Genomic DNA, 72,089 nt, shown 5'->3' with positions numbered 1-72,089 from the left:
AAAAAGAAATCTTGCTTTATATGTTTTTTAAATTAAAAACAAAGCATATGGCTGGAGAAATATAATGTCTTACTACTATAATTTAAAAAATACTAATTGCCCTACAAGCAGACGTGCAAAGTTAAAACAAGTACATTTGACCCAATTCTACTTATACCATGAGAAAAAAATCATCATTGTGACTAATTTAGTATAAAAATCAGGAGCTTCAGTGTACAGGAAGAAATTCTCAAGAATTTTTTTCCCTTCCTTCTCAAAGGAGAAATCCAATTCTTCTTTTCTTAAGAAGTTGTCTGTGGAATTATTATTCTAATTCGAAACCAGCACTAAGACAGAATGACTATTTGTGTTTCAGTTAGAAACCAAATTGGATCTACTCTTTATAATTTCAGTCACTAAATTAACAATAAAAATACTAATCTGGTAACATTCCAGAATTCATGTGACATGCCCTTGAAAACCGTGATATTTCACTATATATTTTGACATTATATCTGCAGGAAGCTCTGGAATCATAACTGTTAACATTACACTAGTTATATATAACTTTATTCAGCATATGAAATCAAAGAAAAGTTCAGCATGCTTGTAAAGCAGATTAAATTTTGGTGGGGGGATGATGCTGGGTCAAAATATGGTATCTTCTTAGTCATGCCTTAACTTCAAATAAAGTTCAAATATAACCTGTGTTTTGGTGAACTTTCTGAAAGCAAAACAAATTCTGAACAGTGAATTATTTTATAAGATTAATGTAAGACCGTTTCTGAAAATAAGAAATGTTTTAAATAGGACAGTTGGAAATATTGCCACATTGCTTCTAAATTCAGGGCATTGGGATGCCTGGGTGGCTCAGAGGATGAGCATTTGCCTTTGGCTCAGGGTGTGATCCTGGGGTCCTGGGTTCAAGTCCCACATTGTCATCCTCACAGGGAGCCTGCTTCTCCCTCTGTCTATGTCTCTGCCTCTCTCTGTGTGTCTCTCAAGATTAAATAAATAAAATCTTAAAAAAATAAATTCAAGGCATTGCAAATATTTTTGGAGGTGCTGCGTTAAACATTGCCCTACTTAGAATCCTGGAGTGGTTCATGTGTGAGAATGAGATGTCCTATAAAATTGTAAATCAAAGAGAAGAACTCCAGTACCAGAAGTGGACATGGGATCCATATTTGAAGCTAAAAGGTCAACTTGATAGATTGTCAAGTACACCTGGAAATAGATTCCCATTGTAACAAGTGACTATGTATTGTTTAATAAACTTCCATGTTTTAATCCAGGTTCTGCTCCTTAATAGCTATGACTTTGGGCAAGTTACATAACCTTTGAACCTCTTTTTCCATGGAAACTAAGAACAATCAGTACCTTATAACCTACTGTGAATGAAAGGCCATGGTAAACACTAACTCTCTTAGCAACTTTCCTTCTGTTTATTATGTGCTGGGTGGTTCCAAACCATGCAATGTTTATGTTTCTCTAATAATAGTTTTATCTGCTATTGCATTTTTTCCCCACAGATAAAAGTCCCGATGAAGACATTTCCCCCAAGCCCAAAGCTTTTCTTCCTTCAATCGCTGAAAGAACACTCCATATGGCTGGAACATATCTTTGTCTTCTTGAGGATTTTTTTTGCCTGATGTTATCAAAATAGATTGGAAAGAGAATGGCAGAACAATTCTGCAATCCCAGCAGGGAGACACCATGAAGACTAAGGACAAATACGTGAAATTCAGCTGGCTGACCGTGACTGGCGTGTCCATGGATAATGAGCACAAAAGCATGGTCAAACACAAGAGTAATAAAGGAGGGGTTGATCAAGAGATTCTTTTTCCTTCAATAAACAAGGGTACGTGCATATAAACATAAAATATAACCTCCCGGGCCTCCCCCTTTTTTCCCAAAGGGTATACCCTACCTTTCTGTCAAGCATTAATTGAAAACAAATATAAATCTTTAATGTTGATACCTTTAACAGTATCATAAATGTGCTGCTATCCCCACAGAATTAAAATAGTATGGGCTTTGGACCACACAGAGAAAAAGAAAAAGACAAATTCACTTAGCCTTTCTAGCTTTGGTTTCATCATCCAACATATTAAGGTCACAATGATGTGTTTTAGGATCATTGTATGGATTAAATGAAACAGTACATGTCAAAGCATTTAGCAACCTTGCACACAAGAAATGGTCAAAAGAGAACCACTTTTGATGATCTTACTTGATCGGGAAGTAAGAACAATTGTATATCTTTCAGGAATGTTCTACTCAGCAGTCAAAATCCTTCTCACTTCACTCTTGCTCTCAAAATATAACCCATTAAGAATGAGATGGAGGCAACAAAATGCTGTTCATTTGATTGATCCAGATAGCAGCTCAACAAAAAATAATAACTGGGCTGCTGAGGTTTTAGTATGGCCTTGGGTTTCTCAAATTTGGATTTTACATACCACTGTAGGGTGAAATTTGGTAAGTGAGGATTGGGTGAGGCTAACGTTTATATTTCTCCATTCTACACAAAGAATGTATTTCTTACCGTTGTTAAATGCTATTCAGCAGACATTTATTGCAGTTCTAGTGTGATCCAGACCTGGAAGGGATGCAGGATGAACTATTCTCTCAAGGAGGATTACTCCACTAAATATACTTTTCCTAATCACTCAGAGTGACTCATGATTCAGGCATAGTGACCTGAATTAACCTCATTGGTGCAGATGCTGGTCATATTTAGACAATGTGGGCAGGCTGCTGAATATGCCCTGGTCCTGCTGTGATCCACCAACTCACTAGACTCAGAAGTCAAATCCTTGTATTGACATCACAGACCAAGGCCCCAGAGGGCCCATAAGAATGAATTTTTGTACTTTTCCCTGTGGTTAACGAGCACTTTTTGAGCAGTGGGTGGAAAGCACATAACAAGATGTGAAGGGCTTTCCATACATAAGTCTAAATTTCTGAAGTCAATTTTTATCTTCTTGGGTTTGTTAAAAAGAAAACCACAGACCCCAAATGGCAACATCTGGCTTAAGGCCCCAAGTCACTAAACCAAAACTTAGTACCTCACCCACGTATAATTTCAACCCCTAGAAGAGTGACCTTTAACGAGCGAACATGGGAATTTGCTGGTCTGCCCCAGGAAGTTTCCTGATTGTCTCCATCTCATTCTCCTTAGGAGGGTGATAATGCCTAATACAATGGATCCTTTCCTACTGATTTCCAGTTTTCTGCTCCTTTTCCTTTCCTGTAGCCCTTTGAAGCTCCCCTCTACTTCCTAGATGGGATGCTGCCCCACTCATGAATCGATTGATTAATAGAGCTGTTAGATCTTTAACATTTACTTGGTTGAATTTTTGTTCTTTAACAGATTTGGTGGCAGCGATGGGATCCGAAATGGCCTCCCAGGGGCATTCAGTGACAAGGAGACACACAGGTGTGGTGGCCTTGAGGCCTTTGAGTTCACTGTCCTTCCTGCTATATTCAAGGCCTGTAGATGAATTCCTCTTGGTTCTGAGATCACCTTTCTTTCCATTCAGGCTCATAATCTAATTAGCTTTCTTTTATAATGGGTCAGATCTGCTTGAATGGCAAAAATTTATGCCCAGAGCCCAGTTCAGCTAGCGTGTTTGTCTGGACGCCTTTTGAGCAGGTATATTTGCCCAGGGCCCATCTGAACTGGCAGACAGGTCTGCCTGGAACCAAGCCTCTACCCTTTCAGATCATAGTTCCCTGGGTCAAAATACAAGCCTGGTTCTAGGAAAATTGTTGGTGGCACACACAGAGCCTTTGACCAGAAGACAGTAATTTCTCTTACTGCCCATACACTTACGTGCTCATAAGTGTTTGCCTTGTTTCATGTAGATAAAGGCTACCGCTAACAGGGATCTCAGAAACTGAATAACCTACAAAACTTGGTGGGCATGAGTCCAGCTTTCAAAAGGTGTTAGAGCACTTGCCACCTCAAGAACACTCCCATGATAGTATAAGTTGGTCAGGGAATGGATTGGCTGGACACTAGGTCAGCCATGAATCTCAAGAAAGCATGGTTCAAAGTGCTACACTATAAAACACAATTCCCAATTCCAGGACATATCCTTTCAAGGTGTTTGTTTTCCCCGAGGAGTCTTAGCTAATGGGATCCTTCAATTCTAAAGAGTCAAGCACAGCACTTTCCAGTACATCTGCTTATTTTACAACTAAGAACAGTAGTCCCAGATGTTACAGGGTATGTAGCAAAAATGGCAAGATCCTACTAAGCTTGTTTTGTGTACTGAGGGACTGGCTTGGCAACAACCAGGTTGGAGTCCCCAAAATAAGGCATGACAGAAATGTGAGCTACACCTTATTTGTGGCTACGTTTAGCTGGACAGAAGTGTGTGTTAGTTCCATTTGCAGCTATCTTCCTAGCAAAGTGCCACCAGCCCTTGGGATCATGACAACCTAGAAGTACAATGTCCATAAGGGGGAACTTCTCAGTTAGAAGATCACTTAAGAAGTACACTTAAAAGCAGGGGTTCTCCAATTAAACAGACTAGGATGCCTTAGTTAATTGGCAAGCAGAAGCCTCTAAAAGGTTTCAAAATTCCAAAGTCATCTCATTGAAACATTCATTGCAAATAGTTAATGAGAAATTAAAGATGGAAGAAGAACCTAAAACAGAAGACTCTAAGACTGATTTAACTACTCCTGCTCCTTCTTGGCTCCTCACCTCTAATCTGCATTGATTTTCCACTCTGAACAGACTACATAATCATAAACAGAAGTCTGCTGGGTTCATGGCCTTGCAGTTACCCCCATACCTACCTTCAAAGGAGGGCTCAGAAATGAGCCCCTCCCAGAGTTGATGGAACTGGGTGGTTTCCAGAAAACTACTGTTTTATTCTCTAAAACAGCCAAGTGGAAATTTTGGTAAATTCCAGGACCTGCAGAAGGGGTCCTGCAAAAACTGGCAGAAGCCAGCCAAGGATGGAAACCCTTAGCAGAATCAGCTCCTTCCCAATCTCTGTCCATAGTGCCTGGGTCCACCCTCTTTAGGGATGCAGCTTACACCCAGTTGGGGTTATTCCACATGCCAGAAATCCTTAACATTAAAACTATGCAACCAGAGGGAAGGAAGCAAAGTAAGGCTCATGTGCTGGGTTAGGTTGTATCAAACTATGATGTCATTTGACCTAAAGCCAAGTCTTTGAGAAATTGAGAGCAACTGTCCGAAAAAATCTTAATAGAATTAGAAATGTAGCTCTTGAGGCAAATCAAAGTTCTCCTGTTCCTTTACCTATCCCCAAACTTCTATTTATGGAAAAGGGCTTATAAATAATTAGCTTTAGGAAAGCAAAGTCCTTCTTGCAGGAACTTGCTTTCTTTCTATGTCCTTGAAGTTCTACATCTTATCATGTCTTTGAAATGTAAACCCAGCCTACAGGTGCCTGAGACTGAGAGAAACAAAATATAGAGGACTTTTAAAAATACAAGCTGCTAAAGGACTCTTGTGCCTAAACTCTAGCACAGTCTCCTTTATCATTCCAGGGACACATATAAATCTTAACATTTTCTCCATATTTAGTGACTCTTGGGTCTTTGCAGTGGTCTGTGTGTCCACAAATACATGTTGTCAATATGAGATATTTTCCTCTCTGGATGATATTGCCAAAATTAATTTGGAAAGAGTTTATATCCTTCGTTTGGAGATGAGCACTTGCAAGGATTGGGCATTCTAAAACTCTTAGGAGGATAGAAACTAACTGAAATGTGTTTCGAATTCACATGATCTGGGCAAATATTTGGTTGTGGATTTAAGTAAAACAGATATAGCCTTCAAGTTATCAGCACTAAAATTAAAACTTTCATGTGTACCTGGGTTTACTAAAAGGCAAATAGGTAGTAGATGTGATCTCTGTTAAAAAATCTAAAACAAACAAATAGCTTGGGAGAATGAGGGACTTTAATGTTTCATACGTTTTTTTTAAAGTTTTTATTTTATTTTTATTTTTTTAAATACATTAATTTTTTATTAGTGTTCAATTTGCCAACATAACACCCAGTGCTCATCCCATCAAGTGCCCACCTCAGTGCCCATCACCCAGTCACCCCCACCCCCCGCCCACCTCCCCTTCCACCACCCCTAGTTCGTTTCCCAGAGTTAGGAGTCTCTCATGTTCTGTCTCCCTTTCTGATATTTCCCACTCATTTTTTCTCCTTTCCCCTTTATTCTCTTTCACTATTTTTTATATTCCCCAAATGAGTGAGACCATATAATGTTTGTCCTTCTCTGATTGACTTATTTCATTCAGCATAATACCCTCCAGTTCCATCCATGTCGAAGCAAATAGTGGGTATTTGTCATTTCTAATGGCTGAGGAATATTCCATTGTATACATAAACCACATCTTCTTTATCCATTCATCTTTCGATGGACACCGAGGCTCCTTCCACAGTTTGGCTATTGTGGACATTGCTGCTAGAAACATCGGGGTGCAGGTGTCCCGGCATTTCATTGCATCTGTATCTTTGGGGTAAATCCCCAACAGTGCAATTGCTGGGTCATAGGGCAGATCTATTTTTAACTCTTTGAGGAACCTCCACACAGTTTTCCAGAGTGGCTGTACCAGTTCACATTCCCACCAACAGTGCAGGAGGGTTCCCCTTTCTCTGCATCCTCTCCAACATTTGTGGTTTCCTGCCTTGTTAATTTTCCCCACTCTCACTGGTGTGAGGTGGTATCTCATTGTGGTTTTGATTTGTATTTCCCTGATGGCAAGTGATGCAGAGCATTTCCTCGTGTGCTTGTTGCCCGTGACATAGACACGGGCAATCTTCTGTGAGATTTCTGTTCATGTCTTTTGCCCATTTCACGATTGGATTGTTTGTTTTTTGGTGTTGAGTTTAATAAGTTCTTTACAGATCTTGGAAACTAGCCCTTTATCTGATACGTCATTTGCAAATATCTTCTCCCATTCTGTAGGTTGTCTTTGAGTTTTGTTGACGGTATCTTTTGCTGTGCAAAAGCTTCTTATCTTGATGAAGTCCCAATTGTTCATTTTTGCTTTTGTTTCTCTTGTCTTCATGGATGAATCTTGCAAGAAGTTACTGTGGCCAAGTTCAAAAAGGGTGTTGCCTGTGTTCTCCTCTAGGATTTTGATGGAATCTTGTCTCACATTAAGATTAAAGTTTTTATTTTAATTCTGATTAGTTAACACACTATGTTACATTAATTTCATGCACACCATATGGTGATTCAACACTTCCATACATCACCTGTGTGCATCAGGATAAGTGTATTCGTTAATCCCCATCACCAATTTCACACATCCCTCCCCATGTCTCATAAAGTTTTTATGGGTAATCTCAGCTAGCCTGTTAGGAACAAGTAAATCGAATAGATGTAAATAAAATTAGAAACTTTAAAGTTTTATAGTCTCCTAAGTCTTTTCGGTAAACTAAAACTTTAATGTTTTGCTGAGTTAGGCCAAGTGGTAAATTGAGTCAGATTCATTAAAAATCTAAATCATTTCTAACTAAGTTAAAATACTGAATTATTTGTAAATGGACATAGGTTTATCTAGTTTAGATTACCTATTTCAAAGAAACTGGGCTTATTTGTAAACACATTTTGTGCTTTCCTGAAAGATTATTTTATGAAGTACTGCATGCTTCTAGAAATTATGAAAAGTATTCATAAATTTGCTAATCTAAAGAATGCTGATGTAATAGACAGTTCACAATTACTTTCTTTTTAGCTTTCATTAAAAATGAAGGTTTTTAAGAGTTAAGAATCCAAGAAGTATAATTAGGACTACTGAAAATAATAAGAACAACCCAAATGCAAAGAAAATAAGATATGTTTTTCATAAGTAAAAGGATAAAGTATGGAAATATATTTTTTCAGGAAAAAAAAAGAAAGGAATTTTGTTCTACAGTGAGGCTGGTCATCTAAAGTGGGTAAGCTCAGGGGCACGTGGATGGCTCAGTTAGTTCAGCATCTGCCTTCGGCTCAGGTCATGATCCCAGGGTGCTGGGATTGAACCCCACGTCAGGCTTTCTGCTTATCAGGTAGCCTTCTTCTTCCTCTCCCTCTGCCTGCTGCCCCCACCCTACTTGTTTTCTCTCTGCCTCTCTCTCTGTGTCAAATAAATAAACAAAATATCTTTAAAAATTAAAAAAAAATAAAGAGGGTAAGTTCAGGACAAAATCTGAATGTAAAAGAGAAAGTTGTAAAGGCTTGTAGAAAGGGGATGTTTGGGAAGGAATGTTACGTGTGGTCAGGACTGAGGTAGATGGAAATGAAGAATTTTCCAATCAAAAGTAAGCCGGTGAAGCATTAGAATTTGGTTTTCTTCTGCTCAAGAGGACAAAGGATTTTTGGGGTTTGTTTGTCTGTTTTCTTTAGAGTTTACATCTGCTTAAGTCTCTTTGATCCAGAACATCCCAAAAGATTTGCTAAAGGAATTTGGCTTATGTGATATGTTACATGACATGGAAAACATTGGCAAATAAAAGTTTATACTAAGTTTTCCTTATGTCGCATTTGTAAGATTGTGGCACATGTAGATAATGTCCATTCTGGTACTACAAAAAAATGGTCCCTCATTGCCAGATGTTGGCTATCCTGATGTCCTCATAACATGGCACCAGAGTGCTCTGAATCAGGGAAATGAAAGTGGTTAAACATGGCAGTGTTTTAAATAAAGAGTCAGGCCTAAGGAAAATGAGGATAGCCAGCCACTTGGTTCTTCCAGGCTCCCTGGCAAACCTCATTTTTCTTGATTTTTGTTTATTTCATTCCTTCACCCACCATAGAGCTTTTAAATGACTCAAGTTATAAATGGACATCAGTGGGAAGACTTATATAATAGTTCAGAATGGTTTACCATCAGTGTCCAACCTGTTAGGTCCATAATCCTGGAAAAACCATTTTTGTCTACAGAGGCTTCAGGCCTCTTCCCTGTGGACCCTTTGAACACCTGCATCTTGACTTCATTCCACTGCCACTTAGTGTGGATCGTCACTATGCCCTTGTCATTGTTTGTATATTTTTGGGATGGGTGGAAGCCTTTTCCTGCCAAGAGGCTGATGCCCTCACTGTGGCAAAGGCACTGTTAAAAATGGGTTTTCCCCTTGGGGCTCACCTTCTGTGATCTCCACTAACCAAGGTTCCTACCTCATTGGGCAAATCACAGGAGGCTTTAGGAAAACCTTGCAAACTTCTTGGAATTACAACCTTTTGCTGAACCTTTGTGTCACCTGCTAGTATGAACAGATGTTGTACATCTCCAATGTCTGATGCTCAAGCCTGTCTGTCATTCAACGGTTATAGAAACCTTCGTAGATCATAATTAAAAGGATCCTGTTGGTCACAGTTTATAACCTGGTACTTAAATATTTTAGACCCATCATCAGAGGAAGATAGTCTTCGACCCCCAGAAGAATGACCTTACCTAGTGCTCCTGCTGTAAAACTAAAGGATGTTGAGCTTCAGGTACACAGAAGGCTTCACCTGACACCTGGTCCTACACAGATGCTGGACATTTCTGAATCAAATTGAGAGAAAGAGAAGTAGCTGACATCCAGGTAGACTTTTCTTCAAAAGGCAACAGATCAAGGTTTCATACTTTGACCAAACATGAAATCCTTTCTCTCTCTTTTCTTTTCCTTTACTCTGGCAGTGGCCTGGAAAGATAGCCTCATCTGTATCTCCCAGATCATTGCCAAGGGGGTAACCTCCGGAATTTAGAGCAACCTTTTATTTCAGGCTAGCAGAAAATCTAACCCTGGTCTGAAATTTTCTCAAGTTAGAGAGGACATCTCATTGGTTGACTTCCCTAAATTTACATCCTGAGTTAGAAGGGACCTACAAGGAAGTGTTGTGATCTAGGATTCACTCCTTTGTCATGACCCTACTTTCCTACTCAGGGACAAATGTAAATGAGGTGTGAGCAAGACCTCCTCCTTTATTCTTTAAATATTTGCAGAATCCCTTCTAAAGCAATGGCTTCCCAACAGAAATCCATAGACTCTGGCCAAAGTGGTTCTTGAAAATAAGGTAGGCCTTGATTATCTCTTAGCTGAGCAAGGCTGGATCTGTGTTGTAGGCAACACTATGTGTTATACCCAGATTAACACTTTGGGGGAAGTTAGAACCCAATCACATCAGATCACTGAGCAAGCAGCTGACTTAAAGGAGTGACTCCTTCAGCAGAGTGTTTCTTACTTATTTGATTTTTAATTGCTTTGATTCCTGGGGACCAAGGCACCAAATAGCACTCCAAACATGAGGAATTATCCCGTTTATAGTAGTCATAGTAATCTGCCTGGTGCTTTATGTTTTCTCAAAAGCTCTAAATGCAAATTCAGAGCCTGAATCCTGCAAACAAATTATCTCTCTAAGACTGGAACATTAAAGAAAGGAATGAAGGGAATGGCTAATTCAATAATTATAAACCTGAAGTGGTAAACTGTGAACATCACAAGGGTTAAGCAAAAACGTCAAGACTTGTGAATATCACCCAGGGGAAAACACAAACTGTAAAAACTTAAGAACAGTTGCTGAGAGTGGTGTTAACGCCTTCAATTTTGATCCCGTCTCTCTGTTGAGAGTTTGACCAAAAGGTGGGGTTGTTGAAAAGGAAACCACAGGCTCAGAATATCCTCATTTAGCTTAAGACCACGAGTCAGTAAACCAAGTCTTCATACCTACCCAGCTGCAGTTTCAACACCCAGAACTGTAAACGGTGGCCAGTGGACATGGGAATTTCCTGGTGAGCACTAGGACGTTTACTGATGACTTCCTCTGCTCCCCTTAGGAGGGTGACCTTGGCTAAAACAATGGATTCTTAGCTAATACTATTTTTTGCCCCCCGTGCTACTGGTTTTGTTTTGTTTTTAGATTTACTTTAGAGGAGGGGAGGGACAGAATGAAAAAGAAACCCAAGCAGACTCTGTGCTGATCATGGAGCCCAATGCAGGGCTCTATCCCAAGACCCTGAGACCAGGACCTGAGCCAAAGCTCAGAGTCTGATGCTTAACCGACTGCACTACCCAGGTGCCCCATCTTCCTTACTACCTTGAAAAACATTTTTCTGTAGGCCTTTGGAGCTCCATTCTACCTGCTGGATAGGATACTACCCAATTCATGAATAGCTCAATTAATACAGCCAATGAGACTTTAAAATTTACTGGGTTGAATTTTTCTTATTCACAGATTCTTAATTTGTGCAATGGTCAAATTAGAGTCAAATATTTACTTTGCTTTCACCTGGGCTGTGATGAAGAGCAAATTAAATTATGTCAGTGAAAATGCTTGCTGTTGGAAACATGACATGGATGAATTTCTTCATATATTTATTATATTTATGTATATTCTGTTCTAAAACTAACTAAAGCAAGATCACACAGATAGCCCTAAGTTTTCATTTCTACAGCTAACAAAAATGGAGCAAATGAGCAAAGCATAAATTAAATATAAGTGCTGGGCTGAAGTGTCTTGTTAATTTTGGATTTTTCTAGTGATCAGAGAAAAGTAAAAAGTATAATAAGTTCCATGGTGATGATTATGGTAAGGGAGAAGCTCCTGCATATGATGTGTTTTACTTGGCAGTTATTTCAGAAATAAATATCTCCCAAGGTCTTCTTATAGCAATAATGCTAATGAGGGCACTTTTTTTTTAAGGTTTTATTTATTCATGAGAGACACAGAGAGAGAGAAAGAAGCAGAGACACAGGCAGAGGGCGAAGCGGGCTCCATGCAGGGAGCCCAACGCGAGACTTGATCCCAGGGCCTAAGGATCACGCCCTGAGCTGAAGGCCGCGCTAAACCGCTGAGCCACCCAGGCTGCCTAGGGCACTTCTATTAATGCAGTTCTACAGTGGACATCTAAGCTGGTTCTTGGAAGTTTTTGGTCATTTTTGTTTTTGATAAAAGCTTATATATTTGTATTTATATGCGTGAAAGCATAGAACAATGAAGTGATTCTGAAGAGGGATAAAACTCATCTTGTCCATATTTTTGACAAGCCTTGATTGATAAAGAACATCTAGGACACATATGCACATTTAATTATGAAAATTGTTACCTTACTGTCTTTACATCAACTAAAGCATGATGATAAGATACCTTTATCTTTTTTACAGTTTTTATTTTAATTCCAATTAGCTAACATACAGTGTTATATTAGTTTCAGGTGCACAATATGACAAATAAAGTTACTGTATGGAAAATAAATAGAGATTTAAAGCACTTTAAACTTAACTTTTTAGGATATTTTAACATTTAATTTAATCATGCTAACATTTTCCTTCCGGGATTTACCCCAAAGCCTATATCTCAAACACATTTTTTAAAGAGTGGGCCAAAATAAGATTGTGTGGATTGCATAAAACTGCATGCCAGAGCCATGCCTCTGTGGACAAGGGCACATCAAGTAGAAAAAGATAAACCAAAATTAACATTTCAACTTTCTCTTCCTGCACCCAATGGCCAATGAGCTTTTAAGAAATTTTGTCTTTCTATGTATGTTGGGCTTTTTTAAAAATTTTTTATTTATGATAGTCACACAGAGAGAAAGAGAGAGAGGCAGAGACACAGGCAGAGGGAGAAGCAGGCTCCATGCACCAGGAGCCCGACGTGGGATTCGATCCCGGGTCTCCAGGATCGCGCCCTGGGCCAAAGGCAGGCTCCAAACCACTGCGCCTCCTAGGGATCCCCGGGTTTTTTTTTTTTAACATATAGATAAATACAACCCGCACCTCAGGTTTTATATATTTAGGCAGCTATCAGTGTGACTTGGTCTATCATTCTATCCCTGCAAACAAGTGTATGAAATGTTGAGCTTCTGTAATGAAAAGGTCATTTGCTAAGAATAGTTAAGATATTTGGAACAGATGATGTCTGAGAGTCCAGAATTTATATCTGTCTATCTACCTACCTACCTACCTACCTACCTATCCATCTATCCATCCATCTATGCACAACACAGACACAGGATAAATAATGAATATGAACCATTGAATAATACTTGCTGTCATTTCTTTTAGAGCTCACTGCTATTAACTCTACAAAAACTTCTCTGAAAGATGATGATGGTAAGGTTTTTGTCTATGTTTGCCTTTATGTTATGCTATAGCATGTTTTCCTCCAGGTCAACTTACCTTTTGAACCCCCCTGGTTTCAGGGAGAAACCTCAGAATGGCTGGGTCTTGCAGAATAGACTGAGTCATATTTTAAGTCAGTCCACATTTCTCAGGTGTCATCTTCCCATAGCAAATGCTAGTTTGGGTATGAGAGGACTATGAATTAGGGGTGCAGTGGTGTGCTCTGAATTCTTTCAATAGTGGATTTCATTTACTTCTGTGGCCTTTGTTTCTACTGACTGAGGAAAACATGGTATCATGTGGCTTCTAGATTTCTTAAGCCTTGTTCTTGCTGGGAGTTAATAACATGAATGGACACTGAGAAGTTCTTGTACAGAAGGTGCTGTGCTGCACTGTGAGTGCATTTTTAATTCTTTTAATATGCACTGTGAAGGATACTATTTCCATTCAACACATGAGAGCAATGAGCTAAAATTAATTCAGTCTCCACATCACACAGTGAAATCTGGGGCTTCAAACCAAACCATCTGAATCAAGATTTCATACACTTACTCGATTTTTATTCTTCCTCTAAATTCCAAAGCCAAGGCCCTGAGACAGACTGCACACATGGCGGGGGTGGTGGGGGGTGGTACGCATACAGGGCTTCTGGTGTCACAGCTGGACTTAAACACCAGTCTTTAATGATTAGTTGTAGGAATATGGGTAAATTATTTACATTTTCTGAGTCAACCATAAATGACACAAATAACACCTTAGTCAGTTATTGAAGATACTAGGTCCCATATGAGGTATATCTACTATAGGGTATCTCATTTAGTTGCTACATTATCAGGACATCATCAAAAAGGACACTATCTCCCCACATATGCACAAAGGAAATGATGAAGAGCATGGGCTCTAGCTCTGCTGATCTTCCCTCCATGTCCAATATCAAGGGGCTTCTGGACCTTAGCTAATCATCATTATTATCGCTATCATCATCATTCAACTTTATAATTATCCTTAATTGTTTGATGTCTTGGGTATATATTGCACGTGGAGATGCAGAATTACACGGTAATTGAGAATGTGTTCTTTTTAAAATTTTTTTTTTGATTTTTTAAAAAAATTTATGAGAGAGAGAGAGAGAGAGATTGAGGTGTAGACACAGAGGGAAAAGTAGGCTCCATGCAGGGAGCCTGACATGGGACTCCATCCTGGGTCTCCAGGATCACGCCCTGGGCTGAAGGGGGCGCTAAACCGCTGAGCCACCCGGGCTGCCTGAGAATGTGTTCTTACATGCCATGTTGCTGGAATTGGAATCTGGTTTCTGGTACTTACTAGTTACATGAAACCAGGTAAATTAATTGCTTCTTTCCCTAGCCTCAGGTTATTTGGGAATTCAAAATGTGAATGAAATAAATAGTCTTATAGGTCATTGAAAAATTAAGTAAGATTAAGGTTTTGTATGCAAGACTCCCCAAATAAGTGACATTTAGTTTGAAGTTAATGGATATTGCCTATTGTTCCTTTTTAGGGATATGGTAGGAATGAAGAAATGTTAAAAGCTATTTATCACCAATGCTTTTCCCCCTCCATTAGACTCACTCATTATAAACCGAATCTTACTTTTTAATACTTTGGAATGTTCTAAGTGAATTTTGCAGAGATTGCTGACTGCCTTGACCTGCAAGCTGGATTCTGAGTTGTCTTGGTGATGGTGGTGGTGGTGGTACTGGTGGTGATGGTGTAGATGTTACTCTTGAATTGTGTTGGTATGGGAGTGTCCCTTCAACCTAGGCCATCAAAAATGTATAATGTGACCCCTCTCCCATTAATAAGCTGTAGCCTTTCACTAGAACAACTAATACATGAAACTGATAAATGACTTCTCTTAGACCACCTGCAGCTGCAGCTCATGAACATCTCTGTCTGCTACATCTACACCCTCCTCCTCTTCAAGAGCCTGGTCTACTCTGCCATCATCACCACCCATCTTCTTGGGAGACCAGCACTCTATGGCAATGGAAAGAGTTCCTAACACATGGTGGCACCAAGGGTCCACTTTTTTCCCATTGGCTATTGTCATTAAAAGTGTCTGCTGACCTAACTCGGGGAAATGAACTAAGGGTGGTGGAAGGGGAGGAGGGCGGGTGTTGGAGGGGAATGGGTGACGGGCACTGAGGTGGACACTTGACGGGATGAGCACTGGGTGTTTTTCTGTATGTTGGTAAATTGAACACCAATAAAAATTAATTTTAAAAAAAAGTGTCTGCTGAGCATCTAGTAGGATTTCTTTCTGGGTTTGGGTTCTTTCAGTTAACATGTGTCTTTTTCTATATGTCATTATTGTAGAACAGGTTAACAAACCACTGGGCAAACAGAAACTTTCATTCTGCAGCAAGAAAAATTCTACCATGACTCAGGGGTGGGACAAAGGGGCCAATCAAATGAGCTTCAGCACTGCTCTCTCCTTAATGTCCACCAGCTCCTCAGCCACCCCGTAGCCATGCCTCAAGTACAGCCAGCATGCAACTTCCAGTCATATCCCCCAGGGCTCTCCAACCAGATAACTGCCTCAAAGCCTTTGATTTTACATACCAGAAGCCACCATCCTTGCCACCTCAATCTATATTGTTTTTCATAATAAGTATGATAAAAAAAATTGGAAGTGTACTTTTTCCTCTGTGTACATTCATTTGGTGTAATCTAACCGAGAGTCCGAGGTATGGGACAAAATGACAAGTGAGTCTTCCAACTCAGCTTTGGTTGTAATAATGGTCAATTCCACATTTCTAATTTTTGCCCTGAATTGTCCTTATGATGCTCTCTTTGGGGCACTGGCCCCAGGGGAGCCATAGCCAGTGAGGGTGCTCAGGTTATTTCTCCTTCATGGGGCAGCGGAATCACTCATGTGGTTTAAGACACTCCAATGGCAACAGTATAACATGTCCCAGGACTGGTGGGTGTGTTCAGACCTATACCAGTGTTTCATGGGCATCAAGTTTCCTGATTTCAAAACAACCCCAGGAGAGCAGCACTAACACTGGAAAGGTAGAGTGGTGGAGGGGTTAAGTGCTTGGACACTGAATTCCAAGCCTCTGGTTTTAAATATTGAGTCTATAGCTATTTGAACTCTCTGTGCCATAAATTTCTCATCTGTAAAAAAAAAGTTAAGGTGATTTATCGCCTGGAGTTGTATGGATGAAATGAGTTAATTATGCTGCATACATACCAGTCCTCAACAGCATTAGCATATTCCATTGGTAGCTTTAAGTTAGAAATAATAAAAAACACACCTGTACATGCACACACACTAACTGGTATGACACTTATTTATATGTGTGTGTATATTTCTACAAACATAAATGTAAAACAAAATGTTCAGCGTGTGGTAAGTATATAAAAAGTGAAGTGATTGTATAGTTTTCTATTTTCACTAATGAATGCATTTAAAGTAATAACTTTTATATATCAGAATTGAAACAATATCTCATTTAAAATTGGGAAGGATTCTGTTGTTGTTGTTCATTTATAACCAGCTTCAGTATCTGTGAAACAGTGCTTTTGGAAAGCAAGTAATGGTTCTTATGTAGGAACAATACAAGACCCATCAGATACAAGAAAGAAGAAATTTAATTTCAATCTACTCCCTGATTCTCAAGAATGTGATCAGACCTGTTTAGGAGAAATGCCTCGTCCTCTACTTATTTTCTGCATGTGGAAAGCATGGAGGCACAGAGGGGAAACTAGCAAATGACCTGAAGCTGTGTGGGCTGATGTCTCTGCTGGGGCTCCTAGGCAGTGTCTCCTGTGACTTCTAACTCCTTAGCACCTTCCTTCCCCAACCCAACCCGGGCTGCCCTGGACTGGGAGGTACAGAGAGAGGGGATGATGTCAGAGCAGGAGATGGTATGAGTGGTAGGAGGGCTTGGTGTGGTGATGGTGCTTTATACTCTCAGGCTTCTTTTTCCACATGCTCTGTTGAATGTGGTTGATTCATGGAAAATGATTGAAGTCAAACCGTCCCCTACTACTTGGGGCTCTGTAAGTGGTGGTTCGTGTATTGTGAGATGAAATAAGGACAGTTAAACCACAGCAAACTTTGCCTACTTCCAAAAGACCACAGCTAATGGAAAGAAAATATTCATCTGCATATGCATACTCCTTCTGTCAAACATACTGTTGGGCCTTGGTGGTGGGTTCCCCTATTTTATATCAAATTCATTCCAACTAGCTGCTCTATGAGTTGGGATCCTATGACCAGGACCATTGAGACCCTGCACCCTCAGTCCATTCTGATGACCCCATTCTGAAGGAAACGGCACCCAGACTTCTTGTAACACTAGGTGATCCCTGACATTCAATCAGGATCTTGTGCTTTTCCATGGCAGGTGATTTACTGGGGTTCTTACTTTCAATCTCATTTTGTCAGTGTAGGCAGGGTGACATGAGACCCCTGCCCATGAAGCTACTAGCACAGGTAGACTGTAGATGTCACAATAGCAGGTGCTTCTCTCCCCACAAGAACACAGACATGTGGAGGCCCTGAGTTCAACTGTGTAATTGCATGTCATAGACTGAGTTCTTTAAGTCCCTTTAAAGGGACAGGTGACTCTAGAGTCAGGCTGAGCAAGATCAATAGAAGACATGTACATCAGAAATTTGTCCTGGGGATCAATTAAAAGAGTATTCAGTAATATGAGCACAAAGAGCAAGTGTCCCTACCCCAGCCACACCTGGGAATGATACAGAGTGGGTGCCTGGTCCTGAGACCCAAATTGTCCAGTCCTTGGGGAAACAAACTTCTATTGCTGAGATCACCACCCTAGGCTTTCACAGTCTGACTTCACAGAACATTCTCACATTCTCTTGTTCTGTGTTTGAGAGCCAACTTCTGGGTGAGCCTTCACTTCCATGAACAGGAGCTCCATGCTACTGCTTCAGCACAGCATGTATGGGGGAGAGGGCAACTTTTCTCAGGGTAATTTGTACACTCACACCAGCTTAGGCATCATCAGTGATCCTGGTGTATATGTGACTCTACTCCTGAGACAAGATAATCTGTGTCCACACCTCTGAGTTCTGGAGATTTGGGTCTCAAAGGCCGGAATCTGCAGACCTCCCTTGCCCCTTTCTTCACTTTAAGAGTTTATTTAAACCTCGGCTGCCCACACCCCTCCTGGTGGCACTTCTGTCATTTGGTCCATTCTTAGCACAAGCATAGATGGAGCTGATCTGACCTGCACAATGCACATTTGACCCTGTCATTACATTCTTAGTTATTTCTTCAGGAAAGATCGCTGATGAAATATACTTGTTTTCCATTATGTACATTTTCCCTCTAAAAATAAGAAAAATATCTAAATGTCTGAGAGCAGAAGAAAAATTAAATAATTATTATATTTCCATGAAGTGTTCTGCATCCACTCAACATTATATCTATATGATTTATGGCAGCATGGAAAATGCATATGTATTCAAGCAAAAGCAAATATATAATGAAAAAAATGTATATCCCACAAGATCATATTTATAAAAATAAAAACCCAAATACATATGTGCAAATCAGAAAGGTGATACAAAGCTACCAGGTGACTTCAATAATTTCCAGATATTCCAAAATTTCTACAGTAAACTGACTTTATAATTTCTAAATTATAATTTTTAAAGCATGGCAAAAATAATATCAGCAATACGGTCACAATACTGTGAAAATGCAAACACAAAACCACTAGGAGACAAACAAAACTGTCAGCAGTGATGTGGCTACAGAGTTTGAAGGGTAGATTCTATGATTTTTTTCCATGCACATTTTTACAAAATACATGTATTACTGTTGCAGTGAGGGAGGGAATATAACAAAAAAATCTGTGGGAAGACAAGGTAGCAGGTGAGGGATGGAGCCTTCTCACACACACAGGAAGCAGCCTGCCTCACAGTTGCTTTACTCTTGTCAGATAATACACCTCAAATAGGGCATTTTCTTCTTCTGAGAATGTCTGCCTGCATTATAGCCAAAAAGAAATCTGGTACAGGAGAATGACTGGCACAAAATTTTAAGGAAAGGTTGTGCCCCACATCTTAACCTCATAAATATTAACTCATAAATGTCACACAATTCAGGTGAAGTTTGTGGTAACATAAACAGATAAAGGTATCACTGTTGGGAAGCTTCACTTTCCAGTTTATTAATCTGCTGTAGAGACACTGGGGCAGATTAAATGCCTTCTCACTCAGAAATGAGTCTGAGGAAGGCAATCATACTATGTCTTCCTGTTTCTGGGCTTACTCTCCTCCTGTCAGGCTAATAGCATTTGATTCCCAAGGAGCTGACATGTCTTGGAATTATTTGATAGCCCTAAATAAAGCCAAACATTTAATTAAAACATAATATTATGTATGTTTTGCACAATTTAAAAGTGAATGATAGCAAGGCCTTATTGCTATCATCAACAAATCTTCTCATGGATGCCAACTATAAAACTGGACTAGGTCAACAAAACTAACCATTTCAGTGTTTGGGAAATGTCCAAATGCACGCAACAGTCTGAGAAGCATTTACACTTGAAAAGCTGCAGAATCCAGGGAACAACAGCAGTATACTTGCCTACAGTGGCTGCTGTGCTTTCCCCACACAGCATCATGGACATGAAGGTTCTTCTAAAATTGAACAGGCCATGGAGGACTGGCAGCAAATCACACAGTGTAAGGGAGCTCAGTTAATTTGGGGTGAGGAGTGATGTAATGGTGAACTGACAATCTGTGTGGTATGTAAGCAGGAAGTCCAGGGGGTCTGCTGCTCTGATGTTGTGGTCATGGCTATAGCAAGCATGTGTTTAGCTAAAGCTGTGTGCATGCTTAGCAGCACTCAAAAGAGCTCAAGCCTTCCAAATACTGTGGTGGACCTTGAGATGATTGGCATATGCAGAGGAGCCATGGAAAGACTCAGGAAAAATATAGCTGGGAAGACTTATACTTTAGCCCATGAAGTCTATGTGCTAATTGCCTAAAATATAAATATGCTACCCAATACCTACAACAAAAGCATTTAGTGGACGATCAAAATTTTAATCAAGTTACTTGAGCATAATCTCTATCAAATCTTAGTTTTCACTGAGCTGTGTGGACATGGGGTAATCCTCTGGAAGTTAGGCTGAAAAATAAGGAAATTAAAAGAGAAAACAGGAGTCATGAAACACCACGTACTGCAGAGAATATAGCATCACAGATTTAGTCCAAGCAACATTCTTAGAATACAAACAGCAATGAAACAACATTTTGGGGAAAAATCACAATCTAGAGTTGCTACAATATGTTTTCAACAAAATATTTTTTATTTTTTAAATTTTTTTCAACAAAATATTTTTAATAAAAAATAAGAAGATGGGCAAAAAATCAGATAAGTGTGACTCTTATTAGGGGAAAACCCCCCACGACTCCATACAAGCTGTCCTTGAGTGTGTCCAGATATTTTATTTAGTGAAGATTTCAAAGTGGCTATTACATATTTGTTCAAAAAGAAAATAGAAAACCATGTTTAAAGAGTTAAGGGAAAGTATGACAATAAAAAATCAGCAAATAGGTATTCCAGTGAAGGATACCAAAATTACAAAACAGAACATATATTTAAACAAATAAAATCTACATTAGGAAAGCTTTATACCTGAACTATTCACTAGAGAGCTCTAAGAGAATATTCCAGTTGGCAGAAAAAATAATCTCAATACAAGTGAACTTTTTCAACTTGATAAAGGGCATCTGTGAAAACCCATAGCTGACATCATACTTAATGTTGAAACAGTGAATGCTTTTCCCCAAAGACAAGGAATGAGAGATGGATGTCTGCTCTTGACATTTCTATTCAACATGACATTAAGTGTTCTAGAAAGTGCATCTAGAAAAAAATGTAAAGATCTCTAGCAGATTGAAAAGTAAAAATAAAAATGTCTTCACCACAGATGACACGATCCTGTATGTAGATAATTCCATAGGACCTACATGCATACAAACCAAAACTAGAACTCATAAACAAGGTCACCATCATTGTACAAAATATCAGTTGGATTTCTATAAGCTAGCATGAACAACTTGAAAATGAAATTAAAGAAATGATTACATTTATGATAGAACTGAAAAGAATAAACATTTAGGAATTAATTTAAAACAAGAGGAGCAAATCTTGTATTTTGACAAGTGTGCCAAGTTAATTCAGCGCAAGATGGGATAGTTTTTTGAACAAATGGCTCAGCTACAACTGGATAACCAAAGGCAGAAGAATAAACTTAGTTTTTTTACATTCTCCATATATGAAAATTAATTCATGATGCACCATAATCTTTTTTTTCTTGGACCATAATCTTAATGGGAAAGCTAACACTATAAAATCTTCTAGAAGAAAACAAAGGAGAAAATCTGTGATATAGGATTAAGGAAAGGAGTTCTTAGATATGACCCCAAACACACAATCCTTAAAAGAATAATTTCTGATGAACTAGATTGTATCAAAATTAAAAACATGTGTATGGAGTGCCCAGGTGGTTCAGTGGTTTGGGCGTATCACTTTTAGTTTTGGCTCAGGTTATGGTCTTATGGTCATAGGATCAATCTCCATGTTGGGCTCCTAATTACTGGTGAAGTCTGCTTGGAATTCTCTCACTCCCTCTCCCTCTGCCCCTCCCCACCACTTGCACACACATTAATTCTCTCTTTGTCTTAAATAAATAAATAAATAAATAAATAAATAAATAAATAAATAATAAGCAAGCAAGCTTCAAAAGGTTCCAGGAAGAACATGAAAAGCCTACAGTTTGGGAAGGACATATTTGTGAATCATATGAAGGATTTTTATCTGATAAAGGACTATCATCTAAAATGTATGAAGAACTCCTATGACTCAATAAGAAGAGAAACAACATAACTATAAAAAATAAGAAAAAGCTTAAAATACACATTTCTCCAAAGGAGGGATATGAATAACTAATAAACACATGAAAACAATTTCAACCTCACTATTCATTAGGGGCATGGGAATGAAATCCACAAGTAGATGCCACTTCATGCTTGCTAGAACGTCTATCATCTAAAAGACAACTTCTAACATGTGTCAGTAAGAATAGGGAGAAGCAAACTCTTTTTTAAAAAACAAAGTCAATATAATTAACAAGCACTGCTATATTAGTTTCAGGTATATAATATAATAATTCAACACTTGTATGAATTACTCAGTGCTCCTCACAATGACTGCTCTTAATCCCCCTTACCTATTTTCCCCAGACCCTCCCACTTCCCCTCTGGAAACCACCGCTTTGTTCTCTTTCTGTTTTTCTTTGTCTCTTTTTTCTTTGTTTCATCTTCTGTTTTGTTTCTTACATTCCACATAGTAGTGAAATCATATGGTAATTGTTTTTCTCTTTCTGACTTATTTTACTTAGCATTGCACTCTCTTAGTGCATCCATGTTGTTACAAAGAGAAAAAATCTCATTTTTTTAAATGTCTGAGTAACATTCCCCATATATACCAGGGGAAATGAAGTCTCACACACTGCTAGAGGGGACATAAGATGGTATAGCAACTTTGGAGAACACTTTGATGATGACTTAAAAATTCAACAGAAACTCACCAAAAGACCCAGCGAATCCTCTGCTAGGAATATTTCTTAGAAAAATGAAAACAAATATCCCACAAAGACATGCATGACAAAGTTCATAGAAGGATTAGTCACAATACCAAAAAATTGGCAGCAATTCCAATGTCCATCCATTGATATATTAACAAAATGCTGTCATCCATGCACTGGAATAGTATTCAGCAGTACAAAGGGACAAACTACTTATGCATGTTACAACATGTATGACACTCAAACACCATACGCTAAGTAGAAGATGCCAGATGCAATATATATATATATATATATATATATATATATATATATATATATTATGATTTCACACATATTGATTGTACAGATATGGTAAATAAAATGAAAAGCTGGTCAGTGGTTTATCCAGGACTGGAAGTAAAAGCAGGGATTAACTGCAAATAAGAAAGCTTTCCTGGATGACAAATTTTCTGTAAAATTGTATCGTGATGTTGGTTTAAAAAGTATAAATTTATTAAAAACCATTTAAGCACACATTTATAATGGATGGATTTTATGGTGTGCAAATTATATCCCACTAAAGCTTTTTGTTTTTTTAAAAAAAATCAAGGTTAAGTAATATCCTCACCTGTGATATCGCAATACCTTGCAAAATTTTTATTAAAAATTAGAAAAACTGCTTTTCATATCTGCTGAGTGTGTACAGGGGACTCTATAATTGATCATTTAAGCAAGAACAGTTAGGAGAGATTAAAGAGTTCTAAGAATAATCCCATAGGGCCACAGGAGTTAGCCAAGACAGTCCCAGGCAAGCCAGGAGGTATGACTGATTATTTTTAGAAGATGTCAAATTCAAATTTTAGTGCCTTCATTGAGATTTGGCTGGCACAGATTATATCATGCAACTGAGCTATTCTTCACTTTAAATCAGTCTTCCCATGAGTCAGGAGGTGACAAACTACCTTTTCCTCGGGATCACAACGGGTTCACTTTGGCTGTCTGACCATGTAAAACACTTTCATCTCAATAGTCTGACAGCCTCAATTATGCTTCTTCCTTCCTTCCACTGAATACACAGGTAAGCAGGACATACAAGCAAACCTGCAAACAAACCACCTGTATATCTTTCAAAGTATCTAACAAAAGGTGCTAATTTTCCAAATCTCTAAGATACTAAAAGTCAAGCCATTCCTTTAGAAGGAAAAATGCTAACATTTTAATTTTTGGTGACTCTGATTTATTTCTCTTCCTTTCATCCATTCCTTCCACAGCTATAAATGTACTCTGTGCGGGCACCACACTAGGTGCAGGAGAAAGTCAGGAGAAGGCAAGCAGCCCCCAGATGCCCTCTTCTCCACCAGGGGCCAACCAGCGCCGCATCAGTCCCAGGGCAGAAGAAGCACAGATGCCTGTTCCGTTTAATTTCCAACCACTGCCTCATGAGCCAGTGGTGCTTTAGAGTTGAATCTTCTAGGCACAGTTTTAATTCCAATAACAGTTTTTAACTATAATTCTTTCCTAACATGAAGGTTCAGCCAATGAAAATATAATACAATAAAGTAAGTCACTTTGAACACTCCTTCTCTCCTACTACACACCTGCATTTTGTCTTGAACAAAGCAGCTTCCCAGCAGAGCACCCTGACCAGGTTTGTTCCAGATCAGCTCCGGAACCCAGTGAAATGGAAATGCTCCCAACCACCACTAGGTGGGGGTACAAGTCAGAGGCAGGAAGCCAGTGGATTCAGACCTGGGAGCTTGATGAAGAATGTCTAAGGTGGGATTCCTCCTGTTGTTATCCCGCTCTGAACTTCTAATTAAGTAAACACATCACTACTGAGAACTCTTATTATAAGAACAATAAAAGCTATGCAAAATGCTCAATTAAATATGAACTTCCGTTTTTTAAAAGAACAAGTCCTATGACATATAAAAAATCTCCATAAAATAACCCTCATAATGAGGTGTGCAAAATTTAATACTTGTTTGAGATTCTCCTGAGTGAGAAAGAGATTTTCTGCTGGTTCATATCTGCATTTCATCTGACTCTATGCTTTTGTGTTTTAATCTGCTTTTATTTTTTAAGATTTATTTATTTATTTTAGAGAGAGAGAGAGAGAGAGAGCAGGGGAAGGGGCAGAGGGCGAAAATATCCAAGCAGACTCCCATGGGGCAGGTGCAATCAGCAGGAGAAGCCAAAGGAGTAAATGTACATCGTGAGCTTGCACCCATCCCGCCACCATAGGGAGCACAGACCCACAGGCCTGCGTCCCACAGGCCCCAGGAGACCAGACAAGAGGACCAGAGAGAAGAAAGGGACAATGGACACAAGAGGCTCATGTGAGGAGAGCGCTGAGAGCAACAGAATGTGGTCATCAGAAGCCAGAGAAATGACTCAGATGGAATAACATAGACTTTACAGTAGGTGCTGTGAGCAGGGAAAGAGGTGGAGGGACAGGGATAGAAGGTAATGGAGAAAAGAGATGGAAATAAAGGAAGCAGGTAGTAGAGATGGACAGACAGATGTAGGGATACAGGAGTACAGAGACAGATGGGGGACAGAGAGAGAGAGAGAGAGAGAGAGAGAGAGAGAGATCAGGGGGAGCCAGAGGGGAGAGAGAGAGAAATAAAGCAGGACAAGGAGACCCAGCTGGAACGGGAGATGGAGAGACAAGGACGCAGAGGGAAGGATGGCAATAGACGTGAGACAGAGAGGAGTGTGGACGCAACCGTGGGGACAGAGGGCCTGAGGGGGGACAACAGGGGGAGAGGGATGTGGGGGGGCCAGCAGGAGCAGCACCAGAGCCAGGGCAGGAGCTGGGAGCCCCTTGTGACCCTTGTCTGCACCCAGGGTCTCCTTGGGGGTGCACAGGGGTGATTTCCTCATTCTCGACTTTTCTCTAACCTCTCCTGCACTCAGGGTGGTAATAATTCCCTCGAGAAGAGCTGCCATTGGTAAGGCCCGTGCTAGCCTGGGACATGGTCCGCGTGGGGACAGGCAGGAAGGTGGTCGATTCCTTTATGACTGTGTGATTTCTCTTTGCCTTCGTTTCTCAGCTGAGCCCTGGGACTTGGGGTAGGAAGTGGTGTTTGATACCATAGTATAGATGCTGGGGTGCTCACCTCCGGATTCATATGGCTTTCCCCTTTTTCAGTGGTATCTAAAAAGGGGTAATACCTAGAGACATGAATTCAAATGATAAATCAGAGTTTTTATTAATTGTTAAAAATTGTATATTTGTGGGCAGCCTGGGTGGCTCAGTGGTTTAGCACTGCCTCAGCCTAGGGCGTGATCCTGGAGACCCAGGATCGAGTCCCACGTCGGGTTCCCTGTGTGGAGCCTGCTTCTCCCTCTGCCTGTGTCTCTGCCTCTCTCTCTCTCTCTCTCTCTCTCTTTCTGTGTCTCTCATGAATAAATAAATAAAATCTTTTAAAAAATTATATATTTGCATTTTTCCCTTACACTGACATTTTTCTGCCTAATGCTGTCAACATAAATTTTAAAAAAATATATAAATATCAGTGAGTCATAATCACCACTAACAATAGGCCCAGAGGATGAAATTTAAGATTTTTCTCTCTCCCTCTCACTCCCCACACTGTCTCTAGGGGACCCTGTGCCCATGAATAAATTCTAGTAGCAAGAGTACACTCCATTCTGTGCTGTAGCTTTAAAATTTTTTCTAGCATTCTGGTGGAGGAGATTTTTCTAATTACTTGTTTGTTTTGAGAAATCTTTTTCCAGGGCGCCTGCATAGCTCTGTTGGCTAAGCATCTGCGTTAGGCTTAGGTCATGATCCCAGGGCCCTGCTCAGTGGGGAGCCTGCTTCTCCCTCTCCCCTGTTATTCCCCACAGCTTGTGCTCTCAGGCTCTATTGCTCTGTCAAATAAATAAATAAAATCTTCTAAAAAAAAAAGGAAAAAATATTTGAACTCTAGTGTGATGGCAGTTTTATACTTTCTTAAGTCCAAAAACATGAGGGGCACTTGGGTGACTTAACAGCTGAGCCTTTGGCTCAGGGCGTAATCTCAGAGTCCTGGGATTGAGTCCCACACCCAGCTCCCCCGCAGGGAGCCTGCTTCTCTCTCTGCCCATGTCTCTGCCTCTCTCTGTGTGTCTCTCAGTAATAAATAAATAAAATCTTTTTAAAAAGTTCAAAAACATGAGACTCATGTGCCAGTATGGATTTCCTGGGACTCCAAGATAGTGAAGTTGCCTGGGATAGTCTGCTCTCAGAGCTGCTCCTGGGGCAGCCTCCTGTCCCCTGCACATGGGGTTCTTGAGCACAGGACAGTCAGCCAGTGTCCCTGCGCTTCCTTACTTCCCAGCCTCTGTGAAGGCACTTGAGATTACTGTTATCTTTAATGATAGCCATTTTTTAAAAAATTATTTATTTGAAAGGGAGCACAAGCAGAGGCAGGAGCAGAAGGAGAAGTAGACTCCCCCCTGAGCAGGGCACATGATGCCTGGCTGGATCCCAGGACCCTGTGATCATGACCTGAGCTGAAGGCAGATCTTAACCGACTGAGCCACCCAGGGGCCCTGATAATAGTCATTCTAACAAGCGTGAGACTATACCTCCTTGTGGATTTGATTTGCATTTCCCTGAGTTATTTCAGACAAATAACAAATAATTTAGTTTGTGTTCCAATATTGCATAGCACTTAGTACTTATTTTTCCATTAAATCTGGCAACCCTATGTGAGGCTGCCTTTTTCTTTGAAGAGAAAAAGACATTATCTAGCAAATTAATTTTCTGTGAGCACACGTATACACTTACACACACTCACACACATTTCTGTATATCTACTGAGCAGAGTCAAGTGTAGACCAACATAACTGATCCTACTTTCTTCTAATAAAGCCCATTTAATGATGACCACATTTGTTAAGCTATTTTAAACAGGCCAATGTGGGGAATGTTCAAGTGGCCTGTCATTATCTGTTGACTGAGAATACTACTGTGTCTCACAGAATTTTAATATTTTCAAGAATTCCAAAATTGAAATTTATGTTTGAAAAAGGGACCTGGCCCCATCCCTGACACATGGTGGGTGCTCTGCATGTAGTTACTGAATTTGAAATGCCAGGTCCGCTCAATGAGAGGTGTGCACAGTGGAGAGGAGGGCATGGGGGCTCGAATCCTGCCTCAGCTGCTCGTGGTCCTGTCATATTGAATGAGTCACCTGCTTTGGGAAGCTGTTTTCTCATCTTTAAAGATGAGAATTAATGAGGCTTCTGGGGAAAAAAAATGAGGTTTCTGGAATGAGGCTTTCATTTTCATTTTTAAGTGTCTAAACTTCTGTGATTCTGTAGTGAAGTGTGAATGTCCAGGATACTACCTATGATATGTTTTTAAAATGGGTTAATAATCTAACAAATGAAACATATTTTTAAGAAAAAGTGTGTATCCAACACAAAGTATTATAAACATGTAAATTGAATATAAAAGCGAGACTATTTTATACAGAGTTCTCTCATCAAAACATATCAATGGCTTTCCTGTTGTGGGTTTTCTGGGCTTGTCCAGTTTACTAAGCGTTGACATCACATGTGCATCCAATTTATTTCCTGTGACCTAGTGAAGAAGTCAAACTGGATTAGATCTCAGACACTCCCATGGTCAGAAGGGAGCTCCCAGGTCGAGGAAAGCAGGCCAGTCTCTCCGAGGTTAAAGGAAAATGTCCAAGCTTCATCACCTGGCTCTTTGCACAGGGTCAGCCTGAGTCCACACCTGCTCTGACCCACCTGCCTCTCCCCTGGGGATGAGGTCTGGGGCCATCAGAGCAGTTTATTCATGGCCACAGCAGGATGACCTGGGAGGACAGGAAGTACTGCTCCCTCAAGAGCCACCTGATTTCTCTCTTCTGGAGACCAGGGGGGTCTTGCTCAGATCTCCCTAACACCTCATAAGGCTATTATCTGTGACCCGTTCAAAAGGTTTTTCATATTACTTTTTAAAATTGTGCAGCTTTTAACAATATGATCTTTTAGTGCCATGTAAGGAAGAGCACAGATACACTGCAGCAGGAAGAGAAGTAGAGGACAGGAAAGCAATTATCACCTGTTCAAATGCATTTCCAGGCCCAGCATGGACCTTCTATACTCTAGGGTGTCAAGCCAGCAAACTGAAATTTAGGGAACTCTTTTGTCCCTGTAAATGCTGCCCTTGACCAAAAACAGACTATCCCAGCCAGCCAGGCTCCAAACACCAACAATCTATAAGATCAGATATGTACCCTCAAGCAATCAGCCTAACTCAAATACTCTCTCTTCAATCCCTGACTGACCTGCCAGCCTTGTGAGGAAATCCCTGACCTCCTAGCTCATCCTGCCTGTTCCCTCTGGGCTGCTTCTAAGGATAAAACTCCCTCATGCCCTGAATCCCTGAGTCAGAATGCTCCACTGCTTGTGAGGCCCTGAACTCCCCAATCCATGGATTGTTCTTCTTTGAATAAAGCACACCACACTCTACAGACTAAATTGTTTCACTTTTTTTGATTGACACACCCAGGAGCTAGCTCGTTTGGTTGAAGGTTTGGGGCAGACTCTTTACACATTAAGGCTGATCATGGCCAATAGATGTTGAGCCTTTAATGTCAGCAGTGTTTGAAGACAAATATCAACAGTAATTGAGAGAAACAGAGTTTTGAAGGCTGACAATGAGAAATAAAATTTATTTTCATAAAAGAAAAAAAAAAGTTGTGGATTTTCTTCCCAAAAGGAAGATAATCTAATTGGTGAGGTTAGATTAGATTTTTCTCTAGAATGGGAGAGAGCAGGAAGAAAAGAGTTCACCCAAATTCTCAACCACATTGCTCACTCTCTATATTGAGTCTTTCCACGTCGTTCTGCTGTGCAGATGTCACCCCCATTGTCACTCTCTTTTCCACTTAACATTTTATTTTTTATTTTTTTGTTTTTTTAATAATAAATTTATTTTTTATTGGTGTTCAATTTGCCAACATACAGAATAACACCCAGTGCTCATTCCATCAAGTGCCCCCCGCAGTGCCCGTCACCCAGTCACCCCCACCCCCCGCCCTCCTCCCCTTCCACCACCCCTAGTTCATTTCCCAGAGTTAGGAGTCTTCATGTTCTGTCTCCCTTTCTGATATTTCCTACCCATTTCTTCTCCCTTCCCTTCTATTCCCTTTCACTATTATTTAGATTCCCCGAATGAATGGGACCATATAATGTTTGTCCTTCTCCGATTGACTTACTTCACTCAGCATAATACCCTCCAGTTCCATCCACGTTGAAGCAAATGGTGGGTATTTGTCGTTTCTAATGGCTGAGGAATATTCCATCGTATACATAAATCACATCTTCTTTATCCATTCATCTTTCGATGGACACCGAGGCTCCTTCCACAGTTTGGCTATTGTGGCCATTGCTGCTGTAAACATCGGGGTGCAGGTGTCCCAGCATTTCATCTTAACATTTTAGCACAGCTGCCCTAGACACCTGCTGAGGGCCTGAATGATGAGCCTGGAACATTATTGTAGCAGAGTATTCTAGTCACCAGTTCATCAGCTCAGCACAACCTCAAAGCCTGCATTTGGAGACACATGAGTCTTGAATCTTGGCTATAGCTCAGCATACCTGCCTTTCAGTTTTTATCAGGAGGAGGTCAGGAGCTGGGTCTGGTACTGGGTACTGAAGAACCCAAGTCTCCCTGTCCCCCGAGTCTGCTTCCTGGCCATCCCCACTGTCTTCTCCTTCCAGGCTGGTGGGCTATCATTAGCCTAATTAATTACCAAAACTACACCAAGGAGATTTTTTTTATACTTGGGATAAGAGAAAAAAGGAAACTTCATTTCAGTTGGAAGTCAATGCTACCTTGACTTCTCAAAGCTTCATTTCAGATGCAGTCCTCAGCTGACCCTCCTGACGCCCTGCCTTTACCATTTCTGAGGACCTGACCCTAGAACTACAGCTCCCAGTCTCCCCGACTCTGCCCCTGTCTGCACTTCCCTGGGCTCAATGCAATCTTCTTCCTTTGGCCACACACACACACATACACACACACACCTGATTTTTCATAATTCTACACTATGAGGCCCCATCACCTATTGCAACCAGTCCAGGTTTAAGATGAAACCCCAACACTTCTTGAGCATTTTCTATGCATCTGGGACAAACTACATGCTTTGCTCTCCTTCCCTGTTCACGCTGCATGCAACCTAATGAGGTCCCTTTTGACATATGAGGAAAAGGAGTAGAAACAAGAAGCTTGCCCAAGACTACACAGCTATCACGTTATGTTAGGACATTTAAATCCTCCAATGAGATCTCTGGGAGAAATTCTCCAATGCTAGCTCAAGGAACCTGCTGCCTTTTCAGCAGAGAGCTCTGTGCTTGTCCCTTCCTCCCAAGCAGGCTGCACATACATTCCCGTTAGTACCAAGTGGCCAATTGAGGCTTGAGAGTCGTCTCCAGCCAGACCTGGGAACATCCCCACCCAATACCCAGTAGACATGCAGTCTTGGAAAGGTACTTAAAATACCAACCAGAATTTCCCCATTTCTAAATTGAGAGAAGTAGCATTCATCCCACAGGATGAATTTCAAGATTTAATCAAACAATGAACAGAAACCAATTAGTGAGGTGCTCAGATGTAGTGGCTGTCCAATCAAGGATTGCTGTTCTCACTGGTGCTGTCATGCATCAACATTACTCAGTGTTTTTCAGCACCCTGAGCACTGATGTTCCCTCCCCCACTGTGGTCAGACCTGTCCCTGCCCTCTGGCACCTCCCACTCTCCAGCTTCTCTATTACTAGTACCTGCAGGTGCCTCAAGGAAGCTGAGGCTCAGATCTAACCTGCCCTCTGCCATCCACCGGAGTAGTCTCCCAGGTCCCCCTGGGCTTCTCTCCACCAGGCAGGAACCTGAACCATGCTGAGTTCCTTTGCTGTCCTGTGTGTCCTCCTGTTTCTCGGTAAGTCCTGACTCCCTCCACAATGCAGGGTGTGGGGGATGCCCTGAGTCTCCTGGCCATCCCTGTCTCACTGCTGTCCCTCTCTCCCTCTTTCAGGTGGTGCAGCAGGGCTCAAGCTCGAGCAGACTCCTGTGGTCGTGGGGCGCTTGGGCACCTCGGCCACCCTGCCGTGCACAGTGGATACTTCGGTGAGCTATATCCACTGGTACTTCCACAAGGAGGATACAGCCCCCAAGAGGCTCCTCTACCTAGACATGTCCAGGTCGTATGTGCAGAGGGATATATTTGTGAAAGCGGACAAAGTCGACGCCAAGAAAGGCAAGAACAGTTACAGCTGTAACCTGTTGTTGCAGAAACTGGAGAAGAGTGATGAGGGCGTGTACTACTGTGCTGCCTGGGAAGCTCACAGCCACTCCTGCTGCCCTGGCCCCTGTGCAAAAAGGTCTCCATATCCTAGGGCCCCTCCATACCTGGCACCTTCCCCTGGCTCTGGGTCCCTGGAGTTACCTTGGGGTTAGGCCTTAGGACCCCAGCATCTTGCAGGTGCCCCCTTCTTGGGTCCACTCTATATAACCCTGGAGGCTAAGGAGCCCCTGGTACTCAGGTTGGCTCAGACCCAGGAAGCTGTCCAGCCTGGAGGGACTTTTCTAAAGATGGTCAGGGGCAGCGTTTCTGAAGCATTTGGAGTAGAATCCGTGCTGCTTGATGTAGTAGCCACTAGTCATAGGTGGGTACTAAGCACTTGAAATGTAGCTAGTGCACTAGTCCAAGCTGAGATGGCTGCTTGTGTACCATACAAACCATGTTCTGGAGACTATAAAAAATGATGAAATATTTTCTTAGTAATATCTATACTGATTAGATGTTGAAATACTATTTTGGATATCTCACAGTAAGTAAAAGTAATGCTAGAATTTTATTTGTTTCTTTAGCCTTTTAAAAATGCAGCAGTATGAAAATGTTTGTCTCCATTTGTGATTTGTATTTATTTCTACTGAACAGAGCTGTGACAGACTGGCGATTGAAGAATCTGACCACCTGCGTGAAGAATGTGGGAATGAAATATGGTGCAAATCATTTCAAGAGTGAAAGACTCTGGCATTTACCACAAAATGTTTGAAGGCTCAGACTGGGAGACACCTCCTGATTCCAGTTTCTATGTTGCTGCCCTGCCCCCTACTAGTTACTTGCAGTGGAGAGTCAGGGAGCAGAGGCTCAGGAAGCTGAGGGCTAACTTCTCAGCACCTTTGTGCACTGGCATGTCTGGGGCTCAGCTCCTGTGGGGGGACATGATCCTTAGGGAGGTGGATGCATCAGCCCTGGGTGAGACCTGGGGACCTCCACCTTCTGCTTCTGCTTGAATGCTACTCCATATGATTTGGTCTATATTCCCTGGACCTCTGTTCTCTGCTCTGTAAAATGAGGTGGTTTAACTGCCACAGTTGTATGACTGATTTCTGTATCAAACCAAAATTGTATCAATAAGATATCACTATACTTACTAACTTCTTATAAAATTAGTCAGCTTCTTGAGAAAGAAAAAAGAATGAAGGAAAAAGAAAAGAAGAGCCATATTACTGATTCTCTAGGAATACCTCTGCGGCAGTATGTGGGAAAAAGTAAAAGCTCTGCAAGAAAGTCTAATTGAGTTAAATGCATTTTCATTTGAAAATTCAAATTTTATGTAAAATGCAATTACATTGGTGAAAATGATTACTGTAAGGAAAGTCTACATGATCTGAAGGAAATTGGTCCCTCAGATTCACTAACTCCCTATTTATCTCTCTGAGCCTCTGCTTTTGTGGTGAGAGATTTGTATTTAAGATAGGCATGTCTGTACAAGAGCCCAACCAACACTTCAACCCTCTACTGAAGGCCTGGGTCAAGGCTAAGACCTCCGGTATGTGCAGGAAGAGGTTGTAGGGGAGGGGCAGAAATTTACCTTTGTTCTGTTCTGAGAATGTTCCTTCATTTATCCTCCCCATTACCTATGCAACTGAACCCTTTCCTCTCAGTGCCTGACTCCATAGGGCAGTGATCTGAGACCTGGTAACCTACTACCACTTGGTTAGAGAGAAATTAGCTAAATATGAAGACACTGTCATGAGAAGTCATCCCAAGTCAATATAAATCTTAGTTTTTAACATGGTTCCATAGTGCCTTTGAGTTACCTCCTGATAGGACACTGACCTTGTGCATGGAGCAAACAACCCATATATAGAGGGAAAAACAAGTCCAGATTTGGAGTTATTTTCTTCCCCTGCCTTTCTCCCTGTGCATAAGGTGAGCTTCCCCAAAGATACCTTGGGTACACACAGCCCTCCTGTCCTCAGGAAATGTTTGCTAATTAAATGGTTGTTTAAACAGCTAAGTCATGAAAACACTAAAAGCATCTCTTTAGAATGTACAGCACTGATTCCAGTGGCATATCTATTGTCTGTTGAACTGAGATTGATATTTTGACTATTAGAGAGGGGCTCACATTACCTCATGGGTAGGGGATTTTGTTATAGATGGATACTTGAAATATCCTTATGGTTTGGGCTCAACTCATTTATTTCACTCCTAAGGTGAGTGAGACACAATGGTTTTGAGTAATAGAAGCAACGTTACATTTTGAAGTTAATGCTGAGTAAAGTCTAAGAACATATAAAAAAAACATTGTTTTCATAGTTGTATCATCCATTACCAACTGATCACACATGTTAGTACTATGTAAATTGTCATGTCTGTAACCTCAGAGTCACCTTCTAAAAATCACAAATCTAAAAATTTCTGGGCACACTTGGAAATCCATGCTGATTGTTTGTATTGGGGCTCTTTATTTTCCAGGCCCAGAATGGGTTCAGGGACAGTCTTGGGTAGAGCAAAGGTTGCAAGTTGAAGAGCTCACTCCTAAACATTGGGATCAGGAGATCTTTTACTATGTCACTTCCATACACTTATTTTCTCATAGAAAACCTGTATGGCTTGGAGTTTTATTTTTAAATGTATTTAAAAAAAAATAAATGTATTTTTTAAAAGAATTCACATATTATTTAATATTTAAAAACTTACATATTATTGAGCACTTAGATACAATGTGTGAAATCTGATGTTTAGAAATGTGTCTAACGTTGGAAGACAATCATCAATTATATGGTTTCACTGATACATGGAATATAAGAAATAGTGAAAGGGATTATAAGGGAAAGGAGGGAAACTGAGTGGGTAAAAGTTAGAGTGGGAGACAAACCATGAGAGAATCCTAACTCTGGGAAACAAACAAAGGGTTGGGGAAGGGGAGGTGAATGGGGAGATGGGTTAACTGAATGATGGGCACTAAGGCGGGCACTTGATGGGATGAGCATTGAGTGTTATACTATATGTTGGCAAATTGAATTTAAATTTTAAAAATGGGGTTACTAATCTAACAAATGAGAAATATTTTTAAGAAAAAGTGTGTATTCAACACAAAGTGTTACAAACATGTAAATTGAGGATGAAAGAAATAATATTTTATCTACAGTCCTTTCATCAAATTGTATAAATGCCTTTTCCATTTTGGGTTTTCTTTATGTCTCTTTTGTCTAGATACAGAGGCAGGAATGAAATTATCTCAAGCAGAATAGCACACAAAAAAATTCTGTTCAACAAAGATGCTTGTCATTTCTATTTCCTGAAAACCTGATCTGCTACCATTCAGGGAAGGTTATTAGAAAATCAGCCTCAAATATTCATCTGGAGACCAAGAAGAAGACAGACTTTCAGGTAGGATCCTGAGTGTCCCCTGCTTTGGGGGCAGAGATTTCTCCACCAGGCAAAGAACAAGCAAGGATGCTGAGGGACACAGTGACTGGATTCTGGGAAATCTTCTACTTCCTGCTCAGTATTTGTCTTCCATTTTTCTCCCCATTGCTCTGTGTCCCAGGCACCTAACCCCTGTGGATTACAGTAATGGGAATCTCTGCTCTGGTTTCCAATGGAAAGTTGGCCAGTGGAAATTGAAGTTCAAAGAACAATCACCATGTCACCTACAGAAGCATTTCTTCTTGGGCTCTAGATTTCCAAGCCCTTGTTCGTTTCCCAGAGTTAGGTGTCTCTCATGTTTTCTCACCCTCACTGATATTTTCACTCAGTACAGGGTTCTGGGAAAAAAGAAAGAAATTCCTCCAGTGGGTAGAGTGTTATAAAATGGAATGGCATCTCTCACCCGCACCTCTTGGTGCCTGAGCATAAACCTCTGGGTATGGGGACAGATGGCACTACATGTTGGCCCTGAAGATGCAGGCCCCTTTCAGGGAAAGAACCCTAAGCTCATGCTGCTCCTAATTCCCAGTCTCTTGCTGATGCTTCCATTGGCTGCTCCCAAACAGCAACCAGAGAATAAGGAAAACCATCTGTGCACTCCATGAGGTTCCACCTCCTAATGCCCAGGGGAAGGTAAGAGAGGTAGACTGTCCATCTGGAGGAGCAAAAGAATGAAATCAAGCAGACAGTCAAATAAGTGGGTTGCATTTGCCCCCAAAGTAGTAAAGCAAATTGAAGAGTCGGGAGATTTTGTCTAGTTCCTTTCATTTCACTTTCCACAAAGCCACCAAGGTCCCATCTCTAACAGAACAGGATGTGCCCTTTTCCTTCAGTAACAAAACAGGAAACTGGACACGTGTTGAGAGATTATCATTAACTTTGTGCTTTTCTAGTTGATACACTTAGTAGAAAAAACCACATAGATTATTTCTAATGCTTTTGTTTTTCAGTTAAATCGGCTATTCTGAGTATTTGTTGAATAATGAAGTAAGTCATCATCACCTAAGTAGAATAGAATAATGAGATCTCTGAGTAGATAAATGATGATAGTGCTTTGTGAACCAGTATTATGATGAATCCAATTCTGTGTTCTTGATGTTCTTTAATAAAATACACAAGGGTACAGTAGTAAAACAATTCTAACTCTTATTAAAACAAAGTAGAGAAATGACTGCCACTTTCATAATATCAACTAAAACCCAGCCTGTCACATTTGTAGAATTGATCTATCTTTTCCCTCCTTCCCACATGGAGACAGTTGCTGTTCATGGTGAGCTGCTCATGGGGACTTTTACCTTCATCTTTATCCTTTTTCTCTAAGTTTATTCTAGGAAGATCTTTATCCACATGCCCTGAGATGTTCCTTGAGTCACATGTCATTCCTCTATACCTCACTGTCCTGATCTATCAAATGAAAACTACAAGCCTCCATATCATGTGATTGAAAGGTGAAGATTGAAAAGGAAGAACATTTAGGGAAAAAAATCTATCAATAAAAAGTACTCATTAAATATTAACTCATTTTTTTGGAGGGGGGATCAGAGAGGGAGAGGGAGAGAGAATATCTTACGCAGGATCCACACTCAGCAGAAGTCTGATGTGGGGCTCAATCTCTGTGATGATAATAACCTGAGCAGAAATCAAGAGACAGATGCTAACTGGCTGAGGTATCCAGACACCCCAAATATTTGCTCTTCTGAAACTTAATATTTATAGAATATGCAGTATTTTAAACTATTATACTGAGAAAGTATGTTTATAAAGCAAGTTCTGACAAGTAGAGACCATTCTCATTTCCACAGAAATCAAGACTAAACCACTAAACCACTTCCTCACTACAGGACAATACAAGGAACAAGGCACTGTCCCCCACAACGGAGACAGAACAGATAGCATTAAGTGACACAAATCCTTACCATGTGCTCAAGCACAAGTGTAGGACCTGATTTTAGAGAATAAGTAAAATGCCAATAAATTATCCATTGACTTTTCAACATAAAACAGTGAAAAGTCTATTTCTAACCATAGTATCTGCAGTGGGCATCTGTGGGAATACAGATCTCTCCTTGCAACTTTCCTATATGAGCTACCCACCTTAAGGATAAATTCCCCAACGAACATCAACATATTCATTCACTCTGTCCCCTATTGAAGTCTCCATGGTCTAGTGTTCAACTTTGAGATCTCCTCAGGGGAAAGAGGGATTTACAGGCCAGACATACAAGAGATGGAATTCCATGGGATCCTTCAGCCCTTCTCCCACCTCAGTTGGGCTCATGTTCTTTGATGGTCATTTTAACCTACACTGTTCATGACCTTGACTGTTTCTCAGTGGGGGGACCTTTGTTTTCTTGAGCCTGATCAGAACCTTCCTAGTCCCTTATGTTTTTTTATGGAAGAAAATTGGAGGCCAAAATCTGAATGGAACACATCAATGGGGAAGACCAACTCTTTCCAAAAGGAATGCGTGGATTCTGCTTCTGAATGCATCTTTGCTACATTACTATTTTGGTTCTCAAAATATCCTTGCTAAATGCATTTTCTCATGTCATGTATGGAAGAGCAGTTTACTTTGTACTATCGTGTCTTCAGATAACAGTCCTCAGGAGACAGAAGTTATATCAGCTTTTCAAAATGAGACTTAGAAAAGTTAGTAAAAAGTTTAATGTTAGAATAATGGAAAGAGGTAAACAATTTATGCTGCAGTCAAAAGATAGAATACTATAAAGCCATTAAAAATGGCCTTTTAAGATTAGGTAATAAAAGTGAAAATGTTTGCCTCAGAAACAAAAAAATTATATAAAGTTCATGCCATACATTATATCTCAAATACATAAATGTCTCTCTTGGTGAGAGAAAGAAACTGAAATGAAATATTTAAGTTTTAAGATAGCATATTGCCAGACATGATGGGTTTTCTTCCTTATTCACTTATTGATTTTATACATTTAAAATAAAAGTAAGAACAATAATTTTTACCAAGAAAATATTATTTCAGAAGGTCATTTTTTATTACTTTTCAATAACAATAAAAATGTAACTTGAAAACTTTAGAAAGATATAATATTGCTATGCACAAAATCTAATTTATTATCTTTTATCAGGTGCATAAACTTTTTTCCCTCCTTTTTAAATTTTTTTAAATTTTTATTATTTTTATTTTTTAAAATTTTTATTAATTTATGATAGTCACAGAGAGAGAGAGAGAGGCAGAGACACAGGCAGAGGGAGAAGCAGGCTCCATGCACCGGGAGCCCGACGTGGGATTCAATCCCGGGTCTCCAGGATTGCGCCCTGGGCCAAAGGCAGGTGCTAAACGGCTGAGCCACCCAGGGATCCCTCCCTCCGTTTTTTTTTTAAATAATAAATTTATTTTTTATTGGTGTTCAATTGGCCAACATACAGAATAACACCCAGTGCTCATCCCGTCAAGCGCCCCCCTAAGTGGTACAATGGAATATTACTCAGCCACTAGAAATGACAAATACCCACCATTTGCTTCAACGTGGATGGAACTGGAGGGTATTATGCTGAGTGAAATGAGTCAATCGGAGAAGGACAAACATTATATGGTCTCATTCATTTGGGGAATATAAATAATAGTGAAAGGGATTGGAAGGAAAGGGAGTAGAAATGGGTAGGTGCATAAACTTTATGTTCATTCTCAGACTGATAATGTAACTTTCTCAATTTTGAAAAATGTTTCTTCCAGCAACTATAGATATAGAAAGCGAGTCAAGGAGAGATTAAATGCTTCAGTCCCCATCCAAAGGGGTATGAATCATAGGAGGTGCTGAATTTCATAGGGCATTAATAATAATATTCATGAAAAGTTGGTAAGGCCCTGATAAATTTTCAATATATGAAGTTAACTAAGCGGGTTAAATAGTAAAGGAGGATGTTTAATTATATGTAGTCATGAAAAATACTATTCTTATATATTATTTAAAGACCTGGAATATTGCTCACAAGAATGATTTGACCAAAAGTGGAGAATATATGTCAGATATGTAAATCTCACTTAAAGACATATATTTACATGTAAAATGCCAAGGAATCCCAATTCTAGTTACAAATACATAGAGAAAATCCAAAATCAAAGTAAAAGATAGTTTCCTTGCATTGTAATTTTTATACCTCATTTAGCTCAGATTTTCTTTAGGATCTACTGGTACTTATATGTGTTCTCATATGTACTGACTCTGTGTTTTTGCATGAGTCACTTCTCTGGGCTACCTTCCTTATTTGTGAAATGGAGATTAAACATAACAGGTATCACATGAGACTGCAGAGAGGAGTAAATAAAATTGTACAATAAAACATTTAGAACTTTGCCTGACAAATAACAGGTCCAAATTTCTCATTAGTTATCTAGTAATTATAAAGTGAATCATTACATAATACACAAAACATTGCTTTGAAAGTGATCCTGCTGGTGACATCATGCTCATGAGACAGTTGCAACACCAGGATGAATAGAAGTTTATTTCCAGAGACTGCTCTGACCCATGTATCCCCAGCAGTTGTGGTCTAGTTCCTTTTTGGAGGGACCTAGATGATAAATCAAATTTGATTTCTCTGAGTCCTAACTTGCCTGGTGACATCTCAATCTACTTTAAAAAACACAAAAAACTCCAAGTCCTTATGTACATGGCATATTCAATAGTGTCAATGAGATATTTCAGGGTCTGATTGTTGTTCTGTTGTGCTGTGTGACAGAAGAGTAAGGTCAGGTTTCCCATCTGAGTCCTGAATAACAGCAAATCAGAGACAGTTAGACATACAGGCTGAATCCAGCAGACCTGTCCGCATGTTACTGAGCAGTGTTTCTGTAGCATGGGATTCTTGCATGGGAATGTCTGAGTCCATATGAGAAACATAATCTGCCTCATACAAGACAGACACATTTACCAGGAGTTTCTTTCCAGATTAAGAATCCTTTTACCCCATCTGCCCAGCAGTCATGGGGCACACAACTGCTCACATCTGTGACAGATCATAAAGAACCCTAGGGAATTATCTAAGCCACCACTTCTTCTAAGAACCCAGAACCAGTCCCACCCTCCTGCTGTCCTGACAAGTCTTAACAGGCACCTCACTTCTTACCTTATTGCTGGGGAGTCTGCCAGGCCAACTGGATGCCACTTCTGGAAGCAGTCATCTTCTCAACCCTTTGGGCTTGTGAGTTGTCCCCCAGGCACTTCAGTCTACAGAAGAGACTCAAGAAATTTTTTCTTCTTGCCTCTTTCCATATCATTTGTTCTTGGGAATTTCTCATCATTGCTTGCAGTTGCCCTTGGGCAGATAAAGATGGAACAACCTGAAATATCATTTTCTAGAGCAAGAGATGAGCATGCCCACGTATCATGCAAGGTTTTCTCTGAGGACATTAACAAAGGAGCTGTTCACTGGGACCGACAGCAGATCAGGGATAGAATATCTAACATTTGTCTCAACAAAGCTTCCTTATGGTCCCTTAAGTGGGAAGAACAACAAGCTTCCACTTCAATCTTGACAATAAATGTGTTAAGGAAACAAGATGAGGCCATATGTTACTGTGCCTACTGGATTGGGACCCACGGTATTAAAGTCGCCAATAAAAGCTGCTCAAAAACCACCTTCAGGTGTGGCACACCCACATTCTACTCAATATGGGCTACCACAGAGACTGCACAGCTGGATGTGCAGCCTGAGGCTCTCCCTCTGCAGTATTTCCTGGGCTTTACAGGAAGACATTGCAGATCTTGTCACACAGTGAGTTCCATGGGATATCAGCAGTTATGGTACAAATTAAAGTAGTTTGAACTGATTTCCCACTAAATTAGGCCATCTGGGACCTCTGAAAACACAGAGTGGAATGGTTCAAAGAAAATCCATATGTCTGTTAATGCACTGAGGAAAGAGATTTCTAGTACCTGAATAGTTCAAAATGAAGACAAGAAAGGGAATATGCAGATTACATGAATATTTATTATTATTACTATGTAATTTTATTCATGACCATTGCAGTTTTTCAGAGGTAAGATGATCAGCCAAACATAAAAATTCCATGCATTACCATCTTGTGGCCATACTGAAGGAATCTACAGATTATTTTATCCCTAAGTACATGGTAGCTAATTGGGATAATGGAGAAACCAAGATAGAAATCCTGTAGGTCAAAGCAGTACCTGCCTCCATTTGCAGAGTCAAAATAGAACAAAAGAACACTACTCCACTGGAACAAGACCCTTAGCATATCAGGTGGCTGCAACTTAGTAGATATGCTGCTAAGACCTTGTTCTTCAGGGTTCTGCAAAGAAAACTAAAAAACCTGAATGAGGTTCAGTTGGTTAAAAGACGGATCATATATGCTCCCTTTATCTGTAAAGAAAAGATGGTTAAGGTCTTTCGTGAAGTAATAAAATTAAAAATCATGATTGAGAATAAAATTCTGTAATTAGTACCTGGATAGTCACCAATTTTCAACAAATAGTGAGACACACAAGTAATGTGTGAAATTATAAAATCTCTCCCCTCACCTCCTTAGAGTCAACTCTCAAATGTTGAGGTAAGTTCTTTATTTCGGAAAAACTCAATACTTTTGGTAACTCGATATCTGACCACATAATCACCATGTATACAGTTTAACTCTGGTTCCTGAGATCACGACAACACCCTCATTCTGTTTCTCATTCTAAGAATCACATGGTGCTATCAAGTGCAGTGGTTCTATGAAAGTAGAATGAATTCTTGCCACAGGCAAGTCAGAACCTTCTCATTGGGCAAATGAAGGTTCATGTGTCCCACACCCTGTCCATCATGATTCTTATGTGGGGTGGGTCCCAACAGGAGTAACCTTAGGGCCTGGATCTCAACAGAGCCTCACCTGTCCCCTAATACATCTAAAGATACAAAGATAGGAAGATCCCTGAATGAAATATGGAATCAGAGAACAATGAATCCTCTAAGAAAGAAGTGAATGAAAAGAAGGATTTAAGCTTCTCATAGTATCTGTGCTAAATATTTTACAGAGATTATTTTATTTAATCCTTAAAAAGCAATGCAGAATGGATTGAATTGGCCACATGGGGAGATGGAGCCACCCTGACTTTTCAACACATGACAGCCATAAAACACTACAGTGATGAGCAGTATGGAAAGGGTTGCATTATCTGTGTGGCTTAGAAGTGAAAGGATACTATGTAGTCATTAAAAACTCTTTTGGAAGAATTATATATAAAATTCACAAATTTAGTGACAGCCAGGGAAAATTTCCTCAGATTTGGGCCTTGGTGGGCATTTCTAAGATGCGAATATTAAACTCTGATAGGCCCAGAACATGTCTCCCCAAGAGAGGGCTTGATCAAGATGGAGATCCAACAGTGGAATCAGTATTTTTAGCACTCCTGTATCCAAGAATTTTTGGTTTTACATTTATTAATAAGATTATTTATATAACAAGGTAAACATAACTGTATATATGACACTCAAATGATAATATATTTGTATTTTCCCATCTAATATTATAACTACTTTGTAACTCCCTGAAAAAAAAAAGAAAAAGGTACAATCAACCTTAATGTTGAGAGTAGTTACCATAGAACAGGGGGTCTGCAAATTCTATCCATGCCAGGCAAGCCCCAGTTTTATAAATAAAGTTTTATTGAAATACAACCTTGACCGTATACTTACAAATTGCTCGTAGCTGGTTTGCATTTAAAAGAAGTGCTAAGTAGTTGTATCAGACACACACAAAGCCTAAAATGTTGACCATCTGGCCCTCTAAAGAACATGTTTGACAATTAATGCCTTAGCATGATATACTGTGACTGATAGTTATTTTCATTTTATGTTTACCTATTTCTCAGTGTGTTGTCAATGGTCCTTTATTACATATCAATCCTCTCCATACTGTCTTACTCTGGATAAATTACTTAACATTCTTTGATTCATTTTCCTCATTTGAAAAATGAAAAATACAATTTTATTTACCTTAAAGGACTGTTGAGAGGAGGAACTTAAATAATACATATAAAATTCTTACAAGGGCTTAGAGTCTCCTGCTCACTATATTGAGGCTTCGTATTGCTTATATGGGTTATTATGTCATATTTGAACATAATATGACAAAATGTGAAACAAAACTCAGAACTTATTCTTTTCTTTGTTTACTTTAAATAATAGAAATACATGAAAATGGAAAACTTATCCTTTCACACATTTTTAGTAGAATACCTGTTGACATTCCTGGAATGTAGCCATGCATATTATTTCCTAATTGTCTATGACTGGTTTTGTGCTATGCTACAATGGCTGATGTGAGGATTCACAACAGAGACATTAGGGCCCAAAGCCTAAATATTTATTATCTGACCCTACAGAAAAAAATTGGACAGCCTGTCCTATGCAAAATAGTTAGAGAATGAGTTTGCATTTATAGCTAAAATTCAAGATGTAATAAGAGAAATTATTGATAAAGTTTACTTTGTGAAAATGAAAATGAAATTTGCATGGCAAAAGCAGCATAAATTAAATGAAATGTGGCAAACCGTGAGGAAATATTTACAACCTGCTTAGCACATAATGGTCAACTATGCCTAATATAAAAATACGTTAAAAAAAATGGAGGTAGGGGATCCCTGGGTGGCTCAGTGGTTTGGCGCCTGCCTTCAGCCAAGGGTGTGATCCTGGAGTCCCGGGATCGAGTCCCATGTCGGGCTCCCTGCATGGAGCCTGCTTCTCCCTCTGCCTGTGTCTGTGCCTCTGTCTCCCTCTCTCTGTCTCTCATGAATAAATAAATAAAATCTTTAAAAAATAGAGGTAAATATTTCAATTATCCTATAGGAAAATGGCAAAAAACATCAAATTCAGTTTATGAAAAACATACAAATAGCTATTAAATTTATACGAGTTGATGAACTTCACTTATAATAACATAAATTTCGATTAAAACTGCTGAGGTACCATTCTCACTCCTAAGCCTGGCAAGAATATAAGTTTGATAATACTCTCTCTTGGCAATGCTGTGAAAGAAAGCAGGCACTCATATATTTCTGGTTAGGATGCAAAACACAACCATTTCATGGGGGGGATTTGGAAATATCTAATGAAAGTTCATATGCATTTACTTTTCAAGCTAGCAAAAACGCTTTCAGAAATTTACTCTGAAGGCATAATTTCAACACTTTGAAAGTATATATGCATAATGGTATTCATTGGGTAACAGCAAAATGTGAAATTACATAAATGTCCAGACATAGGAGATGGGTTTAATAAATGATGGCACTTGACACAATGGAGGACTATCCACTATAAAATAGATATGAGATACAAAATCAACTGTAAATTTTATACTAACCAGACACAATTGGAAATTAAAATGTAAAAGTAGTACTATTTACAATAGCAACAACAGCAATATCAAAAACAAATAGCATACTTCGTGAAAAATTTATCCAGTAATATGAAGGATTTGTATGCCGAAAACAATACAACTTTAATGACAGAAGTTGAAGAAGAACTAAATAAATGGAGAGGTATACCATGTTCATAGATGGAAGATTCCATATATTTAAGATGTCAAAAGTTCCTCAAAAGGGTAAGTAGATTCAATGTAATCCCAGGAAGACTTTTCATAGAAATCAATAAACTGTTACAAAATTCATAGGGGAAGGTACAGGACATACCATTGACAAACCAGTTTGAAAAGAGTATTAACACTTACTGTTAAGCCTCTATGATCAAGACGGTGGAATATTGGTGAATTTATGGACGCATAGGTAACAGGTAAAGAATTAAGAAGTAGGAAAATACATAAGTGGCTAACTAATTTCTAACATGGTGTCAAAGAAATCCAGGAACAGAGAATAGACTTTTCAACAAATGGTATTGGAACTATTGTTCCTCTATGTGAAAAACAAAACAATACCAGAACAACACTATCGATACGAAACACCAACACAAACTAATTAAGAACATTTTCTAGGTTATAAATATATAATTAAAAAATAAAACTCCCAGATGAAAATACAAAAGAAAATCTATATCACCTTTGGTTAGACATAGAGTACTTGTATAAGACACCAAAGCAAGATCTTAAATGAAATATTTGATAAAATGCACTTTCTCAAAATTAGCATTTCTGCTAAGACTAAAAAAAAAAGAAAAAAAAAAAGGAAAATGGAAGGAAGATGGAAGGAAAAGCAACAGGTTAGAAGAAAATATTTCCAAAAGGCAAAGTAGTAAAGACTGGTGTTTAGAGTATTGAGAGGCAAAGTAGTAAAAGTAAAAGTAAAAAGGCAAAGTAGTAAAGACTGGTGTTTAGAGTATTGAGAGAAATATTATAACTCTAATATAATATAAATAATAAGAAAAGAAACCTAATTAAAAATGGGAAAGACAAATAGTAGAATTTAGGCAGCATTTACCTGAAATTTACTACCCTTCTGTTTTTTGTAGGACTTTAATGTAAGGAAAATATAAAAACAAACAAACAAAAAAGGAAGAAGACCTGCATGTCCTCTTTTATAGAGGTGGAGAGATGGAGAGAGCTGGAAATGGCACTGCTGCCATTTTACAATAGTATCCCAAAGAGCAGGAATGAAATGTAATACTTTGAGTCCATCAGAGAACTCAAGTTGTAGGGTGTGTGATTGTACAAAACCTGGAGGCAGACAAGCACTTGTAGGGGAAAAACAGGAGGTGAGCATTTGCTTACTTTGCACAGACCTTGTCAAACACATTCATCTGGTCACACATTAAAGTTGAATTTGTATACTAAATAATAAGAGCTCAGTTGACTAGTGGGAGAGTGACACCCCTTGGGACCATATCAATTATATTTCCTAGCACCTTTTAAGCATCTTCTCCGTGAGCCCCACAAAATTCTTGTGGTTAAGATAAGGAACAATCAAGAGGGAGCTTCCCCCTTGGTACTGCAGAAGAACAACACCTACCACTAAAATCCACCCAGACCTCATCTACTCCATTGCTACTGTAAGAAAAAGTGACTTCATTGCAGGGAAAGGTGCTGGTGGAATCTCACTGCAGCTGAGGGAAGGCAAAGGTGGGAACCATCAAGTCTTTGCAAGGAATATCTCCCCTTTGCCCAGAAGTAACAAGGTTTCCCTCTGCAGAAGGATGGGCATGAAAACCATGGCCTGGAGTAGGTGGGAGAGGGAGACAAGTATTGAACATATTCCACCTCTGGAAAGGGGGCAGGAATACTTGTGAAGGCCACATCCTTAGGACATATTTTCATCATATCTGCTTAAAATAGAGACGTAATTAATATATCAGACAATGTCTCCTTCCCTGGCCTTTCACCATCATGCTAGTAAACCCTGAATAAAATAATAGGGGATAACAGTTAAAGAGCTTCAAGAGGCAGACTTCCTCTGGGGAGCAGAAAAAAGAGAAGACTCAATGACAACTAAGAAGACAAAGACAAAGTAGAACTAGAGCATTAAATTTCAACCCTGATAACATTGCAACAACAAACTTCTAATCCAGTCTAACTCCTGACTACTTAATCCAAGCCCAAGTGACCCAAGGTCACTTTCTCTTCTATCTTTATCTCTCTGGGGACTAGGCTGGCTTTGGAAGTGTGAATTTTCTCTAACTCTCCACCAATAGAAGCTTCTTGGGAAGCAATTCATACCAGTGTGCGCAATGAGGTGCTGACTTTCTGGGAATGAATGAATGATGGAAACTACAAGGCCTTTGGAGTGATATAAACCTAGGTTTGAATATCTGCTCAGCCACTTAACTGGCACCACGATCCAGGAAAGTCAGTTAATCTCATAGGGTTTCTGGGGACTACAGAAGGTTCTATACAGGACAGTTCTATCTAGCACAGGGTCAACACATCACTGTGTCCTTTCCTATCCCATAACTACTAAAATGCTTGACTGAGCCATCTCAGCTAACACAGGAGCTCAGGGATTCTTGGAAAGTCACATCTTACATTGTTCTCCAAATGACAGTAAGGTTAGCATTATTTTGCAAACCTAAGAATCATGAATTGGAAGAGTCCAGGGTAATAAAACAAAGGATTCTTTTTCTTCAAGAGTTTTCTTCGTTCACAGCAGAGTATAGTAATATCAGAGCATCTAAATCAAAAAGTACAGTAATTGTTTAACATCCCCCCAAATTTGTGAACTTTCTTCAAAATATTGATATATAAAATGTATCTATTTCTGCATCAAATTGTGGGATTATTTTCTCATTGTTATTATATACTATAATAAGTCTTTTCTTCCAATTTTCATGATAGCCTTATAGCTCCCAACCCTCTTGCCAAATATGGTGAAAAGTCTGTATCTCAGAGAGAAAAAGAATTTAAGGATAGGTGTGTTTGAAGCAAAACATAAAGGAAAACTATGAAGGTGTTGCCCCCCAAAGGAAGATAAATAACATTGAATTATTATAACATGGTTGTTTGGTGAGGTCTTTTAGGATCTGATGTTTGTTTTTTTTAATAGCAGGAACATAATAAAAATAACATGGACACTCTTTCCATAGTTCTAACGCAAATCTTCCTCACCTGTCTTTGCCTCTGAAAAACAAGGACCACCATTACCTCCTGAGTCATTTTTTTTTATTTTTAAAAAGACTTTATTTATTTATTCATGAGAGACACAGAGAGAGGCAGAGACATAGGTAGAGGAAGAAGCAGGCTCCCTGCATGGACACTGATATGGGACTCCTATCCCAGGACTCCAGGATCACAAATTGAGCTGAAGGCAGATGCTCAACCACTGAGCCACTCACGTGCCCCACCTCCCCAGTCCTGATTCAAAGCCCCTCTGGAGAAAATTCTGACTAGCCAGAAGCAAAGCCAATCCCATGGATGTACAATTATCTTTCACTTGAGTTTGTTGGTTGTCTATACCCCTTTCTTCTCTGTTCACTGTTTTCATGCCCACTGTTAACTTGTTCAAGTTTCTCTGAATTCTCTCCTTTGGCTTCCAAATAAAGATAGCAAACCGAGATTCTCTAAGGATCAAGTCTCCTTCACCAGAACAGCAGACGGAAGCTTGCATATAGGTTGCAAGCTCTCGAGGGGTTCCCTGGAGATAGCCATTGTGCAGTGATATCAACAAAAAGGAAGAGAGCCTTTGAAATAAATCCTGGATGGCTCATCCAAGATAACAAGCAATACTAGCCCAAATCTTGCTTGAACACAGAGTAAGACAGACAATGGAGTCTTTTACATCATAATCCTCAATGTCATCAAGTTTGACGAAGCCACCTGCTATATCTAGAATCATTAGCTGTTGGGTCAGGAAGGGCCCTTTGAACATAGCCCAATGCCCACTCAGCAAATGGAGATGTAAGGGGCCAGGGATTCAAATGTCTTGTCCAAAGTTAGTTATCCACAAGGGCAAGGCTTTACATTTCCCAAGCTCACAGAATAGCTTCCAAGAAGCTTCTTGTTTCAACATATCATAGAACTGGGTTTGTTTTCTATTTTCAGTTTTAATAAGGAATTTATTTTTCTATGGGTATTAGACTTCTACAAAATTCTTTTCATTCCAGGAACATACTGTCATCAAGGAAGTTATTTTTCATTTTTGCTTTTCCTGCTATAGATTAGTGTTTCCAAATGGTGAAAGTGTCTTGGTGAAAATGGAAAACATTGTTCATGTTTCTCAAGTATATTTCTGTTGGCATGTTTGCTTTTTCAGTTATGAAGCATATCCTCTTTCGGAAATGCAATCCCACATTGCTGACATAGCAGGCCTGGTGTTCGTAAGAACAGAGGGCTTTTCCTTTGATGCATCTCTGAGCAGCTTCATGCACTGAACACCTGCAGATCAAAATATCTTCATTCTCTGAACACTGTTCCCAGTAATTGAGACAAGTTGTTGGTTGACCACTTGGTCCCTATTTCTTCTTTCTCTTTCTTTCCTTCTCTTTCTTTCTTCTCTTTCTTTTTTTCTTTCTCTATCTCTATATATCTTTCTCTCTTTCTTTTTATTTGCTCCCATTGCCTCCATTTTTGATCAGCATTTTTCTGTGTTTACTGCCTCCATAAAAACAGACATTTCGGTCAATTAATTGTGGAAAACTTAGAATATATCAGATGTCATGAAGCCTATATTCAAGTACTTTAAATGAATTCAAAGATCAATTGCCAATGCAAGATTTCTACCTACTGGCCATGCAGTGAAGCTCAGGAGAAGGTAGACATTTTTGTAGAAGCTCAAACCAGTGTGGTAACATCTGACCAGGTTGGATCAAGAAATTTACAGAAGTTACTAGGTTTATAGTAACTCCTCATGGTAAGTAACTTTGTTCTTTTTTGATTCTTTGAGTGAAAAACTGAGAGATGATTTTTAGAAAAAAACAATGCAGGATCACCTCAGCATACGGACAACAATTATGCAGGAATTGGTCTCTATATATGGATACAAAACTACTTCGTAGACAAGGTTTTTAATTTCCTGCTTGCAAGCAGATTGAAATTCTACTTTTAGAAAATATACACACAAAGGTGTAAATGCAGCCTTGAAATTAAAATCTTTCTAGGACTGTGTGAACTATTTGTGTAAGCTCTTGGTTCAAGTTGGTTATCTTGTAGATGGTCTTTTAAGTGAGAAATACTTTGATGAAGTGTTCCTTTTTTTTTGGCAAATAGTGCTTCTTTCTCTAATAATCTGCAAAACATGTATGATTGCTTTTGATCTCATCTTTAAGAGCAGTGCAAAAAAATTAATTCTTCAGTGGATGAGTATAGAGCAGTGGATGGCTATAGAACATAAGTCAACATATTCTTATGACTCTAGCTTCTTGGTAGGTTGGCTGAGATTAATCAAAATTTGTACTCTTGAGTGCTACTATCTAGAGATGATACAGTTTAATGGAATTTGTGAGCTCATTAAACCATTTCAGACCCAGAATTCATGAAAAGAGTCTGTCTGCATGGTAAACATCCTCATTTGTTCATTTACTGTCTCAGTAAACAGTTATTGAAGACAGTTTCTATCCTGGATGCTAGAGATAGCTAACTGGGGGCACCAGACACAGTCCCAACACTCATAAGCTTGTAGCCTTGTGGACAAATATTCTAGATTGTGGCTTGACTGAGCCCCATGTTTTTTGGCCTGTGGCCAGAGACACAGAATGTGGGACTCATGAGCTCTTTTGCTTTCTTAAGGTATATAATAAATAATTATTGCCTATAAAATATATATATTAGTTTTGTGGAAAATTTGATAAAGGGGCCTCACACCATCCCATTAAAAACAATGATACTATAGTTAATATTTATTGAAAGTCAGATACCTGTTTCTGTCCTTATTCTCAATCCTTAAGAGTGCTGTTCAGGAAAATGTTATCCCAATTTCACTGATGGGTAAACTGAGGCTTAGAGAGTTCAGTGGTTTGACTAAATTCACATGGCTAGTTACTATGGCAAAGATTGGGACCCAATAGATACTGGTTTGTTCCAAAGGGCATAGTGTACACCATTATATGCTTTTGGAAGCTTTCAGCCATCTTTTTATCCAGAACATATACTTTTTTGTAGTCTGACCTTTTAAATAGCCTATGTAGTTGAATGTTTAACTAGTAATAGCTCATAATTGGTATTACTCCTCATGCAGAAAATAATGCTTCTGCTTTTAATCATGGTACTAAAACTTCCTCTTTTGCCTCAAGATATCATTTAAATCCTGTTGAATTGTGTTTGTTAAATTCTCATAATTTAGGGCATTTCTATTAAAGGTCCAGTCCTTTTGATATCATTTCATTCAAACTTTCAGTATCGGCATCAAAATGCTGGAAATACCAAAGCTCGCAGAGAATGGGAGCAGTTGTACTACATGCAGGACTCAACTGCATAACTCAGAGCAGCCTTCCCACTCATGCTGGGCAGCTGCAGAAAGGCCAAAACAAATAGGATCCTCTGATGAGCAGCACAGGATTTTAAATCAATGCCCTGGAACTTGTTAGGGTAATTTCAAGTTCAAGGGAACAGTCTTTCAGGAATAAATATGTTAAGAGATCATCCTTAATATTTTACACTCCCTAACAACTCATCTGGCCACCTACCAGTGGGGACTAAATTCTGGAAAGTATTTACTTTATAATCTAACTAGATATACACCCTCAGTGTGTAGAAAACATTTTAAAACCTAAAAAATAATGAAAATTCATGTATTAAATATTAAAATACACTATTTTTAATTTTTGTTCCTCTCTCAAAATCATAGAAGTAGTAATTGTAAATTACACTTTAGGAAAGAACCAATATAATAAATGAAAACCTTTTAAGGTTTTTTAACCTTTTTAAAAAAAATCTTTTAAAATTCTGAAGTTTCAGGAAAATGCGAAAAAAAGGTAAAAATCAGCCTCTCCAATGCTTGTGTGTGAGATGGAAATGACCGACCTAAACTTCCCAAGCAGAGAAGGGTCAGTTCATCTATTATTGACTACATTTATATCTAATGTGATTTTGCTTGACATTTGTCTTTGTTTAATGCTAGCAAGGCCTATTCATATACATTTATATAAATATTGAAAAAAATATGGGCACAATTTTAAAAGAGGTACAAAAGGAGATTTTTGTAAAAGCTTTTCAGACAGTGTTCCTGGAATAGTTGGAGCAACAAAGTGTTTGGTCCTGGCACAATTCTCAGGGTTACAGGTAAAGTGTTTTTAAATTCTTCAGTACAAGGTAGGGAGGGGAGGCAGGTGATGTAGGAGCAGCAGGCTAGGTGCTGGTGCTGGCTCTGAAGTGCAGGATTTGGTCCCAGTTTGGGCATAATTAGCAGTGAAATGCTTGGAGTGGTGGTTGACTCTGCCCCAGTCCTAGGGGTAGTTTCTGACTGAGCTAAAATGGAGAGTATTACAAGGACTTAACTCTCTACAGCACTGGGATCCCCTAAGGGGTATAAATGTTAGGACCTTTAGGGATTTCTGTGTTGAAAGATTTGTGAAGAAATTTGTGTATCTTATTTATTTTATTCCATAATAACCAATGGAAAGAATGAACCAAAACTTGATAAACTTCCCATTTTGTTGAAGGTTATTCATATCAGGTATTGATATATTTAACTGCACAAACATCTCCAAGAGTGTCATAAGCTGAGTTTATTTTTTCTATATTCAGTCCAGTAAATTTGTCCATCTTCATTAGCCTTAGAGATAAATTTTTCCTGGGTGAGGGACAATATCTCACAGGAATGTATCTACCCTATAGGATTTGGCCAAATAAATGTTTTCAAAGAATTTTCACAAGGCTGATGAAACACTGGAAAAGTGGAAGAAATGACATATTTTGGTGTCTTTAGTGGTTGTGATCATAGGCACACATGCATTCATAATTGAAAAGCAATGTTCTGGTCACCTTTTTTCCAACTGACTACAACATAAATTCTAGCAATATAATTAAATAAAGGTGATAGATAAAACTTACAAGGCTGAAAAAGATATTTTTTAGGAGAGTGTGGTGTAGATAAAAATGTGGACTATGACTCTGGATCTATCACTTTCTGTATAATCACCATTCAGCAAATAAATTTTGGTTCACTGATTATTACTTTCTTAAAAACATAAAAAATAATACATGCCCATTAGAGAAAAATTGGAAAAGAAAAAAATAAAGTATAAAATTTATAATGACACTTATTCTGTTAACATTTGCTATATTTCCATCCATTCATTTTGTCAATGCAACAACCATTTCAAGTGGATGTTGTGGAGATAAATGAAATTAAATATGGAAAAAGCTGCTGCATTGGTTGGGACATGGTCATTCACTGAAAAAGTCAGTTCTACAATTCCAATTATCATCCAGTGTTAGAGTAAAGAAAAATATATTATGATCTAGTCTACAGGTCACTTCAGAACAATTGATAAGTACTTGCAGAATAATTGCAATTTCTAAGAATCATTGTTACATGTTTCTAAAAATGGGTAGAATGCAGTAAGCATTACCATATATATTCTTAGCCTCAACATAAGTTGATCTCTCACTCTTCAGTGGAAACGTCTGAAAGTAAACAAGGGAGAATTTTTATAATTGAATATATAAAATTACACTAATATACATATCAGGTCAAATATTCACCTTCTTAAAAAAGGTTTTATTTTTCATTTATTTGAAGGATTTGAGAGAGAGAGTGAGTTCCTGCATGAACTGGGGGGAGGGACAGAGGGAGAAGCAGACTTTCCACAGAGCAGGAAGCCCAATGCACTGGGCTCCATCTCAGGACCCTGGGATCATGAGCTGTGAAAGGCAGATTCTTAACCAACTGAGCCACCCAGGCAGGTATCCTTCAAATACTCACTTTTAATATTTTATATTTTCATTGGATTATATCTATAAAATATTGTATTTTTATAAATATAACTGAGATATATTGTTTGCCCTCATATTTCATTAAAATTTTTAGTCAGACTCTTCACATGCATCTAAAATGTATATTTAGAGCAAATTTCTGAGTCATCATAGGGTCTGAGTGTTTGGTGATACATTTATGATGATGTCACTAGATGTTCTATTGGAAGAGACAGATATCCACTTACAAAATAAAAGCATTTTTTCATTTATTCTATCATACTGTATATGTACAGTGTAACTGTAAAGTATAGAGACTTTAGTCCCAAGTAATATTCATCATCCTAATTAAAGTTCTTTATTGTTTTACCAGCATTATCTCTAAACGAGCTTCAAGTGAGTTTATTTCAGGTTGATATCTTACCCAAGTGTCATACTTGTCAAAGTAGAGTATTAGAAGAACCTCTTTTAAAATGAGAATTTGCTCAAACTAAAACAGAAGGCACCCTCTGTTTTATGAGGCATAACGTTGGGAATAAAAGCCTCACCTTATGCTCTGACATTTCAGCATGTTTAAATCCTGAATGTTTTCCATCTACATAGCAGAGCAGGATTTGCAAATATCTTCTGCCACTTTTCATGTCACCTTCAAGGGAGATCTCACTGAACTATCAAGCTCTGGGACAGAAAAAGAAACAAGCTCTAATGCACAACCTATTTCTCATCTATTCATACCTCCGATTTCCAAAATCTACTTGAGAAGATCTAAAATAAAATACACAAGTACAGTTAGGCCTGGAGATACAAACAGAAGACCAAAAGCACTAAGGAAAGTAGGAAAAAAAGGCCCGTGGTTATCCGGCTAGAAACATGGGGTAGACCATTCAAAGATAGGAGAAAAACGTTTTGCAGTACAACCTTTTAACTGCTAAAATGAAGCACACCAAGCTTTCAAATATGTTTTGTTTTTCCCACCATAAAATGAGTAAAAGACTTCAAAGCATGAGTCCTTTAGGAGGACTGTGAAGTGACACAGTGGGCATTGCCTTCCACATCCAATTTGTAAAATGAATGAAAAGGTCTTTAAATAAATGCATTTCATGCTATTACTGCGTCATCACTATGGGCATCATGACATTTAATGTCACTTACAGATGGTGACCTTCAGCAGACCTGGTCAGGCAGGTAGCAGCCTAGTGATGTAATGTGACAATAGAGAGGCTTGGAGGACCAGGCAACCAGCCATTGATCTCGTTATTCCATCATGAAGGAAAACTGTAGAAGTTTGAAGCCAAACTTTGGATATGATCTGGACGGAAGTCAGTTTGAGGTAGAAATTTCTGATGAGAGATTGAAATGCTCATAGATTGTGATGTTGGTGGGAAAATATGCCATTTGCTTTTGAAACACAGGTGAAGCAGTTCCATGAAATTACCCCATTATTACTAGGCTTTACTATATTCCTTTTGATTTCCCTAACACTGGAAAGGCGTTGGATAAAATAGGACAAGTGACTTACTAATGAATGGTGTGTGAAAGGCACATTTTCCGTGATGAGTGTTCAGAGAATTTCAGACATAGTAGAGCAATGTGAGGTGCAAATGAAGGAATGAATCTTGATGCTCCATTGACATAGATTCAGTTGCTATCCCCAAATACTGCATTCCCGTTAGTAAAGGAAGATTTGGTCCCAGGAGATTAAAATGTTTTGGAGGACACAATCATCGTAATTAAATTTCTAATACTAATGGTAATGTTAATTAAATCTTTCATTTTCATAGCATGTTTAGATGTAGAAATCTTAGGAGATATTTTAATATCAATCCTTCCAGTAAAGGTCAGCATATATAGCACTGTGCAAATATATAATAGGATCTGACTTTGTGTCCATGCGGACTTGCTTAAAGTGCTCATGCACGACATATGTAGTTGTCTTGAAAGGTTTGTCCCAAGAATGAAGTTGCTCATGACATAAATTGTGTGAATTGACTCATTTCCTTTTCTGATGGTGAGAGGATGTTTTCAGAGAGCCTGGGTTTTGGAGTCAGGCTACCTGGAGCTCTGACTCCACCACTTGCTGCTGATGTGAACTTGGGTGATTATCTTCTGGCCTCAGTTTCATAATCCACAAGATGGGATAACAGGATGTATGAGCAGGGGTCATATGAAAATTAAGTGAGAGGTTGTAAAGTACTTGGCATGTTGTGTAAAGCACAATAGGTGCCGCATAGATCTTACCTCATTTCAATCCTAAAGGGAGGATTGTATCCAGCTTGGTTATCCGGATTGGTTAGTAGCCAATCACATTGACAGAGCAGAAATTCTCCAGAGGATTCAGCTTTACTTCTAACCACTCCAGTGAAAAGTTATCTGACTTTCCATTGATATACAAAACACTTAAATTTAGAGGTATTTCTGTAATGGACTTTTCCCATACTTGGCACAAGAATCAAATTTAAATGTGTTGTTGTATGTACTTATATTTTAACTTTTTATCTAACATGATATTATGTTTAACACCAACAAGCTTGGCCTTCATACTTGTATTTAGTAGAAAAATAATTAAAATTTTAAAATTTTATTTAGAAAAATTAGGACATATTCGCTTTGGCAGCACATATACTAAAATTGGAATGATAGAAGATAGCATGGACTCTCAAATAAATAAATAAATAAATAAGAAAATACATAGGAATATAGTTAGTGATACTTACTACTTTTAAATATACTTAGAAATGGAATTAATTTGGAGTTCATATTTACATATGAAATAGCTTTATATATTTAATAAGAGAAAAATTAGAAGAATAAAATAGAGGAATTTTGAATCAAATCAATATTAGTATGCCGGTTTGAAATACCATGATTAATTAAAATGTGGATGCAATTAATTAATTTATATAGCATTCTTACTGACTCATATTCATCAAATATATACCACTAAGTCAATTTATGTGAAAATGTTTTGATTATGAATATATATAAATATATTGAAAACATTTATTTATTTCGAAACCTGGTTTGTATTTTATACATCAATGAAATGATTGTGGCCATAAAAAGCACTCTTAATAAGTTTAATAAAGAATGTTGAGTGGCACCTGGGTAGCTCATTCTGTTAAATATACAGTTATGATCTCAGGGTTGTGGAATTGAGCCCTGAGCCTGGTGTTGGGCTCCAAGCTGAGTGTGGAGTCTGCTCCTGATTCTCTCTCTCCCTCTCACTCGGCCTCTCTCTCTCTCTCAAAGAAATATATAGAATCTTTTTAAATAAGAATGCTGAAAGAAAACCCATGTAATATAATTACATAAAATGTAAACACTAACTATGTGTAATCAAGAATACTATTTAACGCTCAGTTAACTGTCATGTTGAGAAAGTTACCTTCTATCCTGAAAAGAATGAAACTTTGGGATCTAGCAAGAAAAGGTGACAGAAGCTAAGCACAATGTCTTAACTTTCAGAAATTTTCCAAGTTCATCATTTGAATTTCAAGTTCTTTACTATGATGAATCAGAAGTATTCCTATGAAAAACCAACTTTTAAAAATGAAAGCTAGATTCTTTAATGTGTTCATTAAAAGCAAAAATTATGTGAATACCATGTACTTTGAGAAATAAATTTTGCTTTATAAAACATGCTTTTTAAATTAAAAAAAAGTGTATGGTTGAGGAACTATACAGTGTCTTACTACTGTCTTAATCAGTAACATACTATTTGCACTACAGGCAAGATGTACAAAATTAAAGTAAGCACATTATGAACCAATATCTATTTATAGTGGGAGTAAAAAAAACATCATTTTTTGCTTATCAATTTAGTATAAAACTCAGGAGCTTTGGAGACAGGCAAAATTTCTGAAGAATTTTTTATCCTTTCTTCTCAAAGGAAGAATTCAGTTCTTAGGATGTTACCCATGAAATTCTAACTCCATACTAGTTGAAAGAGAAAATCAGTAAAGCACTTGTGTTTCAGTGGGAACTCAAACTGGAATGGGTCCTACCATTTATGATAGATTCATTAGTATAACTGAGGAATATTCTAGACTTCAAGCCACATGCCCTTGAAAACCACAATGTTTCACTATATAATTTGATATTATGTCTGCAAGAAACTCTAACCATAACTGGTAACAATGGTTACCATAGCTGGCAACCATTCTATATAAATTTATTCAGCAGGTGAAATGAAAGAAAATTGAAGGATACCATAGCAAGTTTAGCAGGCTTGTAGGGCAGATTCAACTTTGAGGAGGGATGCTAAGACTCATAATATGGTGTCATCTTAATTATGCTTCAACTTCAAATAAAATTCCAACACAAAATGTACTTTTAGTTAACATTTCCTAAAGCAAAACAAAATTCTGACCGTGTATTTCTTGATTAGGGTACTATAAGAACATTTCTGAACACTTAAATTTTTTTAAAAAATATGAGTTTTGGAAATATTGCATTTGTTTCTAAATTTAAGGCATTGCAATTAATTTGGAAGTTCAGCCTTACACATTGCCTTCTACAAAATCCTGCAGTGGTTTAGGTGCAAGAATTAGATGTTCTATAAAATCAGAAATCAAGGAGAAGAATTCCAGTATCACAAGTGGACATGAGATCCATATTTGTAACTTAAAGATCAACTTGATAGATTACCATTCAAACAAGTGACTGTGTATTGTGTCAAAATATTTCACTTTTTGACCCAGACTCTTTCACTTAATAGCTATGACTTTGGGCAAATTACATAACCTCTACAACTTCTTTTCCCATGGAAACTAGAAATAAGCACCTCAAAACCCACTGTGGATGAAAGCCCATGATAACCATTAATTCTTTTGCAACTTTTTGTTTCACTATGTGTTGGGTATTTCCAAACCATAAAATACTTGTGTTTCTTTAAGTTTTAATTGTTATTCCACTGTCTCCAACAGATAAAAGTCCTGAAGACATTTCCCCCAAGCCCACAATTTTTCTTCCTTCGATTGCTGAAATAAAAGCCCATCAGGTTGGAACGTATATTTGTCTTCTTGAGGATATTATTCCTGATATTTTTAAGATAGATTGGAAAGAAAAGAAAGGCAAAACAATTCTGCAGTCCCAGCAGGGAAACACCATGAAGACTAAGGACACATACATGAAATTCAGCTGGCTGACCGTAACTGAAAAATCAATGGATAAAGAACACCAATGCATTGTCAAAGATGAGAGGAATAAAGGAAGGGTTAAACAAGAGATTGATTTTCCTTCAATAAACGAAGGTATGTGCATACAAACATGAATATAACCTCCCAGAATCCTTTGTTTTGAAGAGAAAAACCTAACTTTTCTGTCAAGTATTAATGAAAACATGCAATTAAAATTTTTTTCTAATGTTGTTGCCTTTCATGGTAGCATAAATGTCCTATTTCCCCCATAGACTTCAAATAGTATGGACTTTGGAGGGCCTGGGAGACTCAGTAAACTGAGCATCTGACTCTTCATTCAGCTCAGGTCATGACTCAGGGTATTAAGATTGAGCCCAGCATTGGGCTCTGCACTCAGCATGGAGTCTGCTTGAGTATCTCTCCCTGTGCCCCTTCCCCGTGCTCACTCTCTCTCTCTTTCAAAAGAAATATGCAATTAATTTAAAAAAATAGTATGGCCTTTGGAATATACAGAGAAAAAAAATGACATATTCACTTAGACTTTCAAGCCTTAGTTTTAGCATCCAAATATTAATGAAACAGTGATGATTTTAAAGTCATTTCATGGATTAAATGAAAAAATACACATGAAAGCACCTAGCTACCTGGTACACAAGAAATGCTCAGAGTCTACTATTGATAATTTCACTTGATCGGGAATTAAGAACAATTACGCATCATTCAAGAATGTTCTATCCAGCAGTCAGAAGTCTTTTCTCACTTCAATCTTGCTCTATTCAAAATATCACCCATCAACAATGAGTTGTCAGAGACAAAATGATCTTCATTTGATGGGGCCAGAATGCAATTCAACCAGAAATAATATTTTGGCAACTGAGGTTTTAGTATCGTCTTGAGTTTTTTAGATTTGTATTTTATATGCCAGCATAAGGTGAATTTTTGTAAATAAGGATTGAGAGATGCTAAGGTATTAAATATTCATGCATTCTACACAATGAATGTATTCTTACCATTGGTAAAAACTGCTCAGCAAACATTTGTTTCAGTTCTAGTGTGTGCCAGACTGGAAAGGATGCACGATGAACTACTGTCCCAAGGAGGATAACTACAGTAATCAATCAGGGTCACTTGTGATTTAAACATGGTGTTCCAAAGGAGCCTCACTGGGAGAGACGCTGGTCATATTTAGAAAGTGTGGGCAGATGGCTAAATGTGCCCAGCCTCGCTGTGATCTACTAACTCATTAGTAGGTCACAAGTCAAGTCCTGGCATTGACATCACAGACCAAGGGCCCAGAGACACCATAAGAAGGAACCACTTTGGATTTTCCTTGTGATTAATAACATTCTAAGCAGTGGGGAACAAGCACATAACGAGACCTGTGAAGAGCTTTGCTATATCAAGTCTAACTTTCTGAAGTGAGTTTATGTTCTCGGAGTGTTGAAAACACCCCACACACCCAAAATGGCAATTCTTAGCTTATGGCCCAAGTCACTTAACCAGGACTTAATACCTAATCTAAGAGCAATTTCACCTCCCCCCCCCCCACCCCAAGGAGAAGAGTAACCTTTAACTAGTCAACATGAGAATTTCCTGGTCATCCCCAGGAAGCTTCCTGATTGATTCATTCCCATCCCCATGGGAGAGTAACCTTGCCTAAGACAATGGATTCCTTTCTAAGAATTCCCTTTTCCCCCCTGGGTCCCTCTCTATTGTTAAAAACTTTTCCTTTCCTGTAGTCCTCTCATAAATTGATTGATTAATAGAGCCATTAGATCTTTAACATTTGGGCAGCCTGGGTGGCTCAGCAGTTTAGTGCCACCTTCAGCCCAGGGCCTGATCCTGGAGACCCGTGATTGAATCCCAGGTCCGGCTGCCTGAATGGAGCCTGCTTCTCCCTCTGCCTGTGTCTCTGCCTCTCTCTCTCTCTCTCTCTCTCTCTCTCTCTTGTGTCTCTCATGAATAAATAAATAAAATCTTTAAAAAAAATCTTTAACATTTACTTGGTTGAATTTTTTATCTTTAACAGATTTGGTGGCAAGGATGGAATCCGATATGGACCCTGAGGGGCATTCAGAGGCAAAGCAAAACACAGAGGTGGTAACTTTGAACCCTTCCAGTTCAAGATCTTTCAGTCCTGTCCCAAGCACTGTGGGTGAGTTCTTCCTGCTCTCAGCTCCAGTCACTTTGTGTTATGCCTCCTAATCTAATTGGTTTTGCTTGACAGGGCACGACAGCTTAGGCTGCCAGAGTGTTATGCCCGTGTTAAGTTAAACTAGCATGTCTCTTCTCAGCCCCATTCAGCTAGATATTTGCACAGAGTTCAACTGAACTGGCTGAAGGGACTGCCCAGAGCCAAGCAATTAACCTTTCAGACCAAGTGCCCAAGATAGAAACCTCAGCAAGTTTCCAGGAGAATTGGTGGTGCACGCAGAGTCTTCTCGTATCAGAACTCAGAAACATCTCTTACAGCTCATACACTAATGTGCACCTAATTGATTGTCACCATTCCTGTAGATAAAGCCTACAGCTAACAGGGAAAGGTAGAAAAAACACAAAAATTGGCGTGCAAGAGTCAAGCATTTAGAGGCCGCTAGAGCACTTACTACCTCAGGAACACGCCACTGATAGTACAGGTTGTCAGGAAATGGGATGGATCAGTACTAGATCACTCATCAACCTCAAGGAAACCTCTGTGCAAGGAGCTACACTGCAAAATACGCACAATCCCCAATTCCAGGACACAACCCTTTTTTAGGTGTTAGTTTTCTGATCAAGAATCCCAGTGTCTTAGTTAATGGAATCCTTAAAGAGTCAAGAGCACTACTTCTGTTTTATTCGTTTATTTTTCTTCTAAGAATTATAGTCCCAGATAAAGATACCTAGCAAAATGCAAACTCTTAAAAACTTCTTTGGTGTCCTGAGGAATTAACTTGGTAACAATCAGGTTGGAGACCCAAAAATACCAGACAGGAAAGTGGGGTACCACTCATTTGCAGCCAGATATGGCTGGATTGGAGTGTGGATTAACTCCATTTGAGGCTAGTGTCCTACCAAACTGCTGCGAGCCCTCAAAGCAATGATAACCTAGAAATACATGCCCATAATGGGGTACTTGCGAATTAGAATTAATTAATCTAATTAGAATTAGAATGATTTTGTGATATTAAGATGTGAACTTAAAAAGCAAGGGTTCCCTAATTAAACAGAATCCGTGTAAGATGTTGACAATTCCAAGGTCCTTTCATTGAAAGACTCATTGCAAAAGGCTAATGAAAGATTAATGATGGAGGAAGTAACTAAAGCAGAAGACTATAAAACTGATCTAACTCCTACTCCCCTCTTGGCAACTTTGAGCACTCATTATAGTCTGAATTGATTTTCCACTCTGAACAGACTACACAGCCATAAACAGAAGACTGCCAATTTCATGGCTTTACAGACACCTCCATATCTACCTTCATAGGAGGGCCCCCAAATGAGCCCTGTCCAGAGGGGCAAATTGCTATGTACTTTATTCTCTTAAACAGCCACGTGGAATTCTGGTAAATACTGGATCCTGTGCAACAGATCCTAGAAAATCTGGCAGAGGAGAGGGAAGAGTGGAAATCTTAACCACATTACTAGTGGAATCTCTATCTAAAGTCCTTGTCCACAGGGATAGTAAAATTTCTCATTATCCCATCCTTTCTAAATCTAGACCCATTGCTAGTGATCTTTTCTCTCCCAGATGTTATTCCTGCCTTCCTGCCTGTGTCATCCTGCCTAATTGCTCTTAACTTTCTGCCTGCCTGCGACTTGGCGGATTGTTGGCTCCTTCCTTTGGCTCTCACTGTGAGAGACTCTGAGTATTTGGAGGGTAGTATCCTTTGTACCCTCTTGTGGACCCGGGTAATACACAAGGAGTTACTCTATATGTCAGAAATTCTTAAAACTAAAACTATGCCCCCAGAGAGAAGGAAACAAATTGAGGCTCATGTGCTTGGTTAGATGGATCAATCTATGATGTCATTCCATGTAAATACAAGTCTGAGAATTTGAGAGCAACTGGCTTGACCAATCTTACCAGAAGCAGAAAGGCAGCTCTTGAGGCAACTCAGAGTTCTCCCATTGCTTTATCTATCCCCCAACTTCTCCTATTTATGAAAAGGGGCTTATAAATGGTTGGCTTTAGGAAAGCAAAGTGCTTCTTTGAGGAACATTTCTCTGTCTGTCATTAAAGTCACACATCTGATCCTGTCTCTAAAATGTAAACCCAGTGCATAAAAGCTTGAGAGTGAGGGAAGTAAACGAACTAGTTTACAAAAACTAGTAAACTAGTTCGTTTATAAAAACGTAGAGCTTTGTGCCTAAACTCTAGTCTACTCTCCTTGATAATCCTGAGACAAATACAAGTCTTAAAATTAATAGTGAGACAAAATACAAAATCCTGAGACAAATACAAATTAAAATTAATAGCATAAATATTAGTGGTCCTAGGTCCTTGTACCAGTCTGTGTGTCCATAAATATATCTTGTCGATGTGAGATATTTTTCACCCTGGATATTTCGCCAAAAATAATTTGTAAAGAGCTTTATTTCCCTGGTTTGAATATAAGCAATTTTAAGGATCGGGCATTCTACAACTCTCAAAGAGAGAGAGACTAACTTGAATGCGTTTCAGTTTTACATGATCTGGGCACATTCTCTGGTGGGTTTATGCATAATAGATATGTTGGTATTGCCTTCTCAGCACTAAAATCAGAAATTTCATGTGCCTGGTTTACTAAAGATCAAGTAAGTAGATGTGATCTCCATTACAAAATGTTATAGGAAAAAGCTTGGGAGAATGATGGACTTTGATGTTTCATAAGATATTTTACGCTTTTTATTTAATTCCAATTAATTAACACAGCACATTATATTAGTTTCATGTGCACAATATGGTGATTCAACACTTTGATACATCACCTGTGCCCATCAGGACAAGTGCACCCTTTAATCTCCATCACCTATTTCACCCTTCTCACCCCTTGTCTATGATGTTTTTGTGGGTAATCTCAGATAACGAGATATAAAAAATACACAATTTTAGCTAAAGTTTTAAATAATCTCCCAATTTTTTGAGGAACTTAAGATCATAGTGTTTTCCATGTTAAGATACATTCATTATATTCATTCAATATCGAGATCATTTCCAAGCAAGATAAAATACTAATATATTAGTGACTAAACACAGGTTTATCTACTTTTGTTTCCTTGCTGCATAGAAACAGAAGTTCGCACCTACTCATAGTCAAGCTTGGTCCTTTACTGAAAGATTGTTTTATGAAGAAGCACACATTTCTAGAAATTATGAAATATATTCATAAATTTTCCAATCTAAAGAATGTTAATTAACTGTTCACAACTGCCTACTGACTAGCTTTCTTTAAACATGAAGGTTTCTAAGGGGTTAAGAATTCTAGTACATGTAATGCAGACTCCTAAAATAATAAGAGAAACAACCTGGAAAGCAAAGAAACTAAGATGTATGTTTTTCAAAAGAAAATGTATGAGGAACGGAAATATATTTTTTGAGGGGAAAAAGGGGATTTTTGTCCTAAAGGGAAGTGGGTCATCTAATCATCTAAAGAAAGTTAACTTAGGACAAAATCTGAATGTAAAACAAAAACAAAAACAAAAACAAAACAAAACAAAACAAAAACAAAACAAAACACGTTGCAGAGGTTTGTACAAAGGGGGTGTTTGAGAAGGAATGTTATGTGTGATCAGGACTAAGATTGGAATGAATTATTTTTAAACCGAAGTAAGCTGGTACAGCATTGGAGTTTGATTTTTCTCCCTGCCAAAAGGATAAATGTTTTTTTAGGCTTTTCATGTTTCTTTGTTTTCCTTGGAATTTTGGTCTGCTTAAATCTCTTCGACTTGGAGTATTCCAACGGGTTTGTTAAACTGTTTGGCTATTTGGTATGTCAGATTACGTGGGATGCATTGTCAAAAAATACTTCATACCAAGTTTTCTAGGTATTGTGTTTGTAAGATTGTGGTACGTGCAGATAATGTCCATTCTGGTGCTACAAAAGACATGGCTCCTCATTGTCAGTACTTGGTTATCCTGATGGCCTTATAAATTGGCAGCAGTCTGTTTCTGAATCAGAAAAATGAAGGCGAGTAAACATGTCAGTGTATTAAACAAAGAGTCAGAGCTGAGGGAAAACCAGAGCAGCCACAGGGTTCTTCCAGGATCCCTTGGCAAATCTCATTTCTTTTAGTTTTTGTTTTTTAAATTCCTTTACCCTCCTTTGGACTTTTTAAATGACTCAAAGTGTAACTGGACTTCAATGGGAAGACTTTTATAATAGTACAAAACCATTTACCATTAATATCTAATGTGTCTGGACCATAATTCTGGAATAATTATTTTTGCCTCCAGAGACTGCATGTCTCATCATTCTGGACCCTGACACCTGCAGGTGGATTTCATTCCAATACCACTTAGTTTGTTTGGTCCCTGTGACCTTGTCATTGTTTCTATGTTTTCTGGATGGGTTAAAGCCTTTTTTTGCTATGAGAATGATATACTCACTCTGGCAAAGACAATATCAAAAATGGATTTTCCCTTGGAAAATCTCCAGTGACCAAGGCTCCTCCTTCTGTGATCTCCAGTGGCCAAGGCTCCTCCTTCACTGGGCAAATCACAGGAGCCTTTAGGAAAATCTTGCCAATCTCATGGAACTGTCTCAGTGTACAACCTTATGCTGATCTTTTATGTTACCTGCTAGTCTGAGATAGTGTAAGTCCAATGTCTGATGCTCAAGACTGTCATCAACAGGCTATGGACACCTTCCTAGATCACAGTTAAAAGGATCTGTAAGTCACAGTATACAGCCTGCTGATAAGATATTTTAGACATATCATCAGAGGAAGATAGTCCTCAACTATCCCAGTAGAAGAGGGACATTACTAAGTGGTTCTGCTATAAAACTAAAGGTTCAACCTTGTACACATAACATACCTACAAATGTTTCCACCTGACACCTGGTCCTACCTAGACAGAGGAGATTCTGAAACAGCTGAGAGAAGTACAAATAGAAGACATCCAAATTGACTGCATTCACCTAAAAAGAGTTTCAGGACTTCATATTTTAACTAAATGTGAAATCCTTTCTCCTTCTGTTCTTTCCTTACTCTGGAAATGGCCTGTATCTCCCATGTCATTGCCATATGTGTGACCTCTGGAATTTAGAGCAAACTGTTATTTCAGGCTAGCAGAAAATCTAACATTGGTCCAAAATTTTCTCAAGGTAAATAGGATATCTCATTGGTTGATTCTCCTAGTTTACATCCCAAGGAGTAGGGACTACCAAGAAGCCACCAGGATTAACACCTTTGGAAGGAATCCATGTGGCTTAAATGAAAGATTCCTTCAGCAGGGTCTTTCTTACTTATGTGATTTTAACTGCTTTGAGTATTGGGGGCAATGACATCAAAATGTACCTCCAACATGGGGAACTATCCTGTTTATGGGCATCATAACAATCTGCCTGGTGCATTTTATTCTTTCAAAAGCTTTACAGGCAAGTTCTAAGCCAGTAACCTTTAAGCAAATGATCTTCCTTGATTGGAATATCACAAAAGAATGAAGAGTACAACCAGCTCTAAAAACCATAATGCTAAAGAGGTAACCCTTGAATATCACAAGTCTTATGCAAAAGGCCAAGATCTGTGTATATCACCCAGAAAATCCACAGGAACTGTTAGAACTTCAGAGCAGTTGCTGACAGTAGTGTTAATTCCTTCAATTTTGATCCCGTCTCTCGGTTAAGATGAGAATGTGATCAAAAGGCAGGGTTGTTGTAAAGGAAACCTCAGGGTCACAATGTACTCATTAGCTTAAGGCTGTAAGTCTGTAAACCAAGTCTTCATAGCTACCCAACTGCAGTTTCAACAGCCAGAACTAGAACCTTTAGCCAATGGACATGGACTTTCCTGATCAGCACTAGGATTGACCCCTTCTGCTCCCCTTTAGGAGAAGGACCCTGCCTCAAACAATGAATTCTTCTGCTAATAATTTCCTTTTCACTGCCTCTCTATCTTGAAAAACCTCTGTCCTGTAGCCCTTACGAGCTTCCACCTACTTGCTAGATGGTATGATGCTCGATTCATGAATAGGTTGAAAATACAGCCAAAATGTACTCATTTGAATGTTTGCTATCTCATAGATTCTCAGTTTGTTCCATAATCAAATTAGGAATAAATATTTACTTTTACTTTCACCAGAAGTGTGATGCAAAGCAAATGAAATTATGTCAATGAAAATACTTGTTTTTGAAAACATGACATGGATAAATTTATCCCTGTATTTATTGCATTTATTTATATCCTTTCCTAAAACTAACTGAAGTCAGATTATACAGAGAGCCTTAAAGTTTATTTCTACAGCTAACAGAGAGGGACAAATGGGCATGGCATAAATGTAATGAAACCATTGGGCTGAAGTATCATGTTAGGTTTTGATTTTTCTAGTGTGCCGAGAGAAGTAATAAGTATAGTAAGTTCCATGGCGACGATTATGGTAAGGAAGGAGCTCCTGTTAATGATGTGCTTTCCATGGCACTTATTTCTGAAAGGAATGTTTCCCAAGGTCTTCTCATAGCCACAAACAGGGCACTTCTGTTAATGGAATTCTACAGTAGATTTTTAATGCAGATCCATGGAAGTTTTAAGGTTTTTTAATAAAAGCTTACATATATGTATGTATATAAATGAATGCACAGAACAGTGAGTGATTCTGGACAGAGATAAACTCATCTTTTCAAACTTTTTAACCAACTTTGATTGAGAAAGGGCACCATGGACATACAAGTCATATTATGAAAATTGTTACATTGTTGTCTTTATATGAATGAATGCATGGTGATAAGAGATTTTTATTTATCTTTTTGAAGTTTTTATTTTACTCCCAGGTAGCTAACCTACAGTGTACTATTAGTTTCAGGTGCAAATGTCATGAATAACATCACTGCATGAAAAAGAAAGATATCTTTAGGACACTATAATGTCAGCTCTTTAGGATATTTTAACATTTAACATAATTATACTAACATTATTCTTCTTGAGATTTACCCAAAAGACTATATCTCACACCCATTTCTCAAGAGCACACCAACATAAGATTGTGTGGAGTAGATAAAATTGCACACCAGAACCATGTCTGTATACACGACACGGGAGGTGAAAAAGAATAAACCAAAAAATCTTAGAGCTCTCTCTTCCTGCATCCACAGTCAATCATCATTAAGGATTTTTGTGTTTGTATGTATGTTGAGGGGGTGGTGGTTTTGTTTTGTTTTTTTCTACACTGTAGATAAATACAACTTTAACGCAAGTTTATGTATTCAGACAGCTATCAGTGTGATGTGGCCTTTCATCCTATCCCTGCAAACAAGTGCACTGAAATGCTGAGCTTTTAGGGGTGCATCAGTAGCTTAGTCAGTTAAGTGCCTGCCTTTGGCCCAGATCATGTTTCCAAAGTCCTGGGATTGAGCCATGTGTTGGGCTCCCTACTCAGCTGCAAATCAGTTTCTAGCTCTCCCTCTGCCCACTTCCACGGCTCATGCTCACTCTCTCTCTCTCTCAAATACATAAACAAAACTTAAAAAATTTAAAAAGAAATGATGAGGTTCTTTAATAAAATGATCATTTGCTAAGACTAATTCAGATATGCTGAAGAGATGATGTCTGAGAGGTGACAGTGGTGGAATTATGTTTGATGTCTATGGGTTAACAAGATGCTTTCCATAGGCTCTAGCTCATCAATACCCCCACAGCCATCCTTTCAGTGCTGGCTCTGACAATCATCACTGGTATGCTATTCAGCAAGGGACATAGACTCTCTAAATCTTATTTCCTTCTGGGTAACATGGAATTCTACAAATTCAGCTCATATCAATGTAACAGGGAGATGAGATGAGATAATGCCTATGAACTTTCACATAGTGCGTGACACAATAATAATCAGTCAATAGGTTTGGCCTTCTTTAGTATTGTTGTCAGGTCCTCCCAACACCATCAGTCCAGAGAATCATGTGCAGGAGTTGAGGATACTGGGGCATGAATGATTTGAAAGACAGGGCTGCTTCTTAGCTTAGAGAGGAAATTTACCAAAAGCAGACTCCTTCCAACATGTACGGTGCCTCTGTGGCTTCAGGGTTGGACAAATTCATTTTGGTAGCAACCCTTCATGTGAGCAGTGGGTATGGAGGACTGGACCGCAGCCACCGCTTCTGATTATTTTTCTATTCAATAGTATTTTTTTATAATAAATTTATTTTTTTATTGGTGTTCAATTTACCAACATACAGAATAACACCCAGTGCTCATCCCGTCAAGTGCCCCCCTCAGTGCCCATCACCCAGTCACCCCACTCCCCGCCCTACTCCCTTCCACCACCCCTAGTTCATTTCCCAGAGTTAGGAGTCTTTATGTTCTGTCTCCCTTTCTGATATTTCCCACACATTTCTTCTCCCTTCCCTTATATTCCCTTTCACTATTATTTATATTCCCCAAATGAAGGAGAACATACAATGTTTGTCCTTCTCTGATTGACTTACTTCACTCTTTATAGGACACCTACTGTGGAGCAGTCCCTGTGCTATGAGTTATGAGCACAGAAGGAAAACAAGATAATGTTAGGCATTACCCTCCAGGTGTGAGGAAAAAAAAAAAAAAGAAAAAAAGGCATCATTTATAAACTACAACATCTTTATATGCAGAAATACAACATGTGATTTGATCTAGTAAGTTACATAAATTCACATCAACCATTTCTGGAATTGTAGGGCTCATATTTGTAATGACTCTTCCGCTCTTGACAAATTCTATCATCTGTCTATCATCTATCTATCTATCTATCTATCTATCTATCTATCTATCTATCATCTATCTAATCATCTACCTTCTATCCACAACACAGAGGAAAGTTAAACAATGGATATGAACAATGAATAATACTTGTCCTCATTTCTTTTAGAATTTGCTGCTATTAACTCTACAGAAGCTTCCCTGAATGATGAAAATGGTAAGTTTTTGTCTTTGTTTGCCTTTATGCTATGCTGTAGCATTTTGCCTTCCTGATCAACTTAACCCTTGAACTCCCCTGGCTTCGGGGAGAAACTTCAGAATGGCTGAATCTTGCAAAATAGACTGTGATATTTATATCAATCCACCATTTCTCAGGAGTCATCTCTTTTAAAGGTTTTATTTATTTATTCATGAGAGACACAGAGAGAAAGCAGAGACATAGGCAGGGAGAGAAACAGGCCCCTCACAGGGATCCCGATGTGGGACGAGATCCTGGATCTCTGGGATCATGCCTTGGGTCGAAGGCAGATGCTCAACCACTGAGACACCCAGGCGTCCCTCAGGAGTCATCTTCACACAGTAACTTCTGGTTTGGCTGTGAGAGGACTATGAATTAGGGGTGCATCAATGTGCCCTGAATTCTTTCAACAATGGATTTCATTCATATCTGTGCCCTGTTTTCTACTGACTGAGGAAAACATGATTTCTTATTGCTTCTGTATTTTTTAAGCTTTGTTCTTCCTGGTAGTTTATTACATGAACTGACACCGAGAGGTTCTTGTACAGAAGGCTATGTGCTGCACTGGGAGTGTGTTTTGTTTAATTCTCTTAATACTCACTGTGAAAGATTTAATTCCCACTTTACATGTGAGGGTAATGAGATAAAATTAATTCAGTCTCCACACCACATGTCAAGAGCTGAGGCTGAAAACCAGACCAACTGAATCAAGATGAATCAAGTGACATTTAGTTTTTACTTATTCCTGCCTAGAGCCCTCGTGGGGATGAACATGCAAAAAGTCACCTATTACCAATGCATTTCCCCCCATGGATTCATTCATTATAAAGACAACCTTAATTTTTAATACTTTGGAATGTGCTAGAGGAATTTCATAGGTTTTTGACTGACTTGACCTGCAAACTCCATTCTGAGTTGTCTCTCTGTGGTGTTGGTGTTGGTGATGGTGATAGAGGGGTGATAGAGGTATTTACTACTCGGTTGTGCTGGTATGAGAGTGTCACTTCAACTTAGGTTATCAGAAATGTTTACAGTTACCACTCTCCAATGAATAAGTCTTGACCTTTCAAAAAAACTGAAATTAATAAAATACTTCTTTTAGACCCCCTGCAGCTTCAACTCATGAACACCTCTGCCTACTACACCTACCTCCTCCTCCTCCTGAAGAGCCTGATGTACTCCATCATCATCGCCATCTGTCTGCTTGGGAGACCAGCGCTCGATGGCAATGGGAAGAGTTCCTAACATGATGCCTACAGAGTCCACTTTTTCCCATTGGCTTTTGTCCCTATAAATGTCTGCTGAGGATCTAGTGGGGCTTTGTTTCTATGATTGGGTTATTTCCTTTCACATGTATCTTTCTCTGTAGGGTCACAATGCAGAATGGGTTTATAAACTCCTGGGCAAACACAAACTTTCACTCTGCAGCAAGAACAAATTCTGCTATGACTCAGGGGTGGGGACAGGGGGCCATCCCCAGGGGCTTCATCACTTCTCTCTCCTTAATGCCCACCCACTCCTCAGCCACGCAGTACCCATGCCTCTGTGTACAGCCTGTATGCAGCTTCCAGCTGTGTCCTTGAACTCTTTTTTTTAAAAATAAACTTATTTTTTATTGGTGTTCAATTTACCAACATACAGAATAACACCCAGTGCTCATCCTGTCAAGTGTCCCCCCAGTACCCATCACCCATTCACCCCCACCCCCCGCCCTCCTCCCCTTCCACCACCCCTAGTTCATTTCCCAGAGTTAGGACTCTTTTACCGTATGATTTCTTGGAAGCCCTTTATTGTACATACCTAGAAGATCACCTCCTTACTGATTTACCTTTGTACTGTTTTTCATAATAAAAATTATCAAAAATCTATTTGGGCCTATATGTACTTTTATTTGGTCCAATCTAACTGAGAGTCAGATGTAAGAGACAGCATGACAGCTGAGCCTTCCGATACAGTGCTGGTCGTAATATTGGTCAATTCTACATTTTAATTCTTGCCCTGAGATAGTCCTTATGCTACTTTCTTTGAGGGACTGGACACAGGAGAGCCACAGCCAGTGAGGTTGCCCAGGTTAGTTTCTTTCAAAGGTCAACTGATTCAGACTCATTTGGTTTCAGACACTCTGGTGTTGACTGTATAAAATGTCACAAGACTGGCAGATGTCTCAGACCCATAGCAATGTTTCACAAGCACCACGTTTCCTGATCTCAC

General features: G+C 38.9%; 1 pseudogene and 1 gene segment (V, D, J or C); both read left to right on the top strand.

The window, feature by feature from the left end:
* LOC140599134 (T-cell receptor gamma chain C region C10.5-like) overlaps positions 1-15,167 on the top strand; it is a 16,581-nt pseudogene extending 1,414 nt beyond the window's left edge.
* A 16,138-nt stretch (positions 15,168-31,305) lies between these two features.
* LOC140599110 (T-cell receptor gamma chain C region 5/10-13-like) lies at positions 31,306-71,746 on the top strand. The segment is given in 7 exon segments: positions 31,306-31,600; positions 31,697-32,001; positions 51,962-52,022; positions 58,583-58,909; positions 60,825-60,950; positions 69,810-69,857; positions 70,981-71,746. Coding segments are annotated over 7 exon segments (1,053 nt in total).
* Positions 71,747-72,089: the final 343 nt, after the last annotated feature.

The sequence above is a fragment of the Vulpes vulpes genome, chromosome 5 (assembly GCF_048418805.1).
Source record: "Vulpes vulpes isolate BD-2025 chromosome 5, VulVul3, whole genome shotgun sequence".
NCBI classification, from domain to species: domain Eukaryota; kingdom Metazoa; phylum Chordata; class Mammalia; order Carnivora; family Canidae; genus Vulpes; species Vulpes vulpes.
This window is presented reverse-complemented; position numbering and strand designations above follow the sequence as displayed.